General features: G+C 51.8%; 1 protein-coding gene across 4 annotated transcripts; it reads right to left on the bottom strand.

Annotated features, from left to right (window-relative positions):
- Nucleotides 1–651: 651 nt before the first annotated feature.
- Nucleotides 652–36,245, bottom strand: SYNGR1 (synaptogyrin 1). 4 transcript variants are annotated; one of them, XM_031005449.3, is made up of 4 exons: nucleotides 36,071–36,245; nucleotides 11,727–11,964; nucleotides 10,053–10,198; nucleotides 652–4,540 (listed from the first exon to the last, which is right to left on the bottom strand). In XM_031005449.3, exons 1-4 carry the CDS (start codon nucleotides 36,167–36,169, stop codon nucleotides 4,319–4,321), a joined length of 705 nt encoding a protein of 234 aa, XP_030861309.1. In that variant the 5' UTR covers nucleotides 36,170–36,245; the 3' UTR covers nucleotides 652–4,318. The 4 variants fall into 4 exon arrangements, with proteins under 4 accessions (XP_030861309.1, XP_063560756.1, XP_030861310.1 ...); XM_063704686.1 differs by having other exon boundaries at nucleotides 652–4,474; XM_031005450.3 differs by lacking the exon at nucleotides 652–4,540 and adding an exon at nucleotides 8,345–8,658.
- Nucleotides 36,246–60,948: the final 24,703 nt, after the last annotated feature.

The raw sequence follows: 60,948 nt of genomic DNA, 5'->3' as shown, positions 1-60,948 counted from the left end.
GACATGTGTATGTAAAAGCATGGAAATGGTCTGGAAGGAATGAGGCCAAGCACCTAATCTTGTTTACTCCTGGTGGTTGGGGAAGGAACCAGGATAGGAAATGGTGATGGGGCATGTATGTGGACATGTGCACATGTAAGCTAAGAGACTCTGGCTTCAACTGTAATAATTTTCCTTTTTTTTTTTTTAGACGGATTTTTGCTCTTGATGCCAAGGCTGGAGTTCAATGGCACAATCTTGGCTCACTGCAACCTCTGCCTCCCGGGTTTAAGTGATTCTCCTGTCTCAGCCTCCCAAGTAGCTGGGATTACAGGCGTCCGCCACCACACCCGGCAATTTTTTTTTTTTTTTTTTTGTATTTTTAGTAGAGACAGGTTTTCACTCTGTCGGTCAGGCTGGTCTCGAACTCCTAACCTCAGGTGATCCACCCACCTTGGCCTCCCAAAGTGTTGGGATTACAGGCATGAGCCACTGCAGTCGGCCAATTTTACTTTTTAAAAAGATAATATATTCATAGGTTCATTGTGTAATGAAAAATTAACAAACAATAATAACCAAGTAAGACATGGCCTGTCTAAGGAGACAAATGGGATGGAGCATCCAAGCCAAACGCAGAATGAAGAACAAAGAAACACGGTGACACACTTGCAATCGCTGGTGGGTTCTGAGTCTTCACTTTATTACTATGTCACCAGAAGTCACCACCTTCACTTGGTTCACCACAGATGGATGGATGTCATAAAGGAGGGTGCCACGGGGCCACTGGATTCACTCAAGACTTAACCAGGTGGTGGGGGGGTCTAGAGTGGGGGCCCAGGATGGGGACCGCCCTTCACCGCACACACACGCACACACACACACAGATATATTTGTGGAGCCTTATATTATACATCTTATATATAGAAAATATATATATTTATACTATACACAGGCAGTAATGCTGCGGGAGGGGCCGGGGCACCGACAAGGGCTGTGCGCACCAGGACATGGGGAGTGTCAGGTCAAGTGCATCGCTGGGAGGCAGCCGGCCCAGTCCCTTCTCCCATAAACTCCTGGGAGGGGCATTCCCCCTTTCGTGCTCCTTAGAGAATCAAAGGGGTCTTGGGCCAAGGTTGGGGGTCTCCCAGGGCTAACAGGCAGGGGGTCTCAGTTACATGGGGAAACCTGGGATCCCCGAGGCTTTGAAGATCAAGAATCACCAGGGAAGGATGGAGTAGGGAACTAACGTCAGTCCCCTGGGAATTAGCCCCTCAACTGCGACACCCCCAGGTAGATAGGAGCCGTGCAGGCAGGACAGTCTGTGACTGGCCAGGATGAGCCAACTCAGAAGGAAGAAGACCTGACTCCTGAACCTCTCCCTCTGTGCTTGACCTTGGACAAGCCGCTGTCTCCCTACCCCAGACTCTGCCGACTCTAAGAGTCCTTGCGACTCTACACTTATGTGAAACCTTTTTTCCTGGGCCCTCTCTTGTGCTTGATGGGGAGGAGGGAGCCACCCTGCAGGGTCCAGCTGCAGGAGGGCCCTTCTCCAAGGAAAGCTTTGGGAGCAAGGGAGAAGCAGGGGAGGGCAGCTGGGAGGAAAAGGGATACCAGACAGAGTTGGGCCTGGGGTTCCCCAGGGGCTGTCCTCTGCCAACAGAAGGAGCGAGCTTCCCCATGAACCTTCCGGGGCAGAGTCAGGAGCCCTGGTCCCATCCAAATCTCGCCCTCCATCTCTCACCCTCTCTCATCTCCATCCTGGGCAGGTCCCTGCCAGAGCCCAGCCTGATGGGGAAGATCATGCCTGGGAGGGCTTCTGGGCTGAACCCGGGAAGAGTGAGGGATTCTTCGTGAGATGACTCAGCACCCCCATTCCTGGCAGGAGTCTTGACAGCTTTCCCTGCCTAGGGTGGCAGGCAGGGCCTGTCACAAACACCCAAGATGGAGTTAAGCTTACCTGGTACCCTGCCCTCCGGCTGAGGATCACCAGCAGCTGGCTGGCACCCAAGGAGAAACAGATGGGCAGTACCCTGAGGTCTCCTAGTGCCCATCAGCAGGAGAGGCTTTTGGTGGACAGTGGGTGAGGGTCAGAACATCTCACAGCCTCTTGTGGTGGGCACAGAACTTCACTCTGCCATAAACACTCCTGCACTCACTCACGCCCTCACCTTTGGCCTGATACAGGTTTCACTTTTCAGGCCAACAGATAACCTGCCCCCATGCTGGTCCAATTTGGGCCACCTGGCGGCAGGGGACTGTGGACAGAGCCCCTTCCCTGGATTGGAAAATGAAGTCAGCAACAACCAGCTGTCACTCAGCTGGCTGGGGTCCTCTCCATCACTGCTGTCCCTTGGGAGGACTTGGACAGACCTGAGTTAAGATCCGTGTTCCACTGCCAACTCGCCTATGCTTGCCGAGCCTCAGTTTCCCTTCTGTTAAATGGGGATAATGGTGCTACTTCTCTGCTTAGGACTTCCTCCTCTTTCCCTTAACTCTGGCCCAGGTTTGGGGCCATCGAAGCAGGGACCACCCATGCTCTTGGGATCCCCAGCACAGGGGCTGGATAACTGCTGAGTGAGTAAGCAGGTGAGGGATCGCCTGCCTCTTAGGATTCTTAGATGGGGAACGGGGGGATGGTGGTGGAAACACCCAGCACTGGGCCTGTCCACCATCTGCTCTGCTCTGCTCCCTGAAGGACAGGCCAGTGGACACTGGGTGGACAGGGGGATGGGCCCCCAGCGCTCTCCCATACCTCCCTGTCCCTTATGGCTCAGTGAAGAGCCCACCTTGTGCAAGAATCGACCTGCCCCAACTCAGAAGAGATTATGACCTCCTCAGGCCCCACGGCCCTCTTTGGGCCTTTGGGTCACCTGCCACACTCTCCCCTACAGCCCATGGTCTTCCCTGGGCCTCCCATGCCTCAGGGGCTCTTGCCTGTGTCACCCTGGGGGCAGTGTCTCTCCACGGCTACAGCCCAGGAACCGACTTGGCTGATTCCAAAGCCCTGTCCTTGCTGCTCTGCCTCCCATAGGGAGGCTGGCTCCGCAGTGGGCCTTCTGGAAGGCCAAGGAAACACCTCTCATGCGCTTGGCTGCTGCAGCCCCCGAACCCTGACTGACCCCAGATGAGAGGAGAGGTGACATAGTGTCCCAGATCAGTTCTGTTTCCTGGGAGGTCACAAGGGCAGGGAATCGAGGCACCTGCTGGGCAGCTGGGGCCAAGAAACCCAGGCATCAGGGCCAGCTTTGCCACTCACTCACCGTGACCTCGGGCCAGTCACACTCTCATCTGTGCCTTGTTGTCCACCCAGCCCTAGGTAAGGGCTTAGTGAGCCCTCCTAGAGGCAAGGACAGTGATCAGTCCTTTGAGAGACCACGAAGGGGTTTGCTGGAGCCCCCTGGAACAAGTGTCTGTGGGACACGCAGAGCACAGAGCAGCACCTGGGGTGAGCCCTCTTGGAGGAGGCCAAGGGCCAGGGGTAGGACCAGGGGGATGTGGGTGGAGGGACCCGGAGGTGGGGCTGTCCCCAGGGGAGGAGGAACAGCTGGGGCAGAACAGGCCCTTGGCTTGCAGCAGAATCAGGGTGTCTCAAGGGGCTGAGGGCCCCAAGGCCTCCCAGAATGACAGTAACACTGAGCAGGGAAGCCCCAAGCGTGGGGATGGGAGGAGGTGGGTGGCCAGGGAAGAGCACGTGGTCTGCAGTCGGGCAGCCTGGGCTTGGCCCCACCTCTATCACTAGCTGCCTGAGTGATTCTGGGCAAGTAATCTTGACCTCTCTAGACCTCAGTTTCCTCAACCATAAAATGGAGACGGCCCTGACACTCTTAGCAGGACTGCCAGAGCAGGGTGACAGCCCCCACTGTCCTGTGGGTGTTTACACTCACCCTATGACCAAGCCACGGTGTAGCCACACTTCCCAGCATTACCTGGGTCTGTCTTTCCCACCATTCTGGCCTCTGGTACCACCAGGGCTTCCTCCACAGTTCATCGCTCCCCTTTCCAGTGGCCATTTCTGCCAATGTCACCACCCATGCCCAGCACAGGCCGGATGCCCAGTAGGCGCTCAAGGAATGCTTGATGACACAATGTATGAATGCAAATACCCCTGGCCCCCACCCTCTAGGCCCCTGCGGGGCACATGCCCTGGGATATACTTGCACATATGTAGACAGTCCCCAACACTGGACTGCCCCACCCCTGCCCCGAGCTACCCTGGACCTCACTGGGACAAGGCAGAGGCTGATGAGGCGCTGGGCAGGGCAGCCTGGGCAGGAGCAGGGGCTGGGTGTGGAGAGAGGGGACAGATAGGGGAGGGGCGGGGGCAGGCGGTCACTGTGGCTCAGTAGCCCTGCGACTGGTAGCCCTGGGGCTCGGTGTCGAAGGCGTTGGCCGGCTGCTGGTAGGTGCCGCCCATACCGGCGGGATCCGGCCCAGTGTTGGGCTCCACGTAGGGCGCGTAAGGCATGCTGGAGTCCTGGCTGGGGTCCATGTAGTCCTGGGAGAAGAGGGCCGAGTCGGCGCCAATCTGGTACCGCTGGAAGGCCAGCACAGCCTGGCCCGCCTGGGGACAAAGGCCGGCGAGGACAACGACAGGCGGGAGGGGGTGGTTAAGGGAGAGACAGACAAGAGCACTGGGTTAGTGGTGGTTAGTTCACAGGACACAGGCAGGAGAGGGTTAAAGATCCTCAAAGCACCAAACATGAGACCAAGCTTGGCTGTGGAGAAGGAAGGCTGTTCTCGCAGCCACCCCCGGAAATGCCCAGAACCATATCATCCAGCCAGAAAGTACCCCAGAAATCACCTGCCCGTCTCCCAATCCCAGAGGTCAGTCTGGGCTACCAAAAGTTCTAGATCTCCATTATGGAGTGTTAAGATGGCTCAAAGGCTCACAACAGCCTTCTTAAAAAAAGCTTCTCAGCGGGACAAAGGACTGTTAGCATCTCCTAAGAGTCATTCCTTTGTCTCTCTTGCAGCTAGGCATGGCCATGTGACTACGTTTTGGCCAATGGGGTACCCTCATGTTCTCTGTCCCACCCTCTGACCTGATGCCTGGAACACAGATGTGATGGCTGGAGCTCTAGTTGCCAAAAGGGACCACAAAGACCATGAGCCAAGCCTGTAGGAATGAAAGATGCCTGGGGGCCAGGCACCGTGGCTCATGCCTGTAATCCCACAACTTTGATAGGCCAAGGTGGGAGGATTGCTTGAGACCAGGAGATCAGGACCAGCCTGAGCTAAAATATGCACCTCTGGCATATTGACTATGTTGAGTTAAAGGCACTTGAAAAACAGCAGGCACAATAACAATCTGATCTTCTTCTTGAAAGCAGGAGAGGCCAGGCGCGACAACTCATGCCTGCAATCCCAGCACTTTGAGAGGCCAAGATGGGCAGATTACTTGAGGTCAGGAGTTCGAGACCAGCCTGGCCAACATGGTGAAACCCCATCTCTACTGAAAATAAAAAAAATTAGCTGGGCATGGTGGCATCACCTGTAATCCCAGCTACTCGGGAGGTGCAAGCAGGAGAATCGCTTGAATCCAGGAGGCGGAGGTTGCAGTACCCTGAGACAGTGCCACTGCACTCTAGCCTGGGCAACAAAGTGAGACTGTCTCAAAAAAAAAAAAAAAAAAAGGCCAGCTTGGGCAACATAGCAAGACCCCATCTCTACCAAAAAAATCCACAAAAACCAAATTAGCCGGGCATAGTGGTACTGGCCTGTAGTCCCAGCTACTCAGGAGGCTGAGGTGGGAGGATTGCCTGAGCCTATGGGTTTGAGGCTGCAGTGAGCTATGATCCAGCCTGGGCAACAAAGTGAGACCCTGTCTCTAAAAAAAAAGGAAAGATGCCTGGGTCACCGAAGACCTCTGGAGCCAGTATGCCAGCCCTGGACCACTTCCACAGCCTTGGACTTTGTTGAAATCACTGTTGTCTGGGATTTCTGTCACCTGCTGCTGAACCTAATTCTAAGTGAGAAACTGAGTTAAAGAGAGTGAAACAAGTTTCAGGATCATCCGACTTGGCAGAGCCCTGACTATTCAATGTGACCGCGCCTAGCCTGAAGCCCCCCCCGTTTTTTTTTTTTTTTTCCACAGATCTCAGATTGGGAAAGACTTGTCTACAGCACACATGCATGGTTAGGAAGTTATTTTTCAATAAAAGCAATTACATTGTTATTAAGGACAATGACACTGACCACACTGAGCTAAGTCAAAGTTTAAGTAAATCAAACTTGTCATTAGAAAAGCAGCTTAGAGGTTTATTGCAAAAGCCTTCTCCAGAAACTTTCCCGGCCCGGGGAATCTGCCTGTGATTGGAATGTGCTGATACTCTCCAGACCCCTGTTTTAGGGCTGGGAAGATTGAGGCCTAGAAAAGGAAGTGCCCGTGGCAGAGTTACTGCTAGAACCCTTCCCTAAACATGAGGTCCTACCCCTTCCCAAGTCAGGGCGCCCTCACCTCCTTCCCTTTCATTGGCCCCTGACGAGGCACTAAGTCAACCAACAACCTAAAGAGCCACTTAGTGAAGAGGTAGAGAGTGAATATACCTAGTGTTTTCTTCCACAAAGTTCCAGAAACCCACTGACTGGGCATTTCCTTTTTTCTTTTTTTCTTTTTCTTCTTTTTTTTTTTTTTTTTTGAGACAGAGTCTCGCTCTGTCACCCAGGATGGAGTGCAATGGCACAACCTTGGCTCGCTGCAACATCTGCCTCCTGGGTTCAAGTGATTCTCCTGCCTCAGCCTCCCAAGTAGCTGGGATTACAGGCACCTGCCACCACACCAAGCTAAGTTTTGTATTTTTAGTAGAGATGGGGTTTTGCCGTGTTGGCCAGGCTGGTCTCGAACTCCTGACCTCAGGTGATCCGCCCGCCTTGGCCACCCAAAGTGCTGGGATCACAGGCATGAGCCACCATGCCCAGCTAGGGCCCTACCTTTTGATTGTACTCATTGAGCAAAGTTCTGAGGGGAAGCACTTTCTGGGAGGTAGGCATTTAAAGCAAAGTGCCAGCGCCTTGGGAAAGGCAGACCAGGTCTAAAGAAACTGGGCTAAGGGATAAGGTGTAGCCCTCTGGGGTTTCCCATTATGTTAGCATGAGGTCCTGGCTGCTGGCGGCTCAGACGACGGAGCCTGAAGAAGCAGCAGAGGTGAAGAGCCCCCTGAGGGTACACTTGAGCCCTGGCCAGCCCACGGGGACTGACTGACTGAACCTTGAGAGCAATGTCTGTAGACTCGGTTCTCCCCGAGCTCCCTGGCTCTACTATCCAGGCTGGTTTCCTGTACAGAGGCAGAGGGCTGGAGCAGATGACCCCTACTGATCCTTCTAGGGAGAAGCCTCTGGCCGTAGGCACTCATACTGTCTCTGTGTTCAGCTCTCTGCCCTCACTAAGTCAAAGCTTCATTTGGGCAACCAGTTTAAGGGGCCACAAGACAGGAGCAAAGGAGAGGCCTGGGCCCCTGCTGGCCTGGGCTGCAGAGGGAGGATAGGAGTTCTACTGAGAGCCCAGGGACCTGGTGGTCCCCTGGCCCCACTTTCTCAGTGTAGGTGCCCTCTCTGCAGCATCTCCAGCGTGCAGCAGGCAGTTTGCGTCTGCACTGGGATGCCTCCAGTGCCAGGAAGCTCACTCTCGATGTGCTCAGGCCCTCACAGGGTTGAGGCATTGCTTTGGGGGAACTGTCTGTGCTCCACCAGCCTCTCAACTCCAGCAGAGAGTGGAGGAATGGGTGAGTTCCTGCCCAGGCAGCTGGGGGCCCCAAGGAGGAAACCTGTGTAGAACCAGAGACCAAAATCCTTTGGAGGAACAAGGATTCATCACATGAGAATTACTGTCAAAGTAGAGATTCTGGAGGTGCCCCTGACTCTCTGGAGAGAAGAATGAATGAATGAATGAATGAATGAATGAATGAACAAAAGAGCTTACATTTATTGAGCATGCTTGTGCTAAGCCCTGGGCTGGCCTTTGTTTCATTGGCACAACAGCCTTGAGAGATTGGTCCATTATCACCCCTCAGTTCAGGTAAGTGGACTGAGGCTGAGAGAGGTGCACAGGTTTGTCAGGGTCACAGCACATGAGGACAGAGCCAGACCAGGAGCCCTGTGACATCCTCGGCCAGGATGCTAACCCTAAGGACAGTGAGGTCACTCTTCACACCGCTGTGAAGGGAGAGGCTATTGCTCTGCACCCACAGCTCAGCAATGGGGACCATGAACGCCTCTAGGCAGCCCATGTATGGGGCCGCTACCTACCTGGTAACTGTCCACGGCTGTCCATTTGGAAGAGATATTGATGTGTTTGTTTTCTCCTCCCCAGCCTGTGGGCTCCTGGAGCCAAGGACCCCACCTAATTCATCACTAGGCACAAAACAGCTGCTCAATAAATGTTTACTGAATGAATGAATGCATGAAGAATCAATGAAGGAGGCAGTGAAGGAATGAATGAGTCAGTGGAGAACCTGAATTGGTTCCTCAAGCCAGCCTTCCACTGCCCTGCATGCCCTGGCATCTTGGACATTTCTGGCACTAGGCTGCTCCTGCCACCTCACCGCCAGGGGTGACACAGGGCTGCCGGCCTCTGCAAGCCGGGGAGGCCTACGGCTGTGCCGAGGCAGGGAACAGTGTGCTGTACTCCTCCTGGAAGCTTAGGTCCTTGAATCTCCGCACGGCCAGGGCTGCGGTCAGGCTCTGCCAGGAGAGAGCAGGGGTGAGGCCGGTGGGGAAGAGCTGCAGAGGTGCCAGGAGGGAGGCTGGCTTCAGGGGGCCGGGCAGGCACCTGTTGGTCAGGTACTTCAGACCCATGGCTAGAAATCATCCACTACTCCTCTGTGAGCCCCGCCCCTAAACTCCTCCCTGTAGGCTGGGTGGTCCCCACTTCTGGGGCACCTTCTCTGGACTGAGATCCCCTGGGGTCACCTGGTTCTTCCTACCCAGTCTTGAGGACACCGAGGGCTGGAGCAGCCAAGGCTGGCCCACTAGGGCCTGAACCACGGGTCTCCCCCTCCAAATGCTATCTTCTAATATTGTTGGGGAGATGGGTATACCCCCAAAAAATGGATATCCAGGGGCCCTCAAAAAGAAAAAGATGTCAACCCGGGACAAACCAGAAGGATGGGGGAAACAGGGACGGCTGGCGGCCTGTATGTAGCCTCAAGAGTCTCCTTGCAGGAGGCTGGGCCCAGAACTGCTGGCCGGTCCAGAGGGGAGGCAGCTGTGGGTTATGGGGAGGGCTCTTGGGATGGGGCTATGGAGGTGATGTGGCCCTAGATCTCTGCAGAAGGGTGATTAGGAGAGAAGAAACAGACATGACCCAGACCAGTGGAAAAGAGGGGCCAGCCGAGCTGCCAGCCCAGGGCCTGCTGGGCCCAGAGACATGCTTTGTTTGACACACACAATATATTGTTTAAACCTGAATAAACTTCCAACATATCAAGATCAGATTTCAGGTAAAAATTCAGACTTCTGCCTTCTCTAGGTCCCTATTCCTGCTTGGCAGCCGAGCAGAGGTACCCTCTTAGGATAGGCACGCATGTGTCACCCGGCCTGCTCACGGCTCTCAGGCCCTGCCTGGCCCATGTGCATCTGATGTCGACACCTGTGTCCCCCAAATCCTACCCCCTCATTTTATGGATGGGAAGACAGAGGCTAGGAAAATTAGAGGCAGCCCCGATCGGAACCAGGTCTCCTGACTCCTAGGCAGGGCTGCTTCCCAGCCTCAAACCCTGTAAGCCTCACCTTCCTGTCTAGGCCTCTGCTTTCTCATCTGTGAAAGGGGATAATAAACACCATTCACCCAGAGTGGTTTGGTGGGGGGTGGTCCGTGACCCCCAGGAAGGCTGCTCTGCACCACAGTGAGGGTCTGCCATCTCCAGTGACCATGCTACCCCCGAGGGCTGTAGCCTCCTTGCTGAGGGAGGCAGCACCACCGTGAGCGCCGCAGAGACAGGCAGGCAGAAGAGGGAGCAAGGGTAGTGTGGGCTCCCAGAGGCAGAGTGGGTCCCAGGCTAGCGAAAGGCCACCCGTCCAGGGGCTCAGTGGGGAAAGGGGACGAGTGTGGGCTGGTGGGCGGTGGCTGTACTCACCCAGGTGAAGATGGAGAAAAAGGAGAAGGCGATGGCGGCCCGGGCTGCGTCCGTCCCTTCGTTCAGCGGGTTGTCCTTGGGCTTGGAGACCTGCCACTGGTTGGCCAGGTAGCAGAATCCCACGAACCAGAGGAAAGCCCAGAAGGCTGGGGGGTCCCAGGACCGGGCAGAATGGGCAGTGCCACACATGGGGGAGAGGGTGAGTGGGGAGAAAATGGGGAAGCCGAGGAACAGGGGGACATTCAAGAGTGCATCTCCCATGCTCCCCCACCCCCAAAGGGAGAGGCAAAGGGGGTAGGGGAAGAGAGAGGGGAGCCAAGAGAAGATGCAGGCGAGAAGAGGGGAGCCAAGAGAAGATGCAGGCGAGAAGAGGGAAGCCAGCCAGATGCAGGGGGGAGGAGGCCACAGACAGGGCAGGGTTAGGGCCAGTCAGAGGAGAGCCACGGGCAGTGAGAGGGGAGGACGGAGGGAGAGACAGAGAGAGAAGGTAATCAACTCAGGCCGCATTTCTGCAGCCTCTGCCAAACCCCATGTCCAGCCACACCGCTGACGTGGGCCCCCCCAGTCCACCCCTGATGCCTGCAACTCTGCAGGCAGGAAGACCCCAACCCTCAGGCTGCCAGACAAATGAGGTATGGGAAGGAGGACCAGGCTGGGGCAAGGATGGCAGCTTGGCTGGGTGGGTCTGGGCTTCGACTTCTAATGTGGTGCGACCCCACAGAGCCCCAGGTTTAGCGAGGGGCCCACTGAGAGCCGAGCCTGGGGGCGTCAGCAGTGGGAGCCTCATAGCCACGCAATCTCCTGAGAGTGCCAAGGTCTCCCCAGAGAAGCCCAGACCTGCTCAGGACAAGGCGTGCATCTGCCAAGCAGGTGGGGTGCCCACCTGGGGCCCAGCCCACCTCCCAGAGGCACTGCCAGGGAACACTGAGGCTCTGTGGAAGTTTGAGAACCATTCATTTAGTTCTAGTTCCTTCTAAAACTAGGCCTCATGACCTGTCTTCAGCCTGGCTTATCCTGAGAACTCCAGGCTTAGAACTAGGGGTTGGTCCCAGTCCGGGGACCCAAGCCCCAGAACAGCAAGGCTGAAGCCTCAGGTTCGGACCCCTGACTGAGAGCATCCACCAATCAGATTCCTGGAAGTCACGGAGCAGAGGTCAGGGTGCCTCTGCCAAAGGCTGCTTCTGAAGGGCAAAGGGCAGCAGGTCAGGTTGGCTCCACAGGTCCAGGCCCTGGTCCTGCCAAGGTATGGCTGGCAGGCGTAGGGAGGCTGAGGCTCCAGGGCCCCTGCTGTGCACTGGGCACCCAGTCACCGCCTTGCTTAGTCTTCATGAGGCTGCCCCAGGGAGGTGGCACAGAAGAGGCCACTGAAACACGGGCCAACCCATGGGGGCTGCCACATGCCCAGTGCCATCCATGGGTCCCTTAGACTAGAAGGAACTAGAATCCCATCCATGCTCCCCTGCCTGTGGGCAGCATGGGTTATTTTGGGGTCCCAGGCCCTGTCCTGGTCCCATCCTTCCTGCTGCCAGCCATGTGACCCTGAGTCCATCCCTTCACCCGCCTGCACCTCATTTCCTCATCTGAAACATGGGAAGAAGGGTGGCAGCCGCCTCCTATGGCCGGGACAGCCCTCTGCAGACTCTGTGCAGGGGGTACCTGCTGGGTGGGGCTCACCCGAGACACCGATGTCGGACAGGACGGCTTTCTTGCGGTCCTTGACGCTGCTGATCTGCGGGAAGTACACGTCCAGGGCCAGGTACAGCAGGCAGGTGAGGAAGGCGAGCACGCCCACGGCCACGCCATAGCTGCAGGCGTTGGGGTTGCGGTTGTAGATGCAGAACTCCTCCCCCTCGGAGGCGCTGTTGAGGTAGCCCTCGTTCACAATGGAGCCGAACACCACTATGGAGAACAGCTGTCGGGGGCGGGGCCACACCTTAGACCTGGGCAGACCCCTGCCTCACACCACCCAGGGGACAGGGAGGCTGCTACCCTCGCCTGCTGCCTGGCCCTCCATGAGCTACAAGACCCGGGTTAAGCAGGCATTTCAGAGGGGGGTCCCCAGAGAGGGAGGGCAACTTGCGTGGGTCACACAGCACCAGGTGGGGGTCAATCACTTCCTTCCTCAGCCACAGGCACTGAGGACTCTCTGACCATAGATGTGGCCCCTTCCAACACCCCTCAGCCAGGTCCTAAAGGTCTTCCTGGGCCCTGACACCAAGATATCCTGGGACTGGACCGACTCTCAAAGAACAAGGAGCCACAGGCCCTCCTGGGCTGTGGACCTGCCCAGCCCCCACCCCCAGGCTGACTCCTCCAGATGCTGGCATGTGCCGGGCCCCATCTTGTGTTCTCCTTCCCTCTGCAGAGCTGTGGGCTGGTCTGGGGTCTCAGGCCCCTACCCAGGCCTGGCAAGTGGATGGAGTGATGAATGAAAAAATAACAGTGGGCTGGGGGTGGTGGCTCATGCCTGTAATCCCAGCACTTTGGGAGGCCAAGGTAGGAGGATCACTTGAGATCAGCAGTTGGAGACCAGCCTGGGCAACATGGCAAAACCCCGCCTCTACTAAAAAATAAAAAAATTACCCAGGTATGGTGGTGCGTGCCTGTAGTCTCAGGTACCAGGGAAGATGAGGGGGAGGATCTCTTGAGCCCAGGAGGTGGAGGTTGTAGTGAACCGTGATCATGCCACTGCACTCCAGCATGGATGACAGAGAGAGGCTCTGTCTCAAAAAAACAAAACAAAGCAAAACAAAAAACTCTCGGGCCGGGCGTGGTCGCTCACGCCTGTAATCCCAGCACTTTGGGAGGCAGAGGCGGGTGGATCACGAGGTCAGGAGTTTGAGAACAGCCTGGCCAACATGGTGAAACCCCGTCTTTACTAAAATACAAAAATTAGCTGGGCATGGTGGCGGATGCCTGTAATCCCAGCTACTCGGGAGGCTGAGGCAGGAGAATCGCTTGAACCTGGGAGGTGGAGGTTGCAGTGAGCCAAGATTGAGCCACTGCACTCTAGCCTGGGCAACAGAGCAAGACGCTCTCAAAAAAAAAGAAAAAATCTACCTATATGTGTGCGTGTGTGTGTGTGTATTATATAGAAAATAACAATAGACACAATCCTGCCAGATACAGGGCACTCTGCATGATCCCAAGGGTATATTACACATGCTATCTCACTGACCCCACTAAAGGATATGGCAAGAAGTGATGGGATATCACTTCTGGGAGTAAGTGACAAAGGATTTCTGCTTCCATCTTGCTCGTCCTCTTCTCCCCCACTCCCTGGTTGCTCTGATGGAAGCTGTTGTGTTTTGGGCTACCCTTTGGAAAGACTGCATGGCAAGGAACTGAGGGTCTTTAGCCAACTGCCCACAGGGAACTGAGCCCCTCAGTCCAACACCCACAAGGAATTGAATCCTGCCAATACCATGTCAGTGAGCTTAAGAATGGATCCACCCAGGCCAGGCACGGTGGCTCACGCCTGTAATCCCAGCACTTTGGGAGGCCGAGGTGGGTGGATCACCTGAGGTCAGGAGTTCGGGACCAGCCTAGCCAACATGGAGAAACCCCGTCTCTACTAAAAATACAAAAAGTAGCAGGGTGTGGTAGCACATGCCTGTCATCCAGCAACTTGGGAGGCTGAGGCAGGAGAATTGCTTGAGCCCAGAACTGTTTGCTGGGCCTGGGCAGAGGTTGCAGTGAGCCGAGATTGTGCTATTGCATTCCAGCCTGGGCGACAGAGCGAAACTCTGTCTCAAAAAAAAAAAAAAAAAAAAAAAAGAGCTGGGCGTGGTGCGTGGTGGCTCATGCCTATAATCCCAGCACTTTGGGAGGCTGAGGTGGGCAAATCACGAGGTCAGGAGATCAAGACCATCCTGGTTAACATGGTGAAATCCTGTCTCTACTAAAAATACAAAACATTAGCTGGGTGTGGTGGCACGTGCCTGTGGTCCCAGCTACTTTGGAGGCTGAAGCAGGAGAATCGCTTGAACCCAGGAGGTGGAGGTTGCAATGTGCCAAGATCACCCCACTGCACTCCAGCTTAGGAAACAGAGTGAGACTCCGTCTCAAAAAAAAAAAAAAAAAAAGAATGGATCTACCCTCAGTTGAGCCTTCAGATGAAACCACAGCCCTACTTGATGCTGTGATTATAGCCTTGTGAGAGACCCTGAGGCAGTGGCACCAAGCTTAGCAGATTCCTCACCCACAGAAACTGTCAGATAACAAATATTTCTTGTTATAAGCCTTATGTTGTAGGGCAATTTGTTATGCAGCAATAGCTTGCCAATACATCCTGCACCATCAGCATTTTGCAGATAAGACAGTTAAGGCTCAGCTATTGTTAACACACCCAAAGTCACACAACTGGTCAGTGACAGAACCTGGCTTCAAAGCCAGGGTACCTGACTCTCAAGTTCACGCTTTTTGGCTGGGCATGGTGTCTCACGTGTGTAATCCCAGCACTTTAGGAGGCTGAGAAAGAAGGATCACTTGAGTCCAGGAGTTCAAGACCAGCCTCAGCCTCCTGAGTAGCCGGGACTATAGGCGTTTGCCACGATACCTGGCTAATTTTTTGTATTTTTAGTAGAGACGGAGTTTCGTCATGTTTGTCAGGCTGGTTTCAAACTCCTAACCTCCAGTGATCCACCAGCCCCAAGCCTCCCAGAGTGCTGGGATTACGGGCGTGAGCCACCATGCCTGGCCAGAAACTATAATTTCTTTCTTTCTTTTTTTTTTTTTGAGATGGACTTTCGCTCTTGTTGCCCAGGCTGGAGTGCAATGGTGCAATCTCAGTTCACCACAACCTCTGCCTCCTGGGTTCAAGTGATTCTCCTGCCTCAGCCTCCCGAGTAGCTGGGATTACAGGCATGCGCCACCACATCTGGCTAATTTTGTATTTTTAGTAGAGATGGGGTTTCTCCATGTTGGTCAGGCTGGTCTCAAACTCCCGACCTCAGGTGATCTGCCCACCTCGGCCTCCCAAAGTGATGGGATTATAGGAGTCAGCCACCACGCTCGGCCTCAGAAACTACAATTTCAATGTGAGTTGAGCATATTTTCTTCCTGGGTGATGCCCAGGATGGGTAACGATTCCAGGACAGGTATGTGAAAAATATGAGAAGCATTCTTAATATTATCTTATCTCTGTAAGATGCCTATAGTTTACATGGATTTTATAATGCACAGGATATATTAGTACAGTAGTAGCATATATAAAACCAATAAATCTACATTGAATGGGAGGATTGGTGCAAACATTTTTCCTGAAAGGAGCACGATTAAAAGTTTAGAGACCGGCCAGGTGCGGTGGTTCATGCCTGTAATCCCAGCACTTTGGGAGACCAAGATGGGTAGATCACTTGAGGTCAGGAGTTCGAGACTAGCCTGGCCAACACGGTGAAACCCTGTCTCTATACTAAAAATACAAAAAATTAGCTGGGAGTGGTGGCACACACCTGTAATCCCAGCTACTCGGAAGCCTGTGACAGGAGAATGGCTTAAGCCTGGGAGGTGGAGGTTGCAGTGAGCTGAGATCGTGTCATTGCACTTCAGCCGACACAGCGGGACATTGTCTCAAAAAAAAAAAAAAATGGTTAGAGACCTCTGGGTTAGGATGTTGTGTGTTAAGGGGGATTCTGACCTAAATGCACAGCAGACGAATGGGGACACAAAGTGTGGTACATTCATAAATTGGACAATTTTTCAGCCATAAAAAGGAACAACCAGCGTGGGCAACATTGTAAAACTGCATCTCTACAAAAAATACCAAAATTAGCTGGGTATGGGCCAGGCGCGGTGGCTCACACCTGTAATCCCAGTACTTTGGGAGGCCGAGGCGGGTGGATCATGAGGTCAGGGGATTGAGACCATCCTGGCTAACACGGTGAAACCCCATCTCCACTAAAAATAAAGAAAATTAGCTGGGCGTGGTGGCACGTGCCTGTGGTCCCAGCTACTCGGGAGGCTGAGGCAGGAAAATTGCTTGAACCTGGGAGGTAGAGTTTGCAGTGAGCCGAGATTCGCCACTGCACTCCAGCCTGGGCGACAGAGATCCGTCTCAAAACAAAACAAAACAAAAATTAGCTGAGTATGGTGGCATGCACCTGTGGTCCCAGCTACTTGGGGGACTGAGGTGGGAGGATTGCTTGAGCCTGGGAGTTTGAGACCAGCCTGGGCAACACAGCAAAACCCCATCTCTACAATAAATAAATTATAAATTATAAAAAAGAAAAAAATGTACACTGAATTATATAACATTAAAATGGTATGTTATGCTAATCTGGCCACAGTAAAAAAAAAGAAAGGATTCTGAAGCTGTGTTCTGGTTCAGCCATGGGCACAGAGGTGGGCAGTGGTGGCCCGTGAGCCACCATTTGCCAGTCCTGATTTGGGAAAACCCCATGACCATGAGACTTCAGACCCGTGAGGGCATCGGGGCCCACAGCTCTGCCTCCCACAGGCTCTGCAGCCTCACCATCACCCCTCGAGTGGAGAGGGCTATTTGTACTGTTCCCAACCGGCAGAGTAGAAAAACTAAGGCTCAGAAAGAGAAGGTGGCACTGTTGTCAGCAGCACAGGCTGAAGTTGAACCCAGGTCTCCTGATTCCCAGACCTGTGTTCTTTTCCACCTGGCCAAGCTGACTCTCAGCCTCTGGAGGTGGGCCCTGAAGAAGGGATGGAATTTACTCCCAGAGACCCAGGGGATCAGGCAGAGGACCAGCAGGGAGGAAGGCCGGGAGGGTAGCTTCAGTGTGACTGGGGATCAGGCGACTCGATTCAGTCTCAAGTCTGGTGCTCAGAGGCACAGTGGGGAGCGCCTTTGAAGTCAGGACAGAGCCATTGTCAAAGGGGCTCCTGAGCTACTGACAAACCAAGACAAGCAAGGCAGACTCTGAACACTGGGAGATGTGCAGTACACGGCCAGCTGCTTGGGCCGTGGACTGCACAACTCCAGGGACTGCTAGTCACACAACCCCTTGCACTGGTGTACTGCAACAAGTCCAAGGCTCCTACCAGAAAACTGTCAGGTTGGGAACCTGAGGCCCAGTCCTGGATGTCACCAGATGCCACCAAACCAGAACAGAAAAAGCTCCTGATCAGAAAGAGACTTCAGACACTGAGGAATCATACAGACCCGCCAATTCAAATCCAAGGCCTGCTGCTTATACTGGGTAGCCTCAGGCAAGTGACTTAACCTCTCCGAGCCTCAGATTGGTCCTCTGTAAAAATTAACATCCCCTCTGGGGCAGATGGGAGAATTAGAGCAAGTACCCAGAGCAGAGCTTTGGAAGCCCCATAGGGGCTGCATAACGTTCATTTCCTCTCTCAAGGCCCCAGAAAAGAGGAATAACACCAGGAAGGCCCCTCTCGAACACTTACTAACAGACACGTGCTCCCGGGGGCTGGAGGAGACCCCACTGCTGCCAGCGCTGAAAATAAGTGTGGATCTCCTTCCAAAAACAGAACAATATCAGGCTCCCTGAAGACAGAGAGGAGGTGGGAGGGGAAACAGGCAGGCAGAAGCCTGGGCCCTGGGGACGGCAGAGGAGGAACCATTAAGACTGGGCTCTCTTGGGAGACAGAGGCAGGGAGTCCTCAGAGAAGCCAGGAGGAAAGTGCTGGAGAGGATGTGTCCCCAAGAGGGTGCAGAGCAAGAACAAAATAGCTTCGGAGGGACTGGGCGGGGCCGTATGGCCCCAGCAGACCCCCGCCTCGGTCAGGCATTCATCACAGGTCACAAGTTTCTCGGCTCCTGGCACTGCGCTGGGAGGGGCACCAGGCGGTAATTCAGTCCAAGAGACCCTGCTGTGGGAGCCGATTGTGTGGGGAGCAAGACTCTGAGTCAGATGACCTGGGCCCACTGAATCCCAGTGTGGCCACTTGACCAGTGGGGTGACCTAAGGCCACTGACTTAACCTCTTGAGCCTCAGTTTCTGCATCTGTCAAGTGGGGGCAACAATAGCACCGAAACCAACGATGCATTGTGAGGAATCAGTGAGGTCATGCATGCAAGGAAGGGCACGTGGCCTGGAGTAAGGAGCCCCAGAAGGCTAGACTGCCACTAAACTCGTGGAACAGATCACAAAGGCAATGGCGGTCCCTAGCAAACGCCAGGAGGGAGCAGTGGTGGCCAGGGAAAAGGGCCCTGAAGCTGGGCCTCCGGGTGGAGACAAGAATGAGCCAGGCCTGCAAAGATCTGGGGGAAGTATGTTCCAGGCACAGGAACAGAAAGTGCAAAGGCTGAAGGCAGGAAAAGGTTTTGTACGATGAGGTGGGAAGGAATATGGCTGGAGCAGTGACCCGGGAACTAAGTACATGGGACATGCAGCGGGACAAGGCCTGGTGAGCTGTGGTGGGGACTTTGTTGTTTTTTTTTTTTTTTTGAGACAGGGTCTCGCTCTGTTGCCCAGGCTGGAGTGCAGTGGTGTGATCTTGGCTCACTGCAACCTTTGCCTCTTGGGTTCAAGCCTTTCTCCTGCCTCAGCCTCCCAAGTAGCTGGGATTACAGGCGTGTGCCACCAAACCCAGCTAATTTTTGTATTTTTAGCAGAGACGGGGTTGTGCCATGTTGGCCAGGCTGGTCTTGAACTCCTGATCTCAGGTGATTCGCCCACCTCGGCCTCCCAAAGTGCTGGGGTTACAGGCGTGAGCCACCTCGCGCGGCCTACAACCCAAGCTTCTAAGGCTGGGGTCAAGGCCCTTCATGTGCTGGCCCCGCCCACCGCTCCTGGGGTCTCACCTCCTTCCACTCCCCCTACCACCTGCCTCCCCACCTTTGCACGCCCCAGGCCCCTTTCCATGTTTTCCTCCCTGGAAGACTGACTGTCCCTACCGCCTGCTACAGGCTAAGCTACAACCTACTTTGCTGTTGGTTTGCTGGAGTGGAGTGAGTGAGCTGCCTGCCCTGCCCTGGGGCCTGGGAGGCCTCTTCTGGGGCTTGACATCAGCCGTTCGTTCACTCAACATTTCCTGAGCACCTAGTATGTACCAGCCCTGTGCAAGGGGCTGAGGACACAGTTGGGAACAGGATGTATGAGGTTCCTGTTCTTACCGAGGGAGACAAGTGTCATGAAGAACGAAGCAGGGCAAGAGGAGGCGGACTGGGGGCCCAGGGAGGCCTCTGATGCAGCGACCTTTGAGCAGAAGCCTGACTCAGTGAGGGACCCGAGCCCAGGGAAGAAGCAGCCACAGGTGCCAAGGCCTTGGGTGCAAAGAAGCTGGGTGTGTTCAGGAGCAGCACGGAGGCCCGCACCGTAGGAGCCGAGCAAGTGAAGGAGACACCAAGAGGCGAGGCTGGCGAGGAAGATGGGTTGGCCTTGAGGGCCACGGTGAGTTCAGGAGACACTGCAGGCTGAAGAGCAGCTGAGTGACTTGATGCGACTTAGGTTTGAGAAGAATCAGACTGGCTGCTATGGAGAGAAAAGACTGTGGTGGCAAAGGTGAATGCAAGCAGCCCAGACAGGAGCTACGACAGCACCCAGGTGAGGGACGGGCCTGGGGCTGGTGCAGGCAGTGGAGATGGGGAGAAGTAGTGGGTGCTGAATATATATATATTTTTTTGAGATGGAGTCTCGCTCTGTTGCCCGGACTGGAGTGCAGGGGCGCAATCTCAGCTCACTGCAACTTCCGCCTCCCGGGTTCAAGTGATTCTCCTGCCTCAGCCTCCTGAGTAGCTGGGATTATAGTCGTGCGCTCCTGCACCTGGCTAAGTTTTATATTTTTAGTAGAGATGGGGTTTCACCATGTTGGCCAGGTTGGTCTCGAACTCCTGACCTCAGGCAATCCGCCCGCCTTGGCCTCCCAAAGTGCTGGGATTACAAGCGTGAGCCACTATGCCCGGCCTGAATATATTTTGAAAGTAGAGCCACCAGAATCTGCAGACACAGCCGACGTAGGGAGTGAGAGGAAGAGTGAAGAAGCTGGGGATGGTGGCTCACGCCTGTGATCCCAGCACTTTGGGAGGCTGAGGTAGGTGGATCACTTGAGGGTGAGTGATCACTCCTGGGTGAGCCCAGGAGTTTGAGACCAGCCTGGGCAACATGGTGAAACCCCATCTCTACTAAAAATACAAAAATTAGCCAGGCAGAGGCTGAGGCCAGAGGATTGCTTGAGCCCAGGAGATGAAGGTTGCAGTGAGTTCTGATTGCATCACTATACTCCAGCCTGGGGGACAGAGGGAGACCCTGTCTCAAAAAAAAAAAAAAAAAAAAGAAGGGGCTGAGCGTGGTGGCTCACGCCTGTAATCCCAACACTTTGGGAGGCTAAGGTGGGCAGATTGCTTGAGACCAGCCTGACCAACATGATGAAATCCTGTCTCTACTAAAAATACAAAAATTAGCCAGGTGTGAAAAAAAAAAAAAGAAAAAGAAAAGAGCAGATGGGGGAGGAAGTCGTGGGGTTTAGGCTCAATGATGATAATGGGGAGCAGAGCCGTCGCCTGCAAATGCCACATCCCTTGCAGCCTGCTGGTCCACAAGTGGGGAAACTGAGGCTTGGGGAAGGGAAGGAACATCACTGAGGACACAGAACCAGTCCCTTACAGTCTCCTGAACCCCCTGCAGGGCTGTCAGCTGCCCTCTGTGTCAAGGGTTTAACTTCTCCATTTAGCAGCTGTCCCCCACCCCGAGTGGCAGCTCCCCCAAAGCACGACACAAGCCTCAGGTTTCTGCCCCTCAGCCACTCACAGTACATGAGAGGAGGAACAGAGACTTGCCCAGGGCCTGCTGTGTGCCCAGAAATGTATGCTCTCGACTCCACCAGCTCAATATTCTTATTCCCATTTTAGAGCCGCTTCTAGGGACCTGCACAGGTCTTGCAGCTGGGCAGGAGTGGAGTTGAGGCTTGAACCTGAGTCTCTCTGGGTCCAAAGCTGGTGCCCTGTGCCAGGCAGCATCCCTGGGTCACTTGCTAAGGCCAGATCTGCAGGGACAGCAAGGAGCACACAGAGCAGCCACAAGGAGCCACTGGAGAACCGGAAATGAAACCAGAATGAAATTCCACACTGGCCACAGCAGCCGAGACACTGGGGAAAATTCGTCCAACAAGCGGATCTGCTGTGGGAAAGGGAGACAGGTCTTCAGAGGCAGAGCCAGAGGCCCAGAAACAGGGGAGGATGGAGGGTGATGGCAAAGGGAGGACCCAGGTCACCAGCAAGCAGAGGGAAAACAAGCTTCCCTCGAGCTAAAGCAAACGCTAAAAAAAGGCACCAAGGTAAACCTGCCAAGCCTCTTTGGTTTTTTTCCACCCTCTTTAAAATCCAATCCTGAGTCTTTTTTAAAAACGGATTCCAGATGGCGCTTGGTGGAGATCTATGTCAAACTCAGAAAAATAAATCAGAAGGAATCTCAGAATCTTGGATTTCAGGATCCTTGGCTACTGGATTCAGAGACACATAGAAACAGAGACCCCAGAAGCACCAAGCCCTTTGTGGCCTACCCTGATCTCATCTGTCCCCCTCCCCACCCTATGCAGCCACCACAGAGGGCTGAGGGTGGGTGGTGTCCTCAGGCTGTCTGACAGCTCTGCACCTGCCTTCCTACCTTCTTCATCTTCAATGGGAGCGAACTCCTCTTTGCCCTCTGAACGCTGCTGGGATATAGTGACTCCCAGACACCTTCAGGGACATCCCACTTCCCAGTCACTCTTTCCCACCCTGAGACTTGGTCACTCCTGGCTGGGACCTATTTACAAGTCTGTCCCCACCCTGAGACCCTGAACCAGCCCACGGCCTCCCAGGAGCTGGTGCCAATGGAAGAAGGCACCTAAATCATCTATTTTAATCCCCATAAAAATCTGCAAATCATCCCCACAAAGCAGTCTTATACTTAGAGCATTTCACAGTCAGGGAGGCTAAGGCTCAGAGAGGCCCTGCCTCTCGCTGACCCACAGCAGGTAAATGGGGAACCTGCCTCACATCCGGGCCTGCTCTTCCAGCTCACCCACGACCTCTGTGTCCAGCTGCCTATCCATGAAGGATCGAATTCCAGAATCCCAAACTCTAAGGTCAACATGAGACCAAGGAGGCATGCCTGCTGGTCCTGAGCCGTGTCCCGCAGTGCAAAAGGGCACGGGCCCACTTTACTTGAGGGGAGATACCTCTGCAGACAGACCACCCAGGGTGTGCCTAGGACCCACTGCAGGGCGTCGGCTAACGAAGGCTCAGGGTGAGCTGTGCCCAGCCAGCATGGGGGTGGCTGAGATCACTGTAATGCTGCCAGGAACCTCCTAGAGGCCTCGTTTTAAACGTTTTTAGACAATGCTGGCTTTCCCCAGATAAGCTGCAGAGAGATGACATCTAGAGCCCACGGCACTCTGTCCTCCCAGCTCCAAATGGAACCGTCTACCTCGCCCTGGGCAGGAACATCCCTGAGCTGGGCGGCTCGGGGGAGCCCTGGTCCCAGCCCTGCGGTGCAGGCAGCCAGGCAGCTGGCCCCTGCCCATGTCCAGGTGCCTGACACCACCACAGCCTCCTCTCCAGCCTCCTCCAGGCAGTCCCCAGGCAGCAGCCAGGGGGATATCACCCACTCCAAACCTCAACAGTCCCTCCGCTGGCTGAAGATAAAGTCCATCACCCTAGAATGGCCCTGAGGTCCCCCTGCTTGGGCCATGAGTCCTTCCTCCAGTGCCCCAGGCTCTCTCAGCCTCCCCAGTGACCTCTCTCAGCCTCCCCAGCACCAGCTGCCGGGCCCCAGTCCTGGGTTCATACTCGACCCCTCCAACCAGTCTGACATTCGGGCCAGCAGCTTCAACCTCCTCCCAAAACTGTCAAGTCCCTCCACCCGGGGGCAGGCCACTGTCACCCCTCTCCAGGCAATGACAGCAGCCCATATGTCCACTTGCATCCCCACACTCTGTCCCCTCACAGCAGCCAGACAATCCCCTTAAACCCAAGTCAGGTCATGTCACCCCCCAGCTCTAGACTCTTGGATTGATGATCACCCACCGCCCCCTGCCCAGGTAAAGACCTTCCCCCACCAAACCCCAGGGCTCCTGCCTTCTTCTGAAGCTTCCCAACACTCTCCTCCCAAGCCCTCCCGAGTTCATCCCTGCCTCAGGGCATTCACACTCGGCTCTTTCCTCTGCCTGGGATGCCTGTATTTCTCCAGATCTTCCTTCAGCTGGCTCCTCAACACGCACATCTCAACACAAAAGACACCTCCCCAGAGAAGCCCTCCAGACCAGACTCCAGATCTAAGGTATTCTCCAGTGCCTCAATTAATTTTCTTGGTAACATCACAATATAACTTCTTTCCTATTTGTTGGTTCAGTTGTTGGGTGCATGTCTCTCCCCCAGACCCAGGGAGAGGGTCAGGAAAGGCTTCGAGGGGAGTAGACAGCAAGTCTGATAGTCAGAGAGGCCCAGGCAGCACGGAGGGTGGAAAGGAGAATTATCCCCTCCTGAGCGTCCTTGGCTGGCACCTCTGCTTGCACACCCCTGTGCACAGGGAGCTCACTCCCTGAAAAGGGGGCTGCCGAGCCCTCTCCCCACAAGCTGAACCCAGCCTTCCTGCCCTTGTCCTGGTGCAGGCATCCATCCTGCCTCCTGGGGAAAGGCTGAGGGAAGAAGGGAGCGGTCACACTTTGAGAAATGAGTCAGGCTGCCAAGGGCCCCCCTTCACAGGAACAGGGCCTTGTCTTCCCCCAGGGTCATGTGAGGAAAACGGCTGAAGCCACATGGACACATGATGGGTGTTGAGCAGCCCCTTGTCTTCCTGAAGAGTCTCACTCTGGGGAAAAGGTGGGGGTGGGGCAGGTGGGGCTCCGGGCCCCTCCCCCACCCCTGCCTCACACCGGGTTGTGCAGCCTTGGAAGTGACCCACTGGGGATTAGGCGTAATCTCTGCAAGCTGTCGCCCCGAGTGCTCGGTGGTGGGGGTGGAGTGGACTCCGCTGGGCAGGGCCTGGGCGAGCAGACCCCTGCCTTCCCAAGGTGCTGAGGCTGGGCCTGGGTGATCTGCAGGCCCCTCCCTCTTTCCAGAATGCCCCATCTTCCTCTCCTCTGGCTGAGTAACCTCAAGGGGGCCTTGGAGCCTCATGAAAAAGGGGGAAATTGGCCAGGCACGGTGGCTCATGGGTGTAATCCCAGCTATGTAGGAGGCCAAGGCAGGAGGATCACTTGAACCCAGGAGTTTGAGACCAGCCTGGGGAACATAGTGAGGCCTCGTCTCTACAAAAAAAAAAAAAAAAAAAAAGGAGAGAAAGGAGGAAACAAAGACCCAGAGAGGGCTCACTTGACTGGCCCAGGGCCTTACTCTCAGTGGCAGAAGTATCTGGACCGCCATCCCCATAATCTTGTACCCCCCAGGGCCTTCTTTACCCCAGGTCTTATCACCTCTGCCCTTTCAGAGGCAGGGAAGAGGTGGGAGAGGGGAGCAACATCACCACCTGGAAAGGGGTGTAAATGCCAACCAAACACTGCAGAGCCCTTCAGGGCTAGACCTCATTTACATGCCCCGAGACTCCTGGGGTAGGCGCTGTTGTACCCATTTTATAGATGCGGCCACTGAGGCTCTGTGAGGTCTCTCAGTTGATAAGAAGGGCAGGATTGGCCAGGCGTGATGGCTCATGGCTGTAATCCCAGCACTTTGGGAGGCAGAGGCGGGTGGATGACTTGAGGTCAGGAGTTCGAGACCAGCCTGGCCAACATGGTGAGACCCCATCTCTACTAAAAATACAAAAAAAATTAGCCAGGCATGGTGGTGGATGCCTGTAATCTCAGCTACTTGGGAGGCTGAGGCAGGAGAATCGGTTGACCCCAATTGTGGAGGTTGCAGTGAGTTGGAATCGTGCTACTGTACTCCAACCTAGGTGACAGAGTAAGACTTTGTCTCAAAAAAAAAAAAAAAAAAAAGGGCAGGGTTAACCATCCAGTTCTGTCTGCTTTTCCTCACCCCAGTGCCTGCCCCCGCCCTGCCAGTCCCTGCGTGCCTGAGGTTGTTTGGTTTCTCTCCCGCTGTGCAAATTCCAGGTCATCAGGGAAATAATCTGGTCCCAGGCCCTGCCTCACCTTCTAGAGAAGAAAGGCACAGAAGGGGAAAGCTCCCTGTTTTGAGAACTCTGTCAGTCATCCCCACAGAGCCCAAGGGAAGCAGGGAGGGGAGTGCAAGCTTGGGAGAATCCAGGAAGGCTTCACAGGGAGGTGATATTTGAGCAGGGCCCTAAAGGCCAGATGGGACACCTGAAGAACAGTGGCTAGAAGGACGACCGATCGGTGCAGTTCCCGCCACATCCATCCATAGTTGGGGCCCTAAGGAGATGCCTGGAAGCAATCTAGTCCTGGGGCTATGACAGATGCAGTTCTCGCCCTCCAAGCGTACACCCCAGCAGGGGCGACAGCCTCGTCTCTGCTCTGCCAGGCCTTTCAGCCTTTGCCCTCGCTGTTCCTCCTTCCCCCTTCTCTGCCTGGCTGGCTCCTGCCCTCTCAACGCTGACTCAACGCTGGTGTCACCTGCCTGTCCCTCTCTAGGGGTCTGTGCTCACCTCCATATTTTAACTGGTTTCCACCACATTTCCCTCCACTAGACTGTCAGCCCCCCCTACAGACCAGGCACCTCATCCAGCCCGTGCTCAGCATGTATATTAAAGAGAGGACGAGCTGGGTGAGGGTGTCCACATTCTGAGGCCGTTTGGATTCAAGGGAGGATGCATAAACCCCTCATGGCTGCCAGACGCTGCTGAGAGATCCATCAATGACAGTTGGCCATGAGATTGGCAATGTGAAGGTCAGGAATGAGCCTGAGAAGATGGCGAGGAGGGGAGAGAGCGCCCGTGGGGAGTGCGTGTGGGAGACCGCAGAAGAAACCCTGGAGACGGTGACAACTCTTCTGAAGGACCAGAGAAATGGGTGAGGGAGTGTCTTCCTGAGATGGAGAATCACGCACATTTGCAAGCTGATGCAGAAGAGCCAAGAGTAGAGAGGGCGAAACTGAGGGTGGAGGAGAGAGAGGGAGAGAGAACTGATGGACGTGTGTCCTTGAGTAGGTGAGAGGAACAGGCTCACGAGGCTGCAGCCAGGCCGGCCTGGGCCACCCGAACAGGGGAGATAGTCTAGGATAAGGGGGGCAGGTGTGAAGATGCCTAGGACTGAATTTAGCCAGAGCTGTGCCAGGCGAGTGTGATGTGCAGAGGGGCTGGAGCTGCAACACGTGGCCACTGGGAGGTGGGGAGGGAGACAGGAGGGACCAAGGGGTGGTGAGGGCCAGTGCACAGGGGAAGATCAGTGGTTCAGAGGCCCCAGGCCCAAGGACCTAGGATCAGGCAAGGGAGAGGGAGGTGGAAAGGTAGGAGGGTTGGAGGAGACGCCTGGATGGAGGATCAGGGAGTGCGAGAGGCTACTGGGAAGGCAGGGCCAGGCCTAGCTAGGGTCCAGCTGGTGACAGTTGGCTGAGGCTGGCGGACAAGACCATGCGGGAAGAGGAGGCCAGTTATGGAAAGGGTCACAGAAATAGCCACTCCAATGACCAGGACTGGAGCAGGAGCAGTGCTGGAGAGGGCTGACACCAAGCTAGGGTGGGCTTTTTTTTTTTTTTTTTTTTTTTTTTGAGACAGAGCCTCGCTTTGTTGCCCAGGCCGGAGTGCAGTGGCGCGATCTTGGCTTACTGCAAGCTCCGCCTCCCAGGTTCACGCCATTCTCCCACCTCAGCCTCCCGGGTAGCTGGGACTACAGGCCCCCGCCACCACGCCCGGCTAATTTTTTTGTATTTTTTTTTTTTTAGTAGAGACAGGGTTTCACTGTGTTAGCCAGGATGGTCTTGATCTCCTGACCTCGTGATCTGCCCGCCTTGGCCTCCCAAACTGCTGGGATTACAGGCGTGAGCCACCGTGCCCGCCCTGGGGGGGCATCTTTGAAGAACGGGCAAAGTGGCCTCGAGCTGGCTCATCATGAAGGGGAGTGGGCGACCCAGTGCTGGTGTGAGATTCAAAGCTGGGGGACAATGTCCTGGAAGCGGCCTCAGGAACCAGAAGGACCCTGTCGACTTCTACACCCAGCAGAGGGAGGGTCTGAGGGATAAAGCAGCCCCCACTGAGCAGGCTGCAGGAAGCAGGGTCTGCGGGAGGCCAGGTTACAGTGCAATTTACAAAAGGTGTCAGGGACATTGTGGGAGGGGCTGAAGGCTCAGGGACTCCTGGCCCCTGGACGGTGAGGTACTGGAGGAGCCCCAACTTGTTAAAGCTCCTGCATGATTGCAGCTTGGGTTTGACAGCTTGGGGCTGTCCCAGCTACGCAGCCGCCCCTCTCTCCAGGTCCCCTTCACCTGGCCCCTGTTCCACCAGCAGCAGGGAGATGAGCAAAACTCTATCTCTGAAGGGACGTTTGTCCCAGAAACACAGGGCATGACTGCCCTTCCAGGCTCCAGCTGATGCCGTCTGCTCTGCTCCTGTGTCTGGAATTGGTGGGTTCTTGGTCTCACTGACTTCAAGAATGAAGCCATGGACCCTCTCGGTGAGTGTTACAGCTCTTAAGGTGGTGCATCTGGAGTTTGTTCCTTCTGATGTTCGGATGTGTCCAGAGTTTCATCCTTCTGGTGGGTTCGTGGTCTTGCTGGCTCAGGAGTGAAGCTACAGACCTTCGCGGTGAGTGTTACAGCTCTTAATGCGGCGCGTCTGGAGTTGTTCGTTCCTCGCGGTGGGCTCGTGGTCTCGCTGGCTTCAGAAGTGAAACTGCAGACCTTCGCGGTGAGTGTTACAGCTCATAAAAGTAGTGTGGACCCAAAGAGTGAGCAGTAGCAAGACTTACTGCAAAGAGCTAAAGAACAAAGTTTCGGGACCGAACTGGTTGCCAAATTGGGCTCGGGCAGCCTGCTTTTATTCTCTTATCTGGCCCCACCCACATCCTGCTGATTGGTAGAGCCGAGTGGCCTGTTTTGACAGGGCGCTGATTGGTGCGTTTACAATCCCTGAGCTAGATACAAAGGTTCTCCACGTCCCCATCAGATTAGTTAGATACAGTTTCGACACACAGGTTCTCCAAGGCCCCACTAGAGCAGCTAGATACAGAGTGTCGATTGGTGCACTCACAAACCTTGAGCTAAACACAGGGTGCTGATTGGTGTATTTACAATCCCTGAGCTAGACATAAAGACTCTCCACGTCCCCACCAGACTCAGGAGCCCAGCTGGTTTCACCTAGTGGATCCCGCACCGGGGCTGCAGGTGGAGCTGCCTGCCAGTCCCGCGCCCTGCGCTCGCACTCCTCAGCCCTTGGGTGGTCGATGTGACTGGGCACCGTGGAGCAGGGGGTGGTGCTCGTCGGGGAGGCTCCGGCCACACAGGAGCCCATGGAGTGGGTGGGAGGCTCAGGCATGGCGGGCTGCAGGTCCCGAGCCCTGCCCCGCGGGAAGGCAGCTAAGGCTCGATGAGAAATCGAGCGCAGCGCCGCTGGGCTTGCACTGCTGGGGGACCCAGTACACCCTCCGCAGCCGCTGGCCGGGGCGCTAAGTCCCTCATTGCCCGGGGCCAGCAGGGCTGGCCGGCTGCTCCGGGTGCCGGGCCCGCCAAGCCCACGCCTACCCGGAACTCCAGCTGGCCCGCAAGCGCCGCACGCAGCCCCGGTTCCCACTCGCGCCTCTCCCTCCACACCTCCCTGCAAGCTGAGGGAGTGGGCTCCAGCCTTGGCCAGCCCAGAAAGGGGCTCCCACAGTGCAGTGGCGGGCTGAAGGGCTCCTCAAATGCCGCCAAAGTAGGAGCCCAGGCAGAGGAGGAGCCGAGAGCAAGTGAGGGCTGTGAGGACAGCACGCTGTCACCTCTCACTCCCATGCATAGACCTGGGGCCCAGTGCCCCCTCTGCTGCAGGCCCCTACAAAGCATGAGGGGATGGCTCCAAACATCACTTTTTTTTTTTGAGACAGAGTCTTGCTCTGTTGCCTGGCTGGAATGCAGTGGTGGGATCTTGGCTCGCTGCAACCTCCGCCTCCTGGGTTCAGGCGATTCTCGTGCCTCAGCCTCTGGAGTAGCTGGGATTACAAGCATAATCCTAGGCACCACCACACCCGGCTAATTTGTGTATTTTTAGTAAAGGCAGGGTTTCACCATGTTGGCCAGGCTGGTCTCAAACTCCTGACCTCAAGTGAGTCAACCACCTCGGCCTCCCAAAGTGCTGGGATTACAGGTGTGAGCCATCGTGCCTGGCCCCAAAGTCACTTCTTTAAAGACTGACCAATCCAAAGTTCCCAACCTGGAGTCCACTAGGAGCAAGAGTGGGGTTCTTCAAGGGTGGAAAGGTCGGGAACCACCAGAGCAATCCAACTATTGTTTTCCCATTTGATAGATGGGGAAACCAAGGCCAGGAGAGCATGGGCCTCTTGCTCCAGTCACACAGCCAATCACTGGCAGAGAGGGTGCAGAACGCAGCCTCAGGTCTCCAGGCCAAGGCACTCCTCTGCGCCTACCCTGCCTCCCCTCCCACCTGACAGCTGGTTCTTCTGGTCTGGGTGCCAAGCGTGGCTCCCTCCAACAGCCCTGCCATCTGCCTCTCCCTTCCTCCCTCCCTCCTCTTCCTGGCTTCTCCTCCTCTCTTCCCTTCCTCTCCCGGCCTCTGTTTTTTCTCCCTGGGGCTCAGGCCCGCCCAACAGCTTTGCACACGCTGCTCATGTGGGACTCCCCACATGGCTGGGGACTCCCTGGAGCAGGGGCCATGGGTTCCGATCCCAGTGACTCCAGTTAACCTCTCTGGGCCTCAGCTTTTCATCTAAGGAGGGGATAACAAAACCCACCACAGCAGACGTACGGCAGGCCTTTTAAACTTGCATTCAGGCCAGGCAAGGTGGCTCACACCTGTAATCCCAGCACTTTGGGAGGCCGGGGCAGGCGGATCACTTGAGGTCAGGAGTTTGAGACCAGCCTGGCCAACATGATGAAACCCCATCTCTACTAAAAATATAAAAATTAGCCGGGTGTGGTGGCGGACACCTGTAATCCCATCTACTCGGGAGTCTGAGGCAGGAGAATCGCTTGAATTTGGAAGGCGGAGGCTGCAGTGAGCTGAGATCATGCCACTGCATTCCAACCTGGGTGACAGAGCGAGACCCTGTCTCAAAAACAAACAAACAAAAATAACTTGCATTTTCTTTTCCTTTCTTTCTTTTTCTTTTCTTTTTTTGAAAGGGAGTTTCACTCTTTTAGCCCAGGCTGGAGTGCAATGGCGCAATCTCGGCTCACTGCAACCTCCACCTCTCGGGCTTAAGCGATTCTCATGCCTCAGCCTCCCAAGTAGCTGGGACTACAGACGCGTGCCACCATACCTGGCTAATTTTTTGTATTTTTAGTAGAGATAGGGTTTCGCTATGTTGGCCAGGCTGGTCTCGAACTCCTGACCTCAGGTGATCCACCTGCCTCTGTCTCCCAAAGTGCTGGGCTTACAGGCATGAGCCTCCACACCTGGCCAAAATTTGCATTTTTATAAACTCTCGAGGCCTCCCCAAACCCAGGCCCTCCAATCCCATGTTACAGATGAGGCAACCGAGGCTGAAAGAGGTAGGGGTTTTCCAAGGTCCTGCTCTGATGGCCCTGCTCCTGATGCCCTAGGCTTTCTCAGGCTCTCTAGGCCGCCCCTGGGCTGTCCCTGGACATGAGGAAGTGCCCAAAACACAGCAGAAATCTATCACCTCCCGGCGGTCTCCTTGCAGCTGACCCTGTCCTAGACCTGAGAGAGAAGAAGCGGCGGAGCGGCCGGCCACAGGAGGTGAAGAGGTGAGAAAGACTCCAGGGTGGTCAGCAATAAATGCCAAACGAGGGCCGTGGGCCCACCTTCCTGTCTAGGTGACAGGGCTGTGCCCGGTACTGGGAGAGGACAGGCTGGACGTGACCACGCATTTCCAGCCACAGAGCCCTCTCCAAACCAAGCTTCCACAGGAGCTTCTGAAATACCCTTGACCCTCTCTCCAGCTTCCCACTGCCCTCAGAGGAAGTCCAGCTTGTGAGTCTGTCATCCAAGCCTCTCCTGGGCCACCCCTTGGGAATTCCTTCTTGTAGTGACCTGAGCCTCTGGGCCAGTGCTTCCCACTCAATCCTGTTCTCGTTATTGGAGCAAGAGTGCCTTGGGGTGGCAGTGAGCACTCAGCTGGCACTGAGCAGGGGACTTGTGGAATGAACAAATGAACATCAGAACTGGCCAGAGGTTCTGTCTCTACCCTGGACCCTCTTCCCCAACAACCGCTGGTTCCAGAATTTTCCTGTGGCCCCATGGCTGGCACATGGCAAGTTGGTTGGGGGAGGCAAGGGGTCTTATCTTGAAACTGCTGTGTTTACAAAAAACGTTCAGCTTTTTTTTTTTTTTTTTTCATTTGAGACAGAGTTTCGCTTTTGTTGCCCAGGCTGGAGTGCAGTGGTGTGATCTCAGCTAACTGCAACCTCCGCCTCCCGGGTTCAAGCGATTCTCCTGCCTCAGCCTCCTGAGTAGCTGGGATAACAGGCGACCGCCACCACGCTCAGCTAATTTTTGTATTTTAGTAGAGATGGGGTTTCACCACGTTGGCCAGGATGGTCTCGAACTCCTGACCTCAAGTGATCCACCCGACTTGGCCTCCCAAAGTGCTGGGATTATAGGCGTGAGCCACCTCACCTGGCCAAGTTCAGCTTTTTTATTCAGTGGTCACTTGGGATGATGGGGGGTGTAGTGGGGGGGGGGTGAATAAAACCAGGGGTATAAAGCTGCCCCCCTCAGGCCACCCCTTGGTGCCATGGATATCCAGGCAGGGAACCCACAGGGAGTACACAGAATGTGGAGCCCAGCAGTCCGGGTTCAAACCAAGTCTCTGACAAGCCCAGGCCTTGAGCTAGCACAAGTCACTTCTCCAGGCTGAGCCTTAATTCTGTCATTTGTAAAACGCGGGGGAAGATACCCACCCCACTTACAGAACCATGTGGTATTATGGCCAAAGCCCTTAAAAAATGAACCCTGAAAATGGCAACATTTCAAACATTTTATCATTTTCATTTTGTCAAAGTAGAGAATTAAAGAAACATTGACTGGGCGCGGTGGCTCACGCCTGTAATCCCAGTACTTTGGGAGGCTGAGGTGGGTGGATCACTAGGTCAGGAGTTTGAGACCAGCCTGGCCAAGATGGTGAAACCCCATCTCTACTAAAAATTTAAAAAGTAGCTGGGCATGGTGGTGGGTGCCTGTAATCCCAGCTATTCGGGAGGCTGAGGCAGGAGAATCACTTGAAACCAGGAGGCAAAGGTTGCAGTGAGCCAAGATTGCGCCACTGCACTCTAGCCTGGAGACACAGCGAGACTCCATCTCAAAAACAAAAAACAAACAAACAAAAAACTCATCTGCCAGCACTGATATTCATTCCCTATAGTCCATTTTAGCCCCCTGCAAAAAAGAATATAAACTCCAAATAAAAGGTGGTCCTTTCTATTAAATCAGTTTAGCTCCTTGCTGTAACTCCTTTTTTTCCCATCTGGCTTTAAAACAAAGAAATGAGTCACTGACGGGTGGCAGTCACCGCGCAACAGATCAGGCACTTCTGACCCAGCCCAGCCCAGTTCGGCTGGGAAGACTGAGGCACACAGAGGGTGGGGAGGGGACACTTACTGAAGGTCACAGCTGTGGCCTGGGGGTGCCAGGAGTGGCAGCTGATCTGCCACTGGGGCGATGACACCAAGAGGTGAGAAAGCCTTAGTCAAGAGACAAGCCATGCCGGATGCAGTGGCCCACGCCTCGCCTCATCGTCCCAGCTGCTCACAAGGCTGAGGTGGGAGGATCACTTGAGTCCAGGAGTCTGAGACCAGCCTGGGCAACACAGCAAGATCCTGTCTCTAAAAAAATAAAAAAGAGACAAGCCAGGTCTTGGAGGCCCTGCTTCTGTGCAGGCTGACCCAGGGGCTCGGAGGGCTTGGGTTCCAGGGTGGGTCCAGGTTGGTGAGGCCCTGAAGCTTACATGATTTGGGAGCCCTCCTTTGGAAAAGCAACAGAAAAAAAAAATCTTTCTTTTACAAATTTTACAAAAATCCCAGGTCCAGGCCGGGTGCAGTGGCTCACGCCTGTAATCCCAGCACGTTGGGAGGCCAAGGCGGGTGGATCACCTGAGGTCAGGAGTTCGAGACCAGCCTGGCCAACATGGTGAAACCCCATCTCTACTAAAAATACAAAAATTAGCTGGGCGTGGTGGTGTGTGCCTGTAGCCCCAGCTACTTGGGAGGCCGAGGCAGTAGAGTTGCTTGAACCTGGGAGGCGGAGGTTGCAATGAGCCGAGATGGCACCATTGTACTCCAGCCTGGGCAACAGAGCAAGACTCCATCTCAAAAAAAGAAAAAAAAATAATCACAGGTTCACGTGCACATGCTGTTAGGGCCCCTCCAGGGCTGTGGTAGGGGTCTGGGTTGTCCAGGAGTCCTGGACAGGGTGACAAATTGTCCCTGTTTGTCTGGACTAAGGGCCTCTCAGAATGCTAAAGGCAGGAAGTTCCAGCACATCAGGATAAACGGGTCACCCTGGTCCTGGAGCTCAGCTTCACTTGCTCTGCCCTGTGGTGTGAGGGCCAAGAGCAGGCGCCAGCTGCATCCCCCGCAGCTCCTGATGTGTTTAAATGGCTCAGCACGCCACACAGTTTCGAAAAGACCAGAAGGGGACAGCACCATATTCACTGCAGCCCTCCCTAAGTGGTGGTATCACATGATTACCACCCCCCACCAAACTTTTTCTGTTGTGGTAAAACACACGTAACATACAATTTACCATCTTCACCATTTCAGTGGTGTTAAGTACATTCCTACCGTGCAACCATCACATGTGATTTTTATACTTTCCGATAATTGGCAGGTATTACTTTGATCAGGAAAAAAAGCTACTTTTAAAGGTGTCAATCAGCCTGTATCAGACACCTCTTGGTTCGACAAAGGTAGTGAGCGCCTTGTATCCACGTGTGTGAGCAGGACTGGGAGGTTGTGGGGTTGTTTGAGCATTGGTTGGTCCAGGTGACCTTTGTGTCCTTTCCAATCCTGACATTCCAGGATTCTGGATTCTTCCCTGCCCCAGGGGGAGAACTACGCTTTGGAGACAGGAAGACCTAGGCTCAAATGCTCGTCTGCCACTTACATGCTTAGTGACTTTAGGCCAGGCACTTGGCCTCGCTCGCTGAGCCACAGCTTCCTCTAGTGTTGGGGAACCAGCTAGGTAGCTGTGTGTGGTCTTGCACCCCATGGGTGCTCAGAGGGGCTGATCCTTCCTCCTGCTTTCCACGTTCTCTCCCCTGGATGTGCATATGTATAAACCTCATCCCACCAGGCCCAATCTGACATCACCTTCACTATGAAATTTGATTCCACAGCAGGGAGACCCCTCTCCTGGCTCTTGTGGCCTCTGCCTGGGGGCACCTGGCTCACTCCCCAGTGGGACTGTGGCTTCCTGAGAACAAGGGCTGCTTCTGAGTCACGCTGCCTTCCCTCGGGGCCCAGCAGATTCAATAAAGCTTTGCTAAATGAAGGCATCACAGGCAGAAATGACCCAAGCAGACAGAATGCCCATGCCCCCTCACAAAGCCAGTGGCTTCGCCCTTCCAGGCCAGAGGCCCAGGGGTGGGCAGACTAAAGCAGTGAACACAGCCCACCCGCCTGATCCGGCAGGTGCCCCCCAGGGCTCCCACCTTTGCCAAGGGTCTGTTGGGGCATCTGGGGAGCAGGAGACTGGCACAGATAAATGAATTCAGAGCCACAAACACAGAAGTGCTGGGGTGCCCGGCTCTGTGCAGGCACTGACACAAGGGCTAAAGGAACTGGGCTTTCCTGCCCTCAAACAGCTCCCATCTGACGGCATTCGAGAAGAAAAGGCTTTAAATGGGGTCATCCTTCGCAGGCCAGGGATACATACCCAAGCCATCCTACCAACCAGACCCTGAAAACCAAGGAAAGGAGGAAGCTTGGGCACCCTGAGGTCACAGCTGGCCTTGGGGTAGCCCCTGGGGTCCCTGACAGTCTAGCCCATTCCTAGTCTAAGCCCACCAGGAATGGGCCCCAGGCCTGCAGAGGCCAGAACCTCGAGTGGGAGTTTCTGGGATACAGCCAGCCAACCCCAGGGAGCCCCAGAAACCCCCTCTCCAGACCCCAGCAGGGCTTCTTTCCATGAGGTGCCACTCAAGGCACCTGAACCCCTCCCTCTGTGCTCACTGTCTCTGATCCATCCTCCCCCTGACCACCCGTCTGAACAAGAGCCCCACTCAGCCCTCTGCACTGAGGACCCTGCCCCCCAGCTAGGCTGGAGGCCACCCTGGCCTCTTCACTGTGAGAGCAGACCTTTCTCCCAGACACCCGCCTTGGGCATCCAGGTGCATGCTGAGTGGGAGGGGTGTTACCGGTTCATAAAATGTCAGAGCCCAAGGGGGCCTCAAGAAGGCTCCTCCCACCTTGTCTATAAATTGGGAAACTGAGGCATGAGAGAGGGGATGACACTCCCCACCTCGGAATTGAAGTCCTCATTTCTCGAGAACATTTCCTGGGTGGCTCCCAGCCCAAGGTCACGCAGAGAAGGAGAGGCAGTTCCCGGGTGGAAGAGAGGTACTCAGTTCCCGACTCATCGCTCCACACGGGCCGGGCTAGGCAATACGAACCCGGTTCCCGGCCCTCTCCTCCTCCAACGTCCATCGCAGGCGCGGCGTGCACCCCAGCGACATGGTCCACGCCCTGATCCACCCCCCAAAAAAGGCCACCTTAAACCCTGGCTCTGTCCCCACGGTCCCCAGTCCGCCCTGGCGGCCGCGCACAATCCGAGCCTTTCGCTGCATAGCCGCGGCCTGGAGGTCACAGCAATCGGGGCGGGAAGGGGGGCGCACGAACCGGGGGCCCCAGGAAACCAGGGCTCCGGGAGCCGGAGCGGCGTCTCCCGCGAGCACCAGGGATCCCGCCCGCCCCGGGCCCGGGAAGGAGGAGCGGCGGCAGCGGGCCCCGCAGGCAAGACAGCTCCTCGCCCGCCGCCGCGCCGCCGCCGGGTGCCCGTTGGGGTCGGGGTCGGTCCGGGCGCGCCGCCTTTGCTCACACCCCCACCACCCCGGCCTGGCTGAGCCGCCGGCCAGTCCGTCCTTACCCAAGACACGACGCGCAGGATGGTGTGCGGCTGCCGGACCAGGGTGTAGGGGTCGAAGGCGCCCCCGGCTTTGCCCGCTCCGTACGCACCCCCTTCCATCGTGGCTGCACCCGCACGGTGCCCCCCGCTCGGCGCGCGCCGCCGACCCGTGCGCGTGCGCGGCGCCCCCGCCCCCTCCCCTGCGCGCGCGGCCGGCGGCCCAGGGCTCCCGCGAGGGGGCGTCGTGAGCGGCGGGCGCAGCTCGCGGGGCGCGGGCGGGGGGCTGGGCAGCGCGCGACCTCGGGCGCGGGGGCGCGCGTGCGGCGGCCCGGGGCTCAGGGCGCGCTCGCAGCCAGTGCGGTGACCTCTTTGCAAAGTGTTGGGGGGAGGGCGGTGCGTGTACAGCAAGTGTGGGCCGTGTCCCTGCCCCGCATCCCCGGTCCCCTGCCCCGGTCGCAGCCCCTCTGAGCCGTCGGCTCTGCTGAAACCATCTTCATGCTTGATTTGTTTGGCTGTTTCCTGCCACTTTGTCGGCCCCAAATATAATGAGAGGGCAGGAGCCGTGTTCGTCCTTCTTAGAGGGTGCTTGGTACACAGTAGGCGCCGCATGAATATTTCTCAAATGAATGAATGAACCACGAGTGAATGACCCTCTCTTACAGCCCTCCAGAGCAGCCCCCACCTCCCAGGACCACCCTTCCCCTGCCTCTTACGATGACGTCATGTGTGTCCCTGTGCCCGCGCACCCTCCCACCCCCAGCCTGGAGGGGCCTGGCACAGAGGCGGCGGCTGAGACTTCCTCTTCCCCATCCCCTCCTACCCCAGAACGTTGCCCCTTTCCTGAATCTAGCAATTAATTACGCAATCATTTGTTCATGGCCTCTTCTGCTGCTAGTCTGTGAGCTCCCGAGGCCCAGGTGTTGTCTAACTTATTCAATGCCTTACCCAAGGGCCTAGCGTAGAGTAGGTGCTCAGTAAACAGAGCCTAGTCCCCATCACCCCATCACAGCTTGGGCTAGACCTCCAGGTTTCATGGAAACGGAGGCTAGATGGAGGAGTGCTCCCTGCAGGGGAAGGGCCACCTTCCAGGGCTGGCTCTCCTGCTGCCATGTAGCTCTATGGCCTCTCTATGTCTGCAGTCACCTTCACTGGTTCCAGGAGCAGGTTGGATGAGGATATGGATGGAGGCTTTTGCTTCTCTGGTATCCTGCCATTCTGTGATGACAGGACACAACATCTGTGTGGAGGAAATGTGTGCTGGGCCTGAGGGTGCTCCTTATAAAAATTACATAGTCAATGTCCATCTTAGGCTCAGCTGATTGTTTAGTCTCTACCAGGCCTTGTGCTAAGGGCTTTACATACATTTTCGCATTTAATCCAGCACACTTGTAAGGTGTCTACTATGACTATATAAAACTTTTAGAAGAAAGCACAAGAGAAGGCTGGGCGCAGCGGTTCACGCCTGTAATCCCAGCACCTTGGGAGGCCAAGGCGGGTGGATCACAAGGTCAAGTGATTGAGACCATCCTGGCCAACATGGTGAACCCGGTCTCTACTAAAAATACAAAAATTAGCCGGGCGTGGTGGCACGCTCCTGTAGTCCCAGCTACTTGGGAGGCTGAGGCAGGAGAATCACTTGAACCCAGGAGGTGGAGGTTGCAGTGAGCCGAGATCGCGCCACAGCACTCCAGCCTGGCGACAGAGCGAGGCTCCGTCTCAAAAAAAAAAAAAAATCATGAAGAACATGATTCATAAAAGAAACAATTGATAAACTGGACTTTATCAAAATTAAGAACTTCTGCTCTTTAAAAGACATTGTTAAAAGAATGTATGAAAAGACAAACGATAGTCTGGGAGAAAATATTTGCAAAGCATAGATCTAAAGAACTTGCATCCCAAATAAAGAACGTTCGAACTCAATAATAATAAGAGGACCCATTTTTTAAAAAATGGGCAAAAGATTTGAATAGTTATACACCTCACCAAAGAAGATATACACACGGCAAGTCAGCACATAAAAAGATGCCCAACATCCGCGGTGGCTCACGCCTATAATCCCAGCACTTTGGGAGGCCGAGACGGGCAGATCATGAGGTCAGGAGATTGAGACCATCCTGGCTAACACGGTGAAACCCCATCTCTACTAAAAATACAAAAAAAAAAAAAAAAAAAAAAAAAAATTAGCCGGGTGTAGTGGCTGTAGTCCCAGCTACTCGGGAGGCTGAGGCAGGAGAATGGCGTGAACCCGGGAGGCGGAGCTTGCAGTGAGCCGAGATCGCCCCACTGCACTCCAGCCTGGGCGACAGAACGAGACTCTGTCTCAAAAAAAAAAAAAGAAAGAAAGAAAAGAAAAGATGCCCAACATCATTAGTCAGAAATACAAGCTGGGTGTGATGTGATGTGTACCTGTGACCCCAGCTGCTTGGGAAGCTGAGGCTGGAGGATTGCTTGAGCCCAGGAATTCAAGGCTGCAGTGAGCCAGGATTGCACCAATGCACTTCAGCCTGGGCAACCAAGTGAGACTGTTAAAAAAAAAAAAAAGAGAGAGAGAGAAGTACAAATTAAAATTAGAATGAGATACTTCTACACATGTATTAATATGGCTAGGCTGGGCACGGTGGTTTACGTCTGTAATCCCAGCACTTTGGGAGGCTGAGGCGGTGGATTGCTTGAGGTCAGGAGTTCAAGAACAGACTGGCCAACATGGAGAAACCCAGTCTCTACTAAAAATACAAAAAAAATTAGCTGAGCGTGGTGGTGGGTGCCTGTAATCCCAGCTACTCGGGAGGCTGAGGCAGGAGAATCACTTGAACCCAGGAGGTGGAGGTTGCGGTGAGCCGAGATGGCACCACTGCACTCCAGCCTGGGTGACAGTGTCAAAAAAAAAAAAAAAAAAGTGAAAAGTTTACTCACAGAAAAACCTGTACAGAAGTTTTATTTCTTTTATTTATTTATTTATTTATTTTTGAGACGGAGTCTTGCTCTGTCACCCAGGCTGGAGTGCAGTGGTGCGATCTTGGCTCACTGCAACCTCCACCTCCTGGGTTCAAGTGATTCTCCTGCCTCAGTCTCATGAGTAACTGGGATTACAGGTGCCCGCTGCCATGCCGGCCTAATTTTTGTATTTTTAGTAGAGATGGGGTTTCACCATGTTGGCCAGGCTGGTCTCGAACTCCTGACCTCAGGTGATCCGCCTGCCTCGGCCTCCCAAAGTGTTGGGATTACAGGCATGAGCCACCGAGCCCAACCCTGAACAGAAATATTTGGAGCAGTTTTATTTGTAATAACCCAAACCTGGAAACAACCTAAATGCTCCTCAAGTTGGGAGGGTATAAACTGTGCACTACTCAGGAATAAACACTACTCAGGAATAAAAAGCAATGAACAGTGGATACACTCAACAATATGGGTGACCCTCAAATGTATTATGCAAAGTGAAAGATGCCAGACTCAAATGTCTAGAGACTGCAGGATTCCCTTTGTGTGACATTTTTGCAAAGGCAAAACTGTTAAGGACAAAAAAAAGATCAGTGGTTGCCAGGGGATTGGTGGGCAGAGAGTTACTACTAAGAGGCACGGGGAAATCTGGAGGCATGATAGAATCATTCCATATCTTGTTTATGGGAATGGTTACATAATTAATACAATTGTTTATTTTATTAATAAAACATGTTTTATTAATAAAATAAAAAATGTTTGTCAGCTGGGCGCTGTGGCTCATGACTGTAATCCCAGCACTTTGGGAGGCCAAGGTGAGCGGATCACAAGGTCAGGAGATTGAGACCATCCTGGCCAACATGGTGAAACCCCGTCTCTACTAAAATACAAAAAGTTAGCGGCCAGGCATGGTGGCTTAAGCCTGTAATCCCAGCACTTTGGGAGGCTGAGGCACGCGAATCACGAGGTCAGGAGTTCAAGACCAGCCTGGCCTGTAATCCCAGCTACTCGGGAGGCTGAGGCAGGAGAATTGCTTGAACCCGGGAGGCGGAGGTTGCAGTCAGCCGAGATTGAGCCACTGCATTCCAGCCCAGGTGACAGAGTGAGATTCCGTCTCAAAAAAAAAAAAAAAAAAATTAGCTGGCCGTGGTGGCATACGCCTGTAGTCCCAGCTACTCGGGAGGCTGAGACAGGGGAATCACTTGAACTTGGGAGGCAGAGGTTGCAGTGAGCTGAGATCATGCCACTGCACTCCAGCCTGGCAACAGAGCAAGACTCCGTCTCAAAAAAAAATTGTTTATCAAAACTTGCAGAACAGGCCAGGTGCAGTGGCTCACGCCTGTAATCCCACCACTTTGGGAGACCAAGGCAGGTAAATCACTTGAGGCCAGGAGTTGGAGACTAGCCTCACCAACATGGTGAAACCCTATCTCTACCAAAAATACAAAAATTAGCCAGGCATGGTAGTGTGTGCCTATAATTCCAGCTACTCAGGAGGCTGAGGCACAAGAATCGCCTGAACTGACCGGGAGGCAGAGGTTGTAGTGAGCCGAAATCGCGCCACTGCACTCCAGCCTGGGTGACTGAGTGAGATTCTGTCTCCAAACAAACAAACAAACAAAAAAACCTTGCAGAACTATCCATACAAGAGGTGATTTTCACTGCATTAAGTTAGACCTTTTTTTTTGGAGACAGGGTCTTGCTCTGTTGTCCAGGCTGGAGTGCAGTGACGCAATCATAGCTCACTGAAGCCTTGAACTCCTGGGCTCAAGCCATCTTCCTGCCTCAGCTTCCCCAGTAGCTGGGACTACAGACTTGTGCCCTCGTGCCACTGAGCTTACTTAATTTTTTTTTTTCTTTGTAGAGATGAACTCTCGCTATGTTGCTCAGGCTGGTCTTTCAGTGACAATATTCCTCCATTTATTTATTTATTAATTTTTTGAGATGGAGTCTCACACTGTTGCCCAGGCTGGAGTGCAATGGCGCAATCTCAGCTTACCGCAACCTCTGCCTCGCAGGCTCACACAATTCTCCTGCCTCAGCCTCGCGAGTAGTTGGGATTACAGGCGCACACCACCACACCTGGCTAATTTTTTGCATTTTTAGTAGAGACAGGGTTTCACTATTTTGGCCAGACTGGTCTCGAGCTCCTGACCTCATGATCCACCTGCCTCGGCTTCCCAATGTGCTGGGATTACAGGTGTGAGCCACCACGCCCAGCCTCCTTCATTTATTAATTCAATAAACCTTCATTCGAAGTCCACCCTACATTAGGCTTTGTCTTAGTCATAGGGGTATATGGCTGAATAACTGGAGTGTCCCTAACCCTCTGCCCCTAAGATTTGATCATACTAATACATTAAATCTCAGAAAGCATGGTGTTTAGCATCCTGAATTTCAGATTCAAATATTTTGGGGGGACGGATAGAAGCCTTGGCTTCCCTTATCCTGACTCACTGTGTAACCTTGGACAAATGGCTTCACTTTTTTGAGCCCATTCCCTCATCTGGAAAACAGAAATAAGCATAGTACCTACCTTGGAGGATTATTGTCGAGGTTAACTGAGAGAATGCGTAAGAGATGCTTAGAATGGTGCCTGATACAAAGAATGGGATCAGTAAATGTTATTAGCTGCACCATCATAGTTGGTTTTCAAGGTGGGTATGTACTGACAAAGATTGGTTTTCAAGGTGGGTATGTACTGACAAAGATTCTTTGCATTGCCAAACTTTAGTCAGGCTTCTGGATCTTCTATTAAGCCCCCCTATGCACTTCCTTGTAAAATCCAGTTTTAGCAAAGAACCCTCCTAAGTCAGTTTAGCAAGAACCCCTCATCCCCCACATGAGATCACCTCTATATCTGATCAGGTTTCTCATCCTCCACTCCTGGTGATGTCTGATTACTGGGGCTTGTCTTCAGCAAGAATCCCGTTAGGTCAGTTTAGCCAGAATCTGCCTTACCACGGATGCTTCCTCTTAGTAATTTTCCATCCATTGGCCCCCACACTTGGCCATGTTTGGAGTTAAGCCCAATCCCTCGCTCCCATTGCAAGACTTCATTGCAGTGGTTCCTGTGTCTATAACGATGGTCTTGCGCAGTCTTTCTCATCATGCTTTAACCCATATCGTTGAATATTTTTTTATTTAACAGTATAACAAGGTATGTAGGCATTTTCTTAGAAACACAAAGCTATGAATGGTGGGTAGGTTCTCAGGCTCACCCATGAACCTCTACTTTATACCATTGCGAAGTATATAAATATACTTTATGTCATTGCAAATTGTAGAAACATCCTCCTCTACCATCTGGATTTATGTGTTCTGTGTTAGCGTTGAGGCCAAACGAGAAAGTCAGGCTGGTCTTTGCAGGACAAGCTTTTGCAAACACAGAGCTGCCTGCACCATGCCCGGTAGTTCGAATTCCTAGCCCCAGCTGAAATGCAATGGGCGTTTGCTCCCTCTCTCCTGCCCTCTTGAGGCTGGTTTGGCAGCCAAGGTGCTAGTTCTGTTTTCTGTATGTGAAGTTGGAGTTGCCTGAACAGAAGGGAGATGCATTCACCGTATTTCAGTGCATGAGCCGCAGCATGATTATAATCTTTTTCTTTTCTTTTTTTTGAGACCAGATCTCGATGTCGCCCAGACTGGAGTGCAGTGGTGCGATCACGGCTCAATGGAGCCCCAACCTTCGGGGCTCTAGGGATCCTCCCACCTCTGTCTCCCAAGTAGCTGGGACTACAGGTGTGTGCCACTACACCCAGCTAATTTTTTTCTTTTTCTTTTTTGTAGAGATGGGGTCTTGCCATGTTGCCATGTTGCTGGTCTTGAATTCCTGAGCTCAAGGGATTCGCCCTCTTCAGCCTCCCAAAGTGCTGGGATTAGAGGAGTAAGCCACCACACTCAGCATAAAGATAATCTTAAAAATTGACCAGTGGGGCTGGGCATGATGGCTCATGCCTGTAATCCCAACACTTTGGGAAGCCGACGTGGGCAGATCACCTGAGGTCAGGAGTTCAAGACCAGCCTAGCCAATATGGTGAAACCCCATCTCTACTAAAAATACAAAAATTAGCTGGGTGTGGTGGTGCGCACCTGTAGTCCCAGCTACTTGGGAGGCTAAGGCAGGAGAATCACTTGAACCTGGGAGGCGGAGGTTGCAGTGAGCCGAGATTGTACTACTGCACTCCAGCCTGGGCGACAGAGCAAGACTCCCTCTCAAACAAAGAAACAAACAAACAAACAAACAAAAATAATAATAATAAACATTGACCAGAGGTACCTAGTTGGAGAGCTGCTTGGTAGTGTGTTTCAATTGACCGAAGAATGTGCCATTTGACCCAGCAATCCTATTCTTTTTTCAAAGAAGGGATGAAGGGAGTACACACGGGATCTAGTTGGCGGCAAGCCTATGTAACATCACTGTGAGCCAGGTCGTTGAAGACCCTTGGGATCCAACAGTGACATTAAACACGATCTCTGCCCTAAAGGATCTCAAAGTCCTGGGCAGGGGTGGGGGGATAATAATGAGCAAGGGTAGCAGGTGAAATATGGCCACAAATTCCTTGAAACTCCTCTCTTTGCATATGGGGAGGCTTGTGATTGATTAACAGAGCAACATTGGGCCATTTTCCTGGCCCAGGCATTAAGAAAATATTTGCTTTCCATTTTCATCTCTTGGAACACTCTCAGTCCTGAGCTGTCATGAAAGAAATCTTGAGACCACCAAGACCTCATGTAAATACTCTAGCCAAGAGGCCCAGGGGATTCCAGCCTTCTAGCCATCACCACCAGCATCTTGAGCTCCCGGGACTAACTCGTGTAACCAACTGAATACCAAAAAGTGACCTCAGTTGATGCCACTTTGAAAATAAGAATCACCCAGCTGAGCCTTCCCCAAATGAAGCCCATCATGACTATAATAGAATGGAATATCATATCATATCATATACAGGCCAGGCACGGTGGCTCATGCCTGTAATCCCAGCACTTTGGGAGGCTGAAGCCAGTGCATCATTTGAGGTCAGGAGTTTGAGACCAGCCTGGCCAATATGGTGAAACCCTGTCTCTACTAAAAATACAAAAAATTAGCTGGGCGTGGTGGTGGGACCTGTAGTCCCAGCTACTCAGGAGGCTGAGACAGGAGAATTGCTAGAACCTGGGAGACGGAGGTTGCAGTGAGCCGAGATCACAACACTGCACTCCAGCCTTAAGACAGAGTGAGACTCTGCCTTAAAATTAAAAAAAAAAATATATATATATATATATGTGTGTGTGTCTGTGTGTGTGTGTGTGTAATGTGTATATATATATGTATGTATATATAATGACTGTTGTTTTGAGCCACTAAGTGTTAAAGTAATTTGTGATTTGCAATGGAATACATACCAAGCCTAATAAGTCAACAGAAATGTCTGCATCTTACCCAAAGCAACTGCAGATAAAACATAAGGCAAAACTAAACAGACCAAGCCATGCTCAAAAATCAGCAACTCTGTGGAGTTGAAAGCAGGGAAATGGCTGAAGCCATGGAGCCATGTGCACTTGGGCACGGGGTCCACACAGCCACCAAATCTTCCTTTTTTAGGGTAATGAGATTAAAATGCTCCACAAGAGACAGAAGCCAAGTCAGCCTCTTGCCTGAAGCCAGCAACAGGGGTGGCGCTCCACTATTGGGAATGGAAGCAAAAAATAAAACTGCAGGGGATCTCTGCCTGGGACTCTGACTTAGACAAAGTGCTTGGTTCAGGGAGGGAAGGACAGATTTCGGCGGCCCACAGGGTGCTGAAACAAACCTCTCTCTGAATCTGCCACTGAGGCTGCAGTGTCCCCAATGTGTCCATGGGAAGGGGCCCTAGACATCATTGTGAGATGGGTTTCTGGAAGCCTGGTGGAAGCAGGAGTAGCTCTGCTGGAGAGGGAGGGTGAGCACACAGGGAAGGGAAAGGATAAAGAAAAACAAAACCCTCCCATTGCAAATGAGGCTGCAACCCAAACTTCAGAAGCCTTGTTGAAATTGAGAGGCAGCAAATTCAGCAATCACAACAAGCAGAAAACGAAGTAACTGCAGGCCTGGCGTGGTGGCTCACGCCTGTAATCCCAGCACTTTGGCAGGCTGAGGTGGGTGGATCACCTGGAGTCAGGAGTTCAAGACCAGCCTGGCCAATATGGTGAAACCCCATCTCTACTAAAAATACAAAAATTAGCCGGGCGTGGTGGCAGGCACCTGTAGTCCCAGCAACTGGAAGCCTGAGGCAGGAGAATCGCTTGAACCCAGAAGGCGGAGGTTGCAGTGAGCCAAGACTGCGCCACTGGACTCCAACCTGGGTGACAGAGTAAAACTCCGCCTCAAAAAAAAAAAAAAAAAGAAAAAAGAAAAAGAAAATGAAGTAACTGCAGATGAGATGAATTTATAGAAAGATAAAAGACTAAAATAAATGTTTGGAATCCTCAAAGAAAGAATCTTTATGAAGAAAAAAAAAAGAACAAGACTAGCCATATGGAAGTCTAGATAGCTGAAAACTTTAAATGCTAGGGGAGAAAAATGAATGGACAACAAAAAGCACAAAAAGGAGGGAAGGCATGAACCCAGAGAAATGAGTGAGCCCTGAAGGCACAGCTTCCCTAACAACTGTTGCTCCCTAGTACCTTGAAATTTTAATAGCCTCGGCACGGCATGGTGGATGCCTGTAATCCCAGCACTTTGGGAGGCCGAGGTGGGAGGATCAGTTGAGCCCAGGAGTTTGAAACCAGCCTAAACAACAAAGTGAGACCCCTGTTTCAAAAAAAAAAAAAAAAGAGGTAACATTTTCCTAGTTTTATCCTAGTTTAAGAAAAAGTTCAGACCAATCTCACTCATGAATGTCAGTGCAAACCATGCTGAGGAAATATTAACAAACTTAATCCTGGAATGTATAAAAACATAATACATTATAAACAAATTGGGTTTATCCTAGAAATGCAGTTGGGTTCATTATTAGGAAATCTATAAATATAATTTATCATATGAATAGATTAGAAGGGAAAAACTGTATGATGATCTTAGTAAATGCAGTAAAAGTACATAGTAAAATCAGTACACTCAATATCAAAGCTCTTACTATTCTAAAAAAAATCCTCAGCTTAATAAAGATTATCTACAAAATTCCTGCAGAATGAATATGCTCAATGGAAACATTAAAAACATTCCTTTTAAAAAAAATAGAGAAGGCCAGGCGCAGTGGCTCATGCCCATAATCCCAGCACTCTGGGAGGCCGAGGCAGGCAGATTACCTGAGGTCAGGAGTTCAAGACCAGCTTGGCCAACATGGTGAAACCCCGTCACTACTAAAAATACAAAAAAGTAGCCGGGTGTGGTGGCACGCACCCATAATCCCAACTACTTGGGAGGCTGAGGCAGGAGAATCACTTGAACCCGGGAGGCAGAGGTTGCAGTGAGCCAAGTTCGTGCCACTGCACTCCAGCCTGGGCAACAGAGTGAGACTTTGTCTCAAAAAAACAAAAAAAGAAAATAAAAAAAATTAGCTGGGCATGGTGGCGGGCACCTGCAGTCCCAGCTACTCAGGAGGAGTCCCAGCTACTCAGGAAGGAGAATTGCTTGAACCCAGGAGATGGAGGTTGCAGTGAGCTGAGACCACTCCATTGCACTCCAGCCTGGGCAACAGAGCAAGACTCTGTCTCTAAATAAATAAATAAATAAATAAATAAATAAATAAATAAATAAATAAACAAACATGAAATAATAAAAAAGAATCAAGTAGAAATATTAAGAATGGAAAATATAAACATTGAAATAAAGAATGCAATAGGAGGAGAAAACAGTAAGATGGGTAGAGCTGAAGAATGAGCTGGGTAATCAGAATGATGTAATGCCTTGAGATACAAGGCATTGTATCTTTGAACAAAGATACAAAGGCATTCTTTGAACAAAGAAAGAGAGAAAGGAAAGGAGAGAGAGAAGGAGAGGGAATAATAGAATATTTTTATGATTTGGGGATAAGGAAGGGTCACGTGATAGAGAATAGAGAAGACATAAAATTGAGTGCAAATCTTTTCGTTGTTGCTGTTTTTAAGACAGGCTCTCGCTCTGTCACCCAGGCTGGAGTGCAGTGGCACGATCTCGGCTCACTGCAACCTCTGCCTCCGGGTTCAGGCAATTCTCCTGTCTCAGCCTCCTGAGTAGCTGGGACTACAAGCGCCCGCCACCACACCTGTCTAATTTTTTTTTTTTTTTTTTTTTTTTTTTAGTAGAGACAGGGTTTCACCATATTGGTCAGGCTGGTCTCAAACTCTGGTCCTCAAGTAATCCGCCTGCCTTGGCCTCCCGAAGTGCTGGGATTACAGGCGTGAGCCACCGTGCCTGGCCAATGAACATGCATTTCAGAACAGAGGGCCTAAGAATGGCCAGTAAACACATGACAAAGTGTTCAATCTTATTAGTAGCCAGGCAAATAAAAAATAAAACCATCATGAGATACCATTTTATACCCACCATATGGGTGAAAATGCTAGATTCTGAGGCTGTAGAGCAAGAGAAACTTTCAAACTCTGCTGGTGGAAAAGAACAACATGAAGACTAGTGTTTTTTTTTTTTTTTTGGTTTGTGAGATGGAGTCTTGCTCTGTCACCCAGGCTGGAGTGCAGTGGTGCGATCTTGGCTTACTGCAACCTCCACCTCCTGGGTTCAAACGATTCTCCTGCCTCAGCCTCCTGAGTAGCTGGGACTACAGGCGCACGCCCCCACACCTGGCTAATTTTTGTATTTTTAGTAGAGACAGGGTTTCACCATGTTGGCCAGGATGGTCTTGATCCCCTGACCTTGTGATCCACTTGCCTCGGCCTCCCAAAGTGCTGGGATTACAGGCATGAGCCACCATGCCTGGCCAGATTTATTTACTACAGTTTCATTCTTAGGTATATACCCTGGAGAAACTCTTACCTGTGTATAAAAATGTCCGTGAAAAATTATGAACAAATGTTCATTAATAGAATTGTTATTGTGATATTTTCATCTTCAGGAATAATAGAATATTGAACAGCAGAATGAGTTTGAGGTCCACGTATCAGAATAGGTAAAACCCAAAATATAATTCTTTATTCATTCAATCACTATTTATTGAACACCCACTATGTTCCAGGCATTGTTCTAGGGACTTAGTTTCCATAATGAATAAAACAAAAAGAAAAACCTCTGCTTCATGGAGCTTATGCTCTGTGTTGAATTTTTTAAAAAGTAATTTTGAAATAATATAAATAGTTTGATATCATTTATGTATTTAAAGCAGTGGTTCTTGGCCTTTTTGGTCTCTGGACATTTTTATACCTTAAAAAATTATTGCCGAGTGTGGTGGCTCACACCTGTAATCCCAGCACTTTGGGAGGCTGAGGCAGTCGGATCACCTGAGGTCAGGAGTTTGAGACCAGCCTGGCCAACGTAGTGAAACTCCATCTCTACTAAAAATACAAAAAATTAGCCGGATGTGGTGGCGGGTGCCTGTAGTCCCAGCTACTCAGGAGGCTGAGGCACGAGAATCTCTTGAACCCAGGAGGCAGAGGTTGCAGTGAACTGAAATCGCGCCATTGCACTCCAGTCTGGGTGACAGTGCTAGACCCCATCTCAAAAAAAAAAAAAAAAAAAAGAAGAAGAAGAAAATTATTGAGCATCCCCAAAGAGCTATTAATACTTACCATATTAGAAATTAAGGCTGGCTGCAGTGGTCACACCTATAATCCCACAACTTTGGGAGGCCAAGGCAGGAGGATTGCTTAAGCCCAAGAATTTGAGACCAGCCTAAGCAATATAATGAGACTCCCATTTCTACAAAAAATTTTTAAAAGTAAAAAAAAAAATTAGCTGGGCATGGTGTCACACGCCTGTAGTCCCAGCTTCTTGGGAAGCTGAGGTGGAAGGATTGCTTGAGCCCAGGGTTTGAGGCTGCTGTCAGCTGTGTTTGCACCACTGCACTCCAGCCTGGGTGACAAAGCAAGGACCTGTGTGTTAAAAAAAAAAAAAGAAAAATTAAAAATTAAATGGAGGTGATGTCCTTGATATAACAATAAAAATTATTACTTAAATATCAACCTTGGGAACGGGTCTTTTTTTTGAGATGGATCTTACTCTGTCTCCCAGACTAGAGTGCAGTGGCACAATCTCGGCTCACTGCAACCTCCACCTCCCGGGTTCAAGTGATTCAGCCTCCTTGGTAGCTGGGATTACAGGTACATGCCACCATGCCAGGCTTTTTTTTTTTTTTGAGACAGAGTCTCGCTCTGTTGCCCAGGCTGGAGTGCAGTGGCACAACCACAGCTCACTGTAGCCACGACCTCCCTGGGCTCAAGTGATCCTCCTGCCTCAGCCTCCCAAGTATCTGGGACCACAGGCACAGTATCTGGGATTATAGGTGTGAGCCACTGCGCTCAGCCAAATGTAACATCATTTTTATTTGAAAGAACAACTGATAGCCAAACTGTGGTTTTAAAATTTTCTCCATTGTAACTTTTTTTTTCTTTTTGTTCTTAGAGTCAGGTCTCGTTCTGTCACCCAGGCTGGAGTGCAGTGGTGTTATCACAGCTCACTGCAGCCTCAACCTCCTGGGCTCAATCGATCCTCTCGCCTCAGCCACCTGAGTAGCTGGGACCACAGGCACGTGCCACTGTGCCTGGTTAATTTTTAAATTTTTATTTCTTAATATTTTTGTAGCGGCAGAGTCTCACTATGTTGACCAGACTGCTATCCTGCCCTTGAGTGAGCCTTCTGCCTTGGCCTCCCAATGGATTGGGATTATAGATTACAGGTGTGACCCACTGTGCCTGGCCTCAAGGACATTCTTAAGTAAAACTGTTTTTTGTTTGTTTGTTTGTTTTACTTTTAGAGCAGGGAGGTGAAGCATATAATGACCACATATGTAGTTTGTGCCACTGCCTTGTCATACTATGGAGCCAGAAATTTTACCTACAATTATTTTGCATCATTAGTTTAAATGTCAACACAGGGAAAAAGACAAATAATATCTTGGTATTATTGTGAAGATAATTTTGACTTTGCAGTTCGCTTGAAAGTATCTCAGGAACCCTAGGAGTCTGCAACCCACACTTTGAGAACTGGTGCTTTAACATTTGGTAGGAAAACATTATTTATGTATTTTTAGTTATGTTAAATTTGTTGTCTGGGCCCAGTGGCTCATGCCTATAATCCCAGCACTTTGGGAGGCAGAGGTGGGTAGATCAGCTGAGGTCAGGAGTTCAAGACCAGCCTGGCCAACATGGTGAAAGTCTGTCTCTACTAAAAATACAAAAATTAGCCTGGCATGGTGGTCTGCACCTGTAATCCCAGCTACTTGGGAGGCTGAGGCAGGAGAATTGCTTGAACCTGGGAGGCAGAAGTTGCAGTGAGCTGAGATCGCGCCACTGCACTCCAGGGTGAGACTCTATCTCAAAAAACAACACAAAAATAAATAAATAAATAAATAAATAAATAAATAAATAAATAAATTTGGCCAGGCGCGGTGGCTCACGCTTGTAATCCCAGCACTTTGGGAGGCTGACGCAGGCGGATCACGAGGTCAGGATATCAAGAACATCCTGGCTAACACAGTGAAACCCCGTCTCTACTAAAATCACAAAAAAATTAGCCAGGTGTGGTGGCGTGCACCTGTAGTCCCAGCTACTCGGGAGGCTGAGGCAGGAGAATGGCGTGAACCCCAGAGGCGGAGGTTGCGGTGAGCTGAGATTGCGCCACTGCACTCCAGCCTGGGGAACAAGAGCGAAACTCTGTCTCAAAAAGAACAAATAAATAAAAATACAAAAATTAGCCGGGCATGGCGGCCGGTGCCTATGATCCCAGCTACTCAGGAGGCTGAGGCAGGAGAATCGCTTGAACCCGGAGGGTGGAGGTTGCAGTGAGCCGAGACTGTGCCATTTCACTCCAGCCTGGGTGAAAGAGCAAAACTCCATCTTAAATAAATAAATAAAAAGTAAAAAATAAAAAAAAATTTAAAAAGGGGAGGCATGAATAATCTACCCCTTGTTTAGCATATAATTAAGAAATAACCATAAAAATGAGTAATTAGCAGCCCTACTCTGTCTATGGTGTAGCTATTCTGTTATTCCTCTACTTTCTTTCTTTCTTTCTTTTTTTTTTTTTTTTTGAGAAGGAGTCTCGCTTGGTCGCCCAGGCTGGAGTGCAGTGGTGTGATCTCGGCTCACCGCAAGCTCCGCCTCCTGGGTTCTGGCCATTCTCCTGCCTCAGCCTCCTGAGTAGCTGGGACTACAGGCGCCCGCCACCACTCCTGGCTAATTTTTCGCATTTTTAGTAGAGATGGGGTTTCACCGTGTTAGCCAGGATGGTCTCGATCTCCTGACCTCGTGATCCGCCCACCTCGGCCTCCCAAAGTGCTGGGATTACAGGCATCAGCCTCCGCGCCCGGCCCACTCCTCTACTTTCTTAATAAACTTGCTTTCACCTTACTCTATGGACTCACCCTGAATTCTTTCTTGCGCAAGATCCTAGAACCCTCTCTTGGGGCCTGGATCTGGACCCCTTTCCCGTAACAATACCACTGAGGCAGAAATTTAAAAATAAGTATGCATTCATTCACTCTAAGAAAAGTAACAGGCAAGGCAAGGGTTAAAAGGAAAATAACAAGTTTTCCTCTGTCTAGCAAAGGAAAGTACAGCAAGCTCACTTCAAGGACAGTTATATGATAACACTGTTTGAGAAGCCAAGGCCAAAGGAGTGGGCTCCAGACACCTCCCCTCCAGAGCAAAGTTGAAGGAAAAAAAAGAGAGAAAGACAAATTATTTTACTGTTACTCCTTTCCCTGGTTTCTTAAGCATGATTATGTTTTACAAATGTCTGTATTTAGCCAGTTCTTGTTTTTCTTTCAATGCAGCTACAAAGCCACCGGCTATGTAAGGCCATAAATTATGCTATGCTATAGATTATGTGACCTATCATATGATTAGCTGCTTTTGTTTTACTTTTGTGAGCCAGCTTATAAAAACCCCGCTCTGTCTTTGTTCTAGGCTCAGCTTTTTGGATGTGAGTCCACTGAGCTGGTGCGTACCTGAAATAAACAATCCTCCTGTACTCAGATCAAGACCATCCTGGCTAACACGGTGAAACCCCGTCTCTACTAAAAATACAAAAAATTAGCCGGGTGTGGTGGCGCTCGCCTGTAGTCCCAGCTACTCGGGAGGCTGAGGCAGGAGAATTGCTTGAACCTGGGAGGCAGAGGTTGCAGTGAGCCAAGATCGTGCCACTGCACTCCAGCCTAGTGACAGAGCGAGACTCCGTCTCAAAAAAAAAAAAAAAATCCTCCTGTACTCTCATATCAGTCTCTCTGTTCTTCAGTTTACCACAACACCATCACGCTGGTGATTAGGTTTCAATATATGAATTTTGGGGAACACAAACATTCAGATGATAGCAACAACATAGCAGGAGGTTCTGGTTGGATTAGAAACATGGGGCTGGGTGCAGCGGCTCACGCCTGTAATCTCATCACTTTGGGAGGTCGAGGAAGGCAGATCACCTGAGGTCAGGAGTTCAAGACCAGCCTGGCCAACATGGCGAAACCCCTTCTCTACTAAAAAATTACAAAAATTAGCTGGGTGTGGTGGCGTGCACCTGTAATCCCAGCTATTCAGGAGGCTGAGGCTGGAGAATCTCTGGAACTGGGGAGAGGCGGAGGTTTCAGTGAGCTGAGATCATGCCACTGTACTACAACCTGGGAGATGGAGCAAGACTCTGTCTCAAAAAAAAAAAAAGGAAGAAAAAGAAACATGGCCCATCAGAATTCTAAAAGGTAAATACATGGAAGGAGTCTCAGGCCATCTTTTTTTTTTTTTTTTTTTTTTGAGACAGAGTCTTGCTCTGTCACCCAGGCTGGAGTGCAGTGGCACGATCTCGGCTCACTGCAAGCTCTGCCCCCTGGGTTCATGCCATTCTCCTGCCTCAGCCTCCCGAGTAGCTGGGACTACAGGCGCCCACCACCACGCCCGGCTAATTTTTTTGTATTTTTAGTAGAGACGGGGTTTCACCGTGTTAGCCAGGATGGTCTCGATCTCCTCACCTCGTGATCCCCCCACTTCGGACTCCCAAAGTGCTGGGATTACAGGCGTGAGCCACTGCCCCCGGCCCGAGATGGTGAATTTAATTGATAAATGTGTGTGTTCTGACTCTTCTATTGACTCACCATTTCTCTGTCTCTTTCCCTCTCTAGGGCAGCCCTATTTTCTGAGATACAACAGTACTGAAATTAGGCCAGCTGATAACTGCTCAATGGCCTGTAAGTGTTCAAGTGAAAGGAAGAGTCCTGTCTCTCAGTTTCAATCAAAAACTAGCAATGATTAAGCTTAGTGAGGAAGGCATGCCAACAGCCGAGACAGGCTGGATTTAGGCCAGTTAATAACCCTACAATGGCCTCTCAGTGTTCAAGTGAAAGGAAGTGTCACATGTCTCTTGCTTTAAATCAAAAGCTGGAAATGATTAGGCTTAATGAGGAAGGCATGTCAAAAACTGAGATACGCTGAAAGCTAGGCCTCTTCCACTATGCAGTTAGCCAAGTTGTGAATGCAAAGGAAAAGCTTTCGAAGGAAATTAAAAGTGCCACTCCAATGAGTACATGAATGATAAGAAAGTGAAACAGGCTTATTGCTGATATGGAGAAAGTTTGGTCTGGATAGAAGATCAAACCAGCCACAACATTCTCTTAAACCAAAGACTAGTCCAGCCGTGGTGGCTCACACCTCTAATCCCAGCACTTTGGGAGGCCGAGGCGGGAGGATCACCTGAGGTCAGGAGTTTGAGACCAGCCAGGCCAACATGGCAAAACCCCATCTCTACTAAAAATACAAAAAATTAGCCAGGTGTAGTGGTAGGCGCCTGTAATCCCAGCTACTCGGGAGGCTGAGGCAGGAGAATTGCTTGAACCCGGGAGGCAGAGGTTGTAGCGAGCTATTGCACTCCAGCCTGGGTGACAGAGCGAGACTCTGTCTCAAAAAAAAAAAAAAAAAAAAAGACAAAGACTAACCCAGTGCAAGGCCCTAGACCCTAGCTCTCTTTAATTCTATGAAGGCTGAGAGAGATGAGGAAGCTGCAGAAGAAAAGCAGAAGCTAGCAGAAGTTGGTTCATGAGGTTTAAGGAAAGAAACTGTCTCCATAACATAAAAGTGCAAGGTGAAGCAGCAGGTGCTCATGGAGAAGCCACAGCAAGTTATCCAGGTCTAGTTAAGATCGTGGCTACATTAAACAGTAGAGTTTCAATGTAGATGAAACAGCTTTATATCAAAAGAAAATGCCAGGAAGTCTTTCATAGCTAGAGAGGAGAAATCAATTCCTGGCTTCAAAGTTTCAAAGGACAGGCTAACTCTCTTGTCAGGAGTTGGTATAGCTGGTGAGTTTAAGTTGAAGCCAACTGCTCATTGATAATTCTGAAAATCTGAAGGCCCTTAAGAATTATGCTACGTCTACTCTGCCTGTGCTCCTAAAGCGGAACACCAAAGCCTGGATGACAGCACATCTGTTTTCCTTTCAAAATATTACTGCTCGTTGACAATACACCTGGATACCCAAGAGCTCTGATGGTGATGAATGTGGTTTTCTTTTTTTTTCTTTTGTTTTTGAGATGGAATCTGGCTCTGTCCCCCAGTCTGCAGTGCAATGACGCAATCTTGGCTCACTGCAACCTCCGTCTCCCGGGTTCAAAAAATCGATGGGGGACTCTTTGTAAATAAAGTTAACCCATTTCTTTTCAGACTCTGGATTTGATTTTTGCATTAAACTGGCAGTCAGTGATCATATCATTCAACCCACTCGTTTTAAAAGGCCTCTTGTAAACAGCTCACACGGATCAGCATGTCGCTGTGAGTTCTTTGGTCTGCACTGAGCGTACACGGCCCTTGTGTGTTCACTGAGGGCTGATGTTCCAGGCATCATCGGCTGTACTACCCTGGCCCCTTGAGGAGGACCCCTGGGGAGAAATGTCTTTCAAGCCTTATTTCAGGAACAGCAGACTCCTTCTGGCCACTGGTTTGCTTTTATCATGTGGAGATTGTGAACCATGTTTAGCCATATTCATCTTTTTTATTTGGCTACACAGAAACTCTGAACCAAACGACAGGACCACCTCTGGCACAAACACAGAGATCCATAATGTGTATTTTAGATGTGATCCCACTTCCGGCTTCCTCTTATATCCCTCCATCATGCCCTTACCTTTTTTTTTTTTTTTTTTTGAGACGGCGTCTCACTGTGTCACCGAGGCTGGAATGCAGTGGCGCAATCTTGGCTCACCGCAACCTCCGCCTCCCGGGTTCAAGCGATTCTCCTGCCTCAGCCTCCTGAGTTAGTTGGGATTACAGGTGTGCGCCACCATGCCAGGCTAATTTTTGTATTTTTAGTAGAGATGGGGTTTCACCATGTTGGTCAGTCTGGTCTCAAACTCCTGACCTCATGATCCACCCGCCTTGGCCTCCCAAAGTGCTGGGATTACAGGCGTGAGCCACCGTACCTGGCCATGTCCTTACTTTTACCCTGATGAATTGCATATGTTTTGATATGTAGCCTTACATCTGTACTTGAAAGGAGAAAGGATATAGTTAACCCCATAAATGAATCCATCCCTACACATATAAATCAAACTCTTCCTTCTAAAATAACACCACATACCCAATATCCAAAATGGACATCCTGATTCCCATACTCGCTACTTCCTGTCCCACCCACCCTGACTCATACAGTTTCCAGAGCCTGTCCAGTCTCAACATCTGATTTATCCCCTTTCCTTCCTTCCTTCCTTCCCTTCCCTTCCTTCCTTTCTTTTCTTTTCTTTTTTCTTTCCTTTCCTTTCTTTCTTTCCTTCCTTCCTTCCTCCCTCCCTCCCTCTTTCCTTTCCTTCTTTCTTTCCTTCTCTCTCTCCCTTTCTTTCCTTCCTTCCTTCCTTCCCTCTCTCTCTGTTTCCTCCTCCTCCTCCTTCTCCTCCTCCTCCTCCTCCTTCTTCTTTCTTCTTTCTTCTTCTTCCTCCCTTTTTTTTTGAGACAGAGTCTTGCTCTGTTGTCCAGGCTGGAGTTCAGTGGTGTGATCTTGGGTCACTGCAACCTCCACCTCCCAGGTTCAAGTGATTCTTGTGCCTCGGCCTCCCAAGTAGTTGGGATTATATGCCTGCACCACCACGCCTGGCTAATTTTTGTATTTTTAGTAGAGACAGGGTTTCGCCATGTTGGCGAAGTTGGTCTTGAACTCCTGAGCTCTGTGATCCGCCCATCTCAGCCTCCCAAAGTGCTGGGATTACAGGTGTGAGCCACCGCGCCTGGCCACTCACCCCTTTCTTCTGTATATTCACCTTTAGTGCCCTTTGCCAGGTGCCTATGTTGGTGGCTTACACAGAACAGTGAAAACTCCTTCCATCCTCTCCTAATCCAGCTGGCCCCGTAAAGTCACCCTTCTAAAATGCACAGGTGCTGATCTGGCATGGTGGCTCACGCTTGTAATCCTAGCACTTTGGGAGGCCGAAGCAGGAGGATCATTTGAGCCCAGGAGTTGGAGACCAGCCTGGACAACATAGCAAGAGCCTGTCTTATTATAAAAATAAAAATAAGTGCACAGGTGTTCATAGGCTTTCAGTGCATTCCACTGGCCTCAGGATGATGTTTTCCAGCTGGAAACTTTAGGTCTGAACCCTACCTATCTTCCTAAACTGGCCTCCTGCCACTGTCTTCTAGTCTGGCTGTGCCAAATCACAGCTAGTTCTGCAGGCCACTGTCTTTTATCCTTTCTGCCTTTGCACACGTTCCTACTGCCTGGAGAGCTGCCCTTTTTGCTGGACAAATAAAAATCCTTTGAAGCCCAGTTCAAATGACATCTCTGTGGTTGAGACTTCCCTGATGACCCTGCCCATAAATTGGGGAATTCACCAGTTCTTTTTGCACAGGCCTCTGTTTCATAGCTATGATGTAGGTAGACTGATCTCTTCCAGGGCAGGGGTCCCAACCCCACCTCTGTTTTATTCCGTGTTTCAGAGCCCTGCATGGGGCTAGGCAAAGCAGGCTCAGTACATATTTGTTGAATGAATGAATGAATTCCTCATTTGACAGATAAGGAAACTGAGGCCTAACCCAATGTTGTGCTGAATCCCTATTTTTATTTTTATTTATTATTTTATTTATCTATTTTTGAGACGGAGTTTTGCTCTTGTTGCCAAGGCTGGGGTGCAATGATGCGATCTTGGCTCACTGCAACCTCTGCCTCCTGGGTTCAAGCGATTCTCCTGCCTCAGCCACCTGAGTAGCTGGGATTACAGGCATGTACCACCACGCCTGGCTAATTTTGTATTTTTAGTAGAGACAGGGTTTCTCCATGTTGGTCAGGCTGGTGTCGAACTCCCGACCTCAGGTGATCCGCCCGCCTCAGCACTTTGGAAGGCTGAGGCGGGCGGATCACCTGAGGTCGGGAGTTGGAAGTACTGGGATTACAGGCATGAGTCTCCACGCCTGGCCAAAGTACACTACCACTGAATCCCTATTAACCTCAATAGGGAAGGCATCAGGTTCAAGAAACCAAAGAAGAGACCCAGAGCCAGCAAATGAGACATGAGTTTGTTTGTTTGTTTGAGATGGAGTCTCACTTTGTCGCCCAGGCTGGAGTGCAATGGCATGATCCCGGCTCACTGCAACCTCTGCCGCCCGGGTTCAAGCGATTCTCCTGCCTCAGCCTCCCGAGTAGCTGGGATTACAGGCGCCTGACACTGCGCCTGGCTAATTTTTGTAGTTTTTTAGTAGAGACGGGGTTTCACCATTTTGGTCAGGCTGGGGTTGAACTCCTGACCTCGTGATCCACCCACCTTGGCCTCCCAAATTGCTAGGATTACAGGCGTGAGCCACTGCGCCTGGCTTGTTTGTTTTTTGAGACAGGGTCTCACTTTGTCGCTCAGGCTGGAGTGCAGTGGTGGGATCACAGTTCATTGTACCCTCAACTTCCTGTTGGGCTCAAGGGATCACCCCACCTCAGCCTCCTGAGTAGCTGGGACCACAAGCATGCACCATCACACCTGGCTAATTTTTGTATTTTTTGCAGAGCTGGGGTTTCACCATGTTGCCCAGGCTGGTGTCGAACTCCTGAGCTCAAGCTATTCACCAGCCTCGGCCTTCCAAAGTGTTGAGATTACAGGCATGAGCCACTGTGCCTAGCCAACATAGGGTTTTATTAGGGGCGTAGAGGAGAGAGTCTAATGGTGGCGGGCTGGACCACATATCCTCCTTACATACACTCCAGTGGTAGTGTGCTGGACAGGAAAACTGCAGCTGGTTGCAGACAGCATGCAGTTTATACAGCATTTTCACTTAACACCTTCCCCTTAATGACCTCTCTCTGGTAGCCTTCATTTAACCCAAAACTTAGGACCTCAATCCCTGGTATAGCCTGTATTCCACAGGACTGGCTGGGGGCTCAGGTGTTCCTCATAGACAAGGAACCAGTCTTCGGGTTGGCCTTGCCCGGATTCTTTAGCTCGAACACACATTCAGGTGTATCTGCCATACAAGGTCATTCTAAGGGTATGCTTAAGTTATTGCTATTAGGTGCATTTACCCTACACCTAGTGAGCTATCTGTATGCTGGCAAGGCAATTCAGGTCTACTGATGCTCTTTTCTTTCTTGACTGCAAAGGGAATTCTTGAGGGAGAATAGTTTGCCCAGGACCCTTAGTGGCATTGTTTCCTTTTGAACCTTCATTACAATTTTGAATTGTCTTATTTGGTCTGTGACAGTGGCCATCTTGTTCTCTATATTCCTGCAGCCTGGTGCAGGACCCGGCACAGAGCAGGCCTCCAGTAAGAATTTCTTCTTGCTCAGGATTCCAAAGCTCCTTTTCCGATAAGGGGGTTATTGATCCCTGAGTCTAATGCCGTGAAAAACCAACCTGGAGTCAGATAGACTTGAGCTCTGTCCTTCACTAATTATGTGACTTTGTCAAGTTATTAACCTCTTGGCTGGAAGTTTAGTTTTCTATGTAAAAACGGGGCAATAGGCTGGGCGCGGTGGCTCACGCCTGTAATCCCAGCACTTTGGGAGGCCGAGACGGGTGGATCACAAGGTCGGGAGATCAAGACCATCCCGAATAACACAGTGAAACCCCGTCTCTACTAAAAATACAAAAAATTAGCCAGGCGTGGTGGCGGGTGCCTGTAGTCCCAGCTACTTGGGAGGCTGAGGCAGGAGAATGGCATGAACCCGGGAGGAGGAGCTTGCATTGAGCCGAGATAGTGCCACTGTGTGCCACTGCACTCCAGCCTGGGCAATAGAGCGAGACTCCGTATTGGGAAAAAAAAAAGGGCGGGGGGCAATGTGGGTAGGTTATAATCCTTTGTCTGCATCCTGAAATTTTTTTTTTTTTTTGAGATGGAGTTTTGCTTTTCTCACCCAGGCTGGAGTGCAATGGCGCAATCTTGGCTCACTGCAACCTCCATCTCCCAGGTTCAAGCAATTCTCTTGCCTCAGCCTCCCAAGTAATTGGGATTACAGGCGCCCACCACCACCCCTGGCTAATTTTTGTATTTTTAGTAGAGACGGGGTTTCACCATGTTGGCCAGGCTGGTCTCGAACTCCTGACCTCAGATGAACCACCCACCTTGGCCTCCCAAAGTGCTGGGATTACAGGCATGAGCCACCACGCCTGGCCTTGTTTTTTTTGTTTGTTTTTTTGAGACAGAATCCTGATTGGTCACCCAGGCTGGAGCACAGTGGCACGATCTCGGCTCACTGCAACCTCTGCCTCCCGGATTCAAGCAATTCTCCTCCCTCAGCCTCCGGGGTAGCTGGGACTACAGGCGTGCACAACAACTGCTAATTTTTGTATTTTTAGTAGAAACGGGGTTTCACTGTGTTGGCCAGGCTGGTCTCAAGTTCCTGACCTCCAGTGATCCACCCTCCTCAGCCTCCCAAAGTGATGGGATTACAGGTGTGAGCCACCGTGCCTGGCCTGTATCCTGAAATTTTAAAAACCTTCTTAAATTATCTGGCAGCAAAAAGTAAACTGATGCATTTTTTGAGCAGCAAAGTCAGCCTTGAACTGATGTGAGTCTATTTATATTTGTCCCACTCCATGTGAATATTCATGTTTCCTTACGGAATATTGTTTTTCTTTAAAAAGTGCTGTATTACATAATATACAGTATGTGCACCATATTACCTTTCTAAAAATCAAAAAATGCTGAATTTTGAAACATATGTGGCCCCCAGGATTTCTAATAATGGATTGAAGATCTATCACTTATGTCCTTCGGGAATGGTGTGAGGATTGAGATAATTTTTTTTTTTTTTTTTGAGCTGGATTGCACTGGCGCAATCTCAGCTCACTGCAAACTCCGTCTCCCGGGTTCAAACGATTCTCCCGCCTCAGCCTCCCAAGTAGCTGGGATTACAGACGCACATCATCGTGCCCCGCTAATTTTTGTATTTTTAATAGAGACGGGGTTTTGCCATGTTGCCCAGGCTGGTTTCGAACTCCTGACCTCAGGTGATCCGCCCGCCTCGGTCTCCCAAAGTGTTGGGATTACAGGCGTGAGCCACCGCGCCCGGCCGAGAGGATGCTTTTCAAACGACGGTGGGAGCAAAGGCCAGGCCCAGAATTAAAGAAGATGACAGGGTGGGACAGAGGAAGCAGGTGATAGGAGAGCGTGTGCTCTGGCGCAGCCATGAGGCTGAAGTAGACGGTTAGGGGAGCGTCTTTGGCGGCCGCTGAAGTTGATGCTTAATTCCGAGGAAACAACGAGGCCGCCATGGAAAGTAACGAGATACTTGATTCTTAGAAAGATTTGTAGGGGGCCAGGCGCGGTAGCTCACACCTGTAATCCCAGCACTTTGGGAGGCCGAGGCGGGCGGATCACGAGATCAGGAGTTGAAGACCAGCCTGGCCAACATGGTGAAACACCGTCTCTACTAAAAATACAAAAAAAAAAAAAAAAAAAAATTA

Source organism: Gorilla gorilla, chromosome 23 (assembly GCF_029281585.2).
Source record: "Gorilla gorilla gorilla isolate KB3781 chromosome 23, NHGRI_mGorGor1-v2.1_pri, whole genome shotgun sequence".
NCBI lineage: Eukaryota > Metazoa > Chordata > Mammalia > Primates > Hominidae > Gorilla > Gorilla gorilla.
This window is presented reverse-complemented; position numbering and strand designations above follow the sequence as displayed.

What these genes read in the sequence shown, in the direction of transcription:
- SYNGR1 (XM_031005449.3), bottom strand. Translation starts at nt 36,169, where the DNA reads ATGGAAGGGGGTGCGTACGGAGCGGGCAAAGCCGGGGGCGCCTTCGAC. An exon ending in TCCTGCGCGTCGTGTCTTGG is followed by an intron (nt 11,965 to 36,070) that starts GTAAGGACGGAC and finishes CGCCCCCGACAG; the next exon opens with CTGTTCTCCATAGTGGTGTT. An exon ending in TTTTCTCCATCTTCACCTGG is followed by an intron (nt 4,541 to 10,052) that starts GTGAGTACAGCC and finishes CTTTGTCCCCAG; the next exon opens with GCGGGCCAGGCTGTGCTGGC.